This window comes from Metopolophium dirhodum, chromosome 8 (genome assembly GCF_019925205.1).
Source record: "Metopolophium dirhodum isolate CAU chromosome 8, ASM1992520v1, whole genome shotgun sequence".
NCBI classification, from domain to species: Eukaryota; Metazoa; Arthropoda; class Insecta; order Hemiptera; family Aphididae; genus Metopolophium; species Metopolophium dirhodum.
In genome coordinates, this window is record NC_083567.1 from 8,098,856 (window position 1) to 8,170,944 (window position 72,089).

Here is a 72,089-nt window from a genome sequence, read left to right on the forward strand (position 1 = left end):
CTTGGTAAGATAAATTAGTTCTATGATTTATAGAGGTACACTGAAACTTAAATAATATAATATGTCATATTAATATATTATTATGAAAATAAATATACAATAATAGGTATAATATAAGTAATATTATGAACAAAGATTTATTCTTCGGGTTCGTTTCTTGGACGATATAAAATGATTAAGGTCATTCGCGTTGAAAACGTAGGAATATAATAATAATATTATTCATGATAAAATTGTTGACAAACGACCCGCCTACCACCCACCATCCAACGATCACGTACAGTCATCGGTGTTGTAGCCGGATGACGAATAGATATTGCTACTCTAACGCCATCTGTCGTCCAGGTCGGCCTTCCGGGCCAGTCCGACAGGTGTCTCTGCGGTGTTGTCGAGGACGACTGACACGGACGGTACACGCGCGCGCCCTCCTCCGCTGCGGCCGCGGCACCACCACCGCAGCCGCCGCCGCCCAGTCGTCACCGACACCGACACCGCCACCGACCCGAGCTCGTGAGGGAAGCCATTGCTGTTCGACTGGCTCTCACGTTTTTGTGTGCGCGACGCAGCAACGAGTTGAGGCACTTCGACGTCATTGTCGACCGACAGCCGTGGTGTGTACGCTGCTCACTTTTCGCCAGGGGGGTCGTCGTCGTCGCGCAGTTTTTTTTTACTCCCCCCCAACGCACACGTCGTCATCGTCGTCGCGCTTGTCGTAAGTATAACACAAATAATAATAATATACTAGGTATACACTACATAATATTAGTATATTATAATATAATATTTATTAATATTATATACACACATTACGCGTTACAGTTGTATCCCGGTAGTAATGATATTATCATAACAATAATAATAACGTGTACACGATGCACATAATATATTATGTACATTGTACCTACATAATACTGATGTCGATTATTAAACGGATATCGTATAATGTCCGACAACGTTAGTAGGAGGTAGTAGGTACCTATAATACCTATAACAACGGCGTACTTGTGTACACACTCCAAGTGAGTGTGGTTTACGCGTGCGGGGGCACCGAATAAAATCGAAGGGTAGATCGGCGGCGGTGGTGTCAGAGTTGGATGATGTGGTCGCTAAACTTGTTAGGGGGGGAGGGAACTTTGGGTCGGAAGGTTTAATGAGTACGTCGTCACCGCCACGATGTTTGGGGGTTTGAAGTTTCGTCTCTGCGCTATATTTGTCCATTACCACTTATTATCGATATTATAATACATTGTACGCTGATATCGTTTGTTTTGCATAAATTATTGGTTACTGTCGGTGACGTCCTGCCTTACGACTACAACGCGGTGGGTATGGGTTCCGAGTTCAACGACGGGGTCGATATACCTATACTGTACCTACACACGCGCTCGCTCACTCTCGTCATATTTGTAAGTCGCATAAATGCCCCTAAATGCATATAATATATGCTTCGTGTGGTGTGTGGTTTTCGTACCACAACAATGTACTTCAGCACGGCGGTCGCTCTTTAGAGTTTAGACTGACTACGAGTGTGTGTAATGTGTATACACACTATCCCTCTTTGGGTATAGTATCGAAACTTTTCCGAGTGTCGTTGACACCGAGTCTTCGACGACGGCGGCGATGGCGGTCGGTGCCTGCCCGCCGTATATAGTACAGTTTATCGTGACCTTGAACGGAATTGATGTAACGATGTCAACGTTCGTCCGAATCCGTAGTCTGCATAACCTAATTGTATTTACCGAGTTTTCGTATACATCATAATAATAATATTATGTAGACATGAAGTGACCATAGTGAGCGTGTCCGGTGATTTTTTCGTTTCTCTCTCTCTCTCTTTCACTATCTTTCGTCTCTATTTTCCGCCCCTCTCCGGTTTCGATTTGCACCCCTCACCGCCGGACATTCGGTTTGTTCGGGCACGAATATTAATTATTATTTCATCACACCGCGCGTGTATGCGCGAATACATTTTAATAAATATTACGAGTGCGTGCGTGAGTGTGCTCCGAGATTACGTCGGGGCGTCGCGGATGAGGCTTACGTCACCAACGCCGCCGCCGCGAACGATACATAATATTACGCACCCACACCGCGAAGTAACGCACCCACGGCTGCAGCCAAATCGTCGTCGTCGTTACTCGACAGTCGACACAATGTCCGGCCGATATCCCGCGCCCTGGCCGACGGGCGAATAATAATAACGCGTACCTACGACGGATATCGGAATACGTCACCGTCGTCCGTAATTTTATCGACTTCACCCGGCCGACGGGACTGCGGGAGTATCCGATTCCACGCGTATATAATATTAAAGTATTCGCTGCTCTCGCCTCTTGCCCTGCGGATCGTGGGCTGCGAGACGATTTTGATAGTTTTCTCGGCGATCGGGCGATGGATCGCTGCGAACTACTTTTTTTGGACATCACTGTCGCCGGAGAAATCTGTCCGGCGACACCTGTCACCCGACCGCTCGTCTAAAACTTAACTTAGTGACAACGATAGGTCAAACAATAACAGCGAATGACAACAACACGCGAATGTTTTCCACGCCATCCCTGCCTGCACCCCCTTCGTGTATAGTGTATAGTGTGTACACGAGAACATCTCACTCGTTCGAATGGGGTCGTATCGGATTACCCACCTCGCACGTCGTCGTCCACTCGTCTATAATAATATTATATTATTTTACTATTATTATATTCGGTATGTTTTTCGCGTCCCGCTCGGACTCGTCATGTATGTGTCATCAGATCAAAAGTCGCTGACGGGGTGACATCGACGGTAGCGTCCCGCAACTCGTCCGACTCCCGCGCGCGCGCCGCCGACACACCGCGGCCGCGGTAGCCTCAACAACCGCGCGCCGACAGAGTAGGCCGCGCAAACAAGTTTCGCGCTTTTACAACGACGACGATGATTAAAAACCAATTAGACGCAATATTTTTAGTCGACCGCGGTGGCGGCGGCGTCGACGGCGGCATGACGACGTGTACGCAAGGTGGACGACGGTGCGTATTCGTAAGGGCCAGCGCACTCTATCGTTTCGTCGTCGCAACGTCGTCACGCCAAATACGCAGTCTTTGTTAAAATACTTTAATGTGTGTGCGTGTGTGTGCGGATAAAATGTACAAATGACGTATCGACGTAGACGGTATACTAATGTTATATTTTACTACTACTACTACAACTACAGGCTACAATACTACTACTACTTCTACTACTACTAAAACTACCGTGTATGGCAGCTTATCATTGCGCCGCCGATAATGGTATTCCGATTTGAGAAATATAAATGCACATACGCACATATATTTATATAACAATTATCGTCCACGGCACACAATTATATTATTTTACTGCCACGCAGGATCGATGATAGCGAAATGTACCGCGAATAACACAAACACTGCGAACCGTTGCTGCGCGCCGCCCACATTTCGCGCTGTCCATGTCGTTGATCCGAACGCAAATGATTATAATACCCGCCGTTCGAAGACTTTTGGTGGAACGCCCGGCTGTTGGTGTGTATGTGTGTGTGTGTGTGTGTGTGTGTGTCGCATACCGAAAAGTGTATTATGTTTTTATAACAGAGTGTGATTTTCAAGGTTATCCGTAGTTTAGATCTAGCGACTTACTATTATAATTATAATAATTTTTGCTCTTGGTCGTCGTCGTCGTCGTCGCCGTCGCCGTCGCCACCGTCTCTGTGCATAGACAACATACGGTTTGTAACAAAAAAAAACAAATTACAAATTTACAAATTTCTCGTTTTTTACTGTTAATACTTTAATCACAACGTCATACCCCCGAACATCATTGATATGATTATTGTCACGCCATCGTCACTGGCGTTCGGGTCCGCCCGACGAGCAGCGCATACCATGTCCGCCACCATAGCTGGTATATAGGTAGTAGGTACTATGTCAAGGAGAAAGACTACACACGACGGCAAGGTCGCGGTCGTCAATCGCGCGAAATAATGTAACACTATTAATATTATTATCATCGTCGTCGTCGTTGTAATTTACTCGTTTGTTAGGTTATATATTATTATTATGATTATGTGTCGCGCACTTGCGCGACTGGATTAAACGATCGGCCATTCAGCTAGGTCCCTCGTGTCGTCGGACCGTCGAAATAATTTTTTCTACTACGTGACAATCACGGTGGTGCCCACGAGCGGTGACCGTAGCGCGACATGGACGATTTTTGCTCGCGACCGTCGTCGCGGTTTTCCGTTAATGTTCGGTACTTTATGTATATTAACCGTTCGTTTTAAATACTTACCACACACATATTCCCTTAGGTATTTACAATCAATGGTAATGCACGACCACGACGTTCCAACGCAAATACTATGGTCGGACGGGGTGCCGTAACCACTTTAACCATAGGTTTCGTATTTCCGCTGACGCTAAACTTACCCACCACCGTCACCGATCGACCGGGAGTTCGTTTTGCGCCACGGCATGCATTCGATCGACCGATACGCGTTATTATGGTCGGCTACGACTTTATGTCGATCTAACGATTTAGGTCATCTCATTGCTGCTATACTGCGTCGGGGGGGGGGGGGGGTTCACCGTGCCTACTTCCCCACGTGTTTCCGTAGATAAAATAAATATAAGACCGACGTGTTATTCTAATTTGTTTGTCCCGTATATTATATATATTTTATAAAATAATACGTTATTATTGTTGTTGATGTTCAACGGTGTTTGAATGTATATATGTAAAAACAAGTTTCCCTAACCAGTCCGATGAGAAAATGTCTACGCTTGTCGATGACACCAGATTTTGAAACCACGCTCGATTATTATCTAATTCGATGTTCTTCTTCGACGTATTTCTAGTAGCTAATTTTATATTTATTTAATTATTTTTTTGATTCAAAATACCCGAACTTTGCTGAACTCATTTAGTTTTGTAAATTTATACTTTTAAAACTTTCTTATATTATTATTAAAAATGAATACACAATTACACAAAACACTTTAATGTTTATGGCCAGTTTGATCACTGTTACAATCCTTAATCATAATTCATAATATATACTTTCCTTAAATTCAACCGTGTTTGTGTTCAATATAATATTACGATAAGTAAAAATGAATAGGTAGGTGGCAATTTTCAAAATGTATATACATTGAGTGTGGATGTTTTTATACATAACGGTGTAGGGCGTAAGGATGTAATATGACTCTTATAAAATGTCCAATATTCTTGTAACATTAAATTCTCATAAGAACAACTAACATAATAAACTGTCTGGAAAATATTTCTAAACTTTAAAAACTACCTGTAAACTGTGTATTATTATATTATTATATTTTCGTATTTTTCCATGACTTATTTATGCAACTTTTTTATCATATTCTAACAGACAACAGTGTGGTGAACCACTCTTAGGCCGTGTTGCACAGAACATTTAATGGATCAATAGTGAGCTAATGGTTCCTAGAACAAAATTTAGTGGCCCACGATTTGATTCATTAAATATTTAGTGAACCATTAAACTTAATAAATTGTTTATGTAACCCAGCATTACAGTATTTTACATACATTATACAATATGTTCAATAAACATAAATTTAGTATGAAATGTACAGAGAAATTCCTTGAATTCGCATTATTATAGGTACTGATTATTTATATTTATTTAAATGGCTGCCTATATACAAGTATATATAAGTATTAGGCATATGTATTTACCGAATTTATAAAAATTAAATTTAGAACCAACAGTTAATCATTTATTAATCTATTTTAAGTTTAAATTAGCAGAGTGAACTAGTGAAGTAGTTGTAGTCTAGGGTACATTTCTGCGAGGGGAGACGGATGATGGGGCCTCAGGAACTTATTATATTTTTAAAGTTAATACTTTGTGATTCGTAGTTGTGGATATTAATTAGCTTTGACACACATACATAAACTTTTATAAACTTTAAATATAATATTTTTAAATCTACCTCCCCTAAAATGGAGCCAGGGACGTTATTGGCTTTAGGGCTCCAAGGAATACCATAAATTGCCTACTCATCTAAACTTTATAAATGATCGTTAATAATTAAATGTTATTTACATTTTCTATGCATAAATTCATCAACATTTCGGGAAAATATTTATTTTCTTTTTAAAAAATTATATTAAAAAAAAGTGAAAAATTTGATAATCTTTGAATTGAGTTTTAAAATGGTATAGGAAGTTCAACTTATATTATGTCTAAATAAAACTAGAACCAAATTATTGTATAAAATAATTTTAGATATTTAATAGTAAAGTTGCAAATGAGTTATCGTTTACCTACGCTTATTTACAGATAGTCATTTTCTACGAGTGATTAGTATTAAGAATGGTATAAATTGTCATAATTGTTATCCCTAAATAGCATCCACCAAGGTCCAGGACCTCTATCGAACACTTAATAATCACAATATAACATGCAAAATGTACGTTACTACGTTCCTATGTCGAATATGTTTTTTTTTGTTTTTAATATTAGAGCAAACTTTACGTATTATCAAACTTAAATATTATAATTTATATTATATTATTTTATCATCTTTTTTTTGATATTTAAATTTTAAAATTAGTTATAAATATATACAATTTAGAATTTTGGCCATATAGGCATATAGGTAATAGTTTAAAATGTGCACGAATTTATTTAAAACAAGAAAATGAATGCGTATGTAGCGCTCTCTCAATTCTGTTCTGATGTATCATGATAGTTTTACCGACGTACTTAGCCGCAAATATAGAGCGTGAGATTTTGGGGAGGGGCTGAAGCTCAGAACTGTACCGGACTCTAATGACACTTTCCTGGAAAATTATTTGCGCTTATCATATAATAACCTATGCCTATTACCCATACCTATCGACAGTCAAATAACGCTACAGTAAATTGCACTACAAGAAATCGACCTTTGAATTACACACTACCATAGTCAAACTATAACAATATTAATGTAATAAAAATACACACTTCACTAAATTAGTCATTTTTTTGTTCTCTTGTTTTAATTTATAATATTGTTATTTATTTTAACAATAAGAATAATAACAGAAAATAATCGTAAACGTAAGAATTTTAATAATGTAGCCATGTAGGTATATTAATATATATATTATTATGTACGATGTTATATTTATATTTATTATTTATATAACATTAGTATTTATTTACGACTGACACCACTGGACACCACTGACCGTTGGATACTCGTTATCGCTTAAATCTGTTACCTGGTATTCACACTTGAATAGCACTAGTATTTATATATTTGTTCGTCTTTTCTAACGGGTATAAAAGCAAATATTAAATAGATATATCATATATATTACAACGCCAACATTTGTACCTATATATTATATTATATTATATTTTTGAACAATCTTAAAAAATTCGTCAACACACAATAATATAAACTAAAAATTAATTAATAGAAATAAATAATAATTACATATGAGGGATCTTAGACTATGTTATAATTGTAACTAGGTAGTCTAAAGACCTGTAAGGGCCGTACATTTTCGGCTTAGTCCGGTCCATACATTTTATCCTCAAGCCCAGCCCGGCCTGGTCCAAAAAATATTGTGAAAAAAAATATAATATTATCATGGTATATAAATAGCTTTATTATACCCACCAATCAATGTATTATTATATTCATTGTGGTTGTATCTACTATCTAGTATCTATCCATACAGTATACTCTATATGTATCTACCTGTGCCAACGTCGGTTTTATCATTATTATTTTAAATTTTGATTATTTACTGTCAAAGAAAAATACTTAAAAAGCCCGGTCCAACCCTTTATTTAATTTCAAGGGCCCGGCCCGGACCAATTTCACTACAGGCCGGGCTGTACAGACCGGCCCGGCCCTTGCAGGTCTTTACTAGGTACATAAAATTAGGCTAACACTCAAAAATATATGATTCAGGCCTAATTAGTTAAGTTTTCCTTTGATAACAACTTATCCACACCCCCCCCCCCCCCAAAAAAAAAAAAAAAACCAAACAAACTCCTGACTATATGTCATTGTTTTAGGATTAGAACGTATGCCTATTATCGAGCATATTATTATGTATTATTATATTTAGCCCGTATAGGTACATCAATTATAACGATACATTATGTATATCAATTAGAAAAAAACTTTATTTAACTCAACAACCTATACCATTGTTAAATCAAATTTGTTTAACATTTAACTTAATTAACCATTTAAATATTTGCTCGTATATATTATGTATTTCATAATTTGTTAGTATTTATTTAATAAATTTACCTCATCAACGAGTAGGTTATCACTGTACATTTTAAGAGGACGTCGCACCCGCATATTATGTTGTCTCCGTCTTACACACGTACAGCATAGTAAAAACGTTTTGGCGCGGGAAAGAACCGAGAGGCTACGGTCATAAGTCATAACTAAGAAACGAAATTTTCACCACATATTAAAGAGAACTTTGGCTTTGTAATATCGTCTTTATTTTTTTGATATCAGTTGAAATCACACAAAAGTTCTTATTGTTTCAAAATCCATTATTATTTGTGTTTTTCAAACATAAATAACTTTTTTTGAAGTTCTGATAACAAAAAAATTAAAACGATATTGCACAGCCAAAGTTCTCCTTTTTATGTGGTGAAACTTTAGTTTCTTAGTTATGACTGTAGCGTTCTCGGTTCTAAACAGCTTTTGCTATATGTAGTACATTTGTAAGACGGAGAGACACATGCAGGTGCAACGTTCTCTTAATGGATGTGTTGAATTAGATTTAAATAATAAATTATTGTACCTATACGAAGTACGTGCAATTTCGAGCGGAGATGGTGTGTTTCCCTCTACGATATTTGATAATTTATGTATATTACTCTTTATAATACGGTAGCCGGTAGGTATACTATCAGCCATCAGGTTGAACTAATTTTTCAAAAATGCCCCATATATTATATAATATGACTAGCTGTATAACCCGACTTCGGCTGAGAAAAAATTAGCAAATATATAAAATACGGCGCTATATAGGTGTATCTCGATTTTACCAGTTCACGGGCAAATCGGAGTCGGTGTACCTCGCTTTGTAAACTAATGTCTAATTTGATACAGATAGACAATCCGATATAGTACTTGGTATATTTTCGAATCTGGATAAACTACTCTACACTTTCTTGATAGGCACTTATAAGAACTATCAGAAATTTTCGTCAAAATCTATCGAATATTTTTTGAGTATGTAAATTATAATAATTTTTTATAATATATTATGTAGATTATATGAAAGTCTCTTATTTCTGTAACCAATGAACCAATGCAACTCTATAATATGAACTAAAAATATTCGATTTTCATGAGCCAATACGATATTTCTGTATGCACCTTTCTAGCTATAGATACTTATATGGATTGAATAATGAAACTATAAACACTCGCTGAGTCCAAAGAAATTTGGTGCCAATTGGTTCAGTGCTGCAGTTTTCGAGATGACCGGATACTAACAAAATAAATACAATCATATTTATATATTATTATAAAGAAGATATTACCTATTGTTGGTTACAATAATGACTTTCTGCAATAAATCTATGTAAATACAAAATATGTTTATAGTAAGTTTATAAAAGGTATAAATAGAATAATTTTGAACATTTGTCTTGCCGTATTTTTGTTTTTTGTTTTCCTGATTGTTTTGAAAATATCATATTTTACTGTATTTTTTAACTTTCGACTCACGAAAATTACCCATACATTTAAGAATTGTTGAACATTTCATGTTCGAATAATAATCATCATAATATTATATTATATCAGTTTACTAATATGCAGTCCGTAAACTCCAGTGAAATTGTGTAGTATAATTGTATAACTTAGTTCATAATTTTATATAATAATATATCGATAAATCGATAATACGTTCTCTGTCGTATTTGAGGCAAACGGTTGCTCATTAAAAAAAAAAAAAACTAACATTAAAAGAATCGAAGTTTCATAGATGAATAAATACAAATACGCATAATCGGAAAAAAACAATGTCTAAATGAACCTGTAGTAATTTATTTTAAAAATGTATGAACTCGCCAGATTGTTTTAAATATTTTGATACTAAAAAATAAAATTAGTTGTGTTATAATTAAAATTTCTCATATATTAATGTGGATAGATCCATTTAAACTTTTGGGCATACGGCATACTTACGACTTACCTATTATTTTCGTTAACTACAAACTTCAATTGAATAATATTTATCACTAATAATAATTGTCAATGCATATAGGTACTTGTGATTTGATTATAATTAAAAACTACACACCAATTAATCTAATTTACTATCGTCGTCTGTCGATTAGATAGGCACATAAAAATGCAACGACTGTCCCTAATTTTTTTTTTATTATTACAATTAAAGTTTTACTGGCTTGCTTGTCATCTAGACTTATCTTAATTGATCACGTTAATTAAAAATAAGAGCTTTCTGGATGCATAATATTGTTACAGTATAATAGTATATAATATTCCATTATCTATATACATTTCTTGGAGATAGGCTTAAAATGCTTTAAAAATAATATTTATAAAATTTAAATATTTAAGATGAATCAAAATTAATTTTAAATGTATAAACTTGTTTCTATATATGCACTTTCTTTACCACAATATCTTTGGATTCTGTACGTGTTACATGATCTCAATGGAACATACGTCATGATTTCGTTGAGTAATAAATATGTATATTCCGCTTAATTGTTTAAAAATCGTTTATTCGGTTTTAGCAGATTCCAACTGTAAAATGTATAGGTACACCAAACTGCGAAAAGGGGCATATTACAATATTTCATTTGAGTGGTTTAATAAATAGATATAGAACGAGCAAAGTTTCTAAAGTTGCATTTACGTTACATACGTATAAAAATTCTTTACCTACACAAACATTGTGTTAGATCTTCGGCATTTATAGTTTTATACAATTCATGTTCATACATATAATATGTTCATGTGTATAATACACATACACGCATTTATAGGTAACACATTATATGTTATATATATAATTGTATAAAGGTTGATTAATTAACAGACATTAAGTTAATGATATTTTAAATTTTAATTATTAATTACAATAATATTATACATTTATTGTAAACTATAATTTTGGCAATATTTTATAATCTACTATGTAAATAATTATATCAATTGTCTTTGAAATTCGAGGTCTTTTCGTAAACAAACAAATTGACAATAGTTCATCATTCAATCTCATTTAATATTAAACATTATATGTCAACATTTAAGTCATATTATTTTATGACCTAATGGCCAATAATCCTCGTAGCTTGTGTGTTATAATAATAAACCTTATTAATTTATATTTTTGTGTTAGTCATCCATGAATGTTTCAAATTCGTTAAACGAATATCATTTTTTTAAAAGACTTCAATATTTTAATTTTTAATGTAACGAACACTGCTATTATGGACGTAGTTTCTTTACAAGTAAGCTTTCTTTGGAGTAATCTAGTATTGTAGTTTTCTTTTTTTGTTATATTATATTGTGATTATTGTTTATGTATATCTGTATAATTTTTATCAAATTAAACGAATTTGTACATTCAATGATAAAATGCTGATAAATTGTCTACGCGTGACCTTTTATTTACCTTAGTAAGCGTATTTGTATTTAGGAGAGAAGTATAATGCAGATGGTTCTGGTAAAAGGGCCATCTATGTATGATACTATGATATCATTAATCTTAAAATATTTACAAAAGGTATATTAAGGAATAAATCAAATTATACTGTAAATGTAAAAATTCCTAATCATAAATATGTAATGAGCTTAACTAAAAAATATGGTTTTAGACTATAGTTAATAATAACAATAATAATAATAATAATTACATTTCAAAAAGTTTGAGTGATTAAATTTGTATAGCTATTTATATTTTATATTAACATTTAACAAATCGTTTTTCGCGTTTTCGTAATTATACAAATTTGTTTGTTATTATTTTTAAAAATGCAGATCATTATTTTAAGGCCAACCGATTAATGTAGTTGTTGAAGCTTTATTTGATAACTCTAGTCCACTAAAATGTTCAGGTAGATATATTAAAATTAATTTTTTATTTCCGTTAGTTATTTTAATTATACCTAGGTATTAAACAGTGGCGTATTAAATACCTATTGGCTATTAGTATAGCTTTGGATGTCTGGTATAAGTAATGACGTTATACGTACAGACTACAGGGTCTAACAAAATTCCAGTTTGAAGATAATACATTTTTGAGATATAAGTAATAAGTATACCTAATAATATAACCCATATAAGTATATTATAATATTATATAGGTACATAATTATCATAAGAGTAATATTGTAAATATAACAATGTGAATATTATATTATATTTAACTAGAAAATATAAGTATAATTAATTTGAGTATTTGGCGTTAACACAATTAATAATAATGATGCATAAACAACCCAAAACATAGATTTGACTTACCTATGTTTTTTTACACATTATGGACCGTAAAATTATACATAATAGATACCTACTTAAAAACTTAATGTTGACCCAACTTCTCGGAAACTCATAAATCTTAATGTTAAAATCAAATATCTTATTTATTATTGTGTAATACGTACGTAACTTATATAATGAGTATATATTATATTATGACGTTATTGAGTTTACAATGACGTACTCTCAGTCATGTATGTAGGTATGTGATATTTTCTAACTATCTTCATTACGATATACATTCATACGATGTACACACAATAAAAATATTTACATCTGCTCTCATTATTTATACTTTTTGTATGAATTTGTAATAAATATTTAGATTTATAGTTAATATAATACCTATTCAATAATGATTTTATTTGCCCTAGAACCACATGTTGTTACTTATTATACGAAAAAGGATCCGTTTACATTTTACCAATATACATATTATTGGAAGAGCATCATAAGAATGAACACTTAATCAGTACAACAAATTATTAAATAACCTAGTACTGTTTGTGGGATAAATACGATCGGTATAATACAAGCCTTAATTTTGTTACCCTGTACACAATCGTTTGCTTATCTAATCTCCAGTTCCGAGGCCATCGTGAAAATAATGTCTCACCGCTTCTACAATTATAATAAATTATTGTTGGTCCTCTATACAGAAATCACACGCAGCGTGCAGTAAATACGTTCGCAAACATTTTCTTTTCTATTCCAGGTCGGTTCGTGATTTGTGCTGCGTTTGGAAACACGTTTCCCTTAAGAATAAAGGGTAGGTTGTCTTGTGACGGTGATAGAAGGGAGGGGGCAAATGTAGGACGCCGCTTTCCAATGTACACCGGTGTGCCCGCTGCTCGAATATATAAGTAGATATAGTAGCAGTTATATTACACCGTTGCGCGCCTTACTGCAAAACTGCAGAAGTTTCCTTTCGCCGACCAATCGGTGATTTTACTTTTCGATTTTTAAACACCGTCCGTCGAGTATAAATGAAAAATCGTAAGAGCGTCATGACGCGTGAAGCTCCAAAAAAACTGCGTGACATGATTTTGCACAGAAATGATCCACATCACAACCATTCACACTCAAAATAATAACGGTTCGAAACAAATTGAACGATTATTATCTCTCCTCATACCCACCCACGTCACAGATGTTTCAAAACTAATATCGTGCACAATATGCACGATACTAGAGAAGATCATGATGGTCAATATACTATCGGGTCGGGGTAAACGAATGTATACAGATTACAGACACGCACACATTTTTTTCAGCCAGATTTTTTTGTTTCGTACGCGTTAAAATGTACGCGATCGGGATGTTATCATCGTTTTTCTCAACCTCTTCCTACTTCTCCTCCGCGGCTCCGCCGCGAGTTCGGCAGCTGGCAACGTTGCCAAACCGCGCGCTCAGCGTCACCCGACTGCGTGAGTGATACGGTTGGCCGGAAAACGTATCCGCCGTGTCGTGCATCATGCGTATAGTCGCCACAGCGAGATCGGAAGAAGGAAATCGGAATTATCGAAATAAGGTTAACCAGACCGTGGGGCGTACGCGGACTACGTTTAATATAAATGCAATATACGACGGGTTCGCGGACACCGACTATAACACCTACCAACCAACTCCTCTACACGGTACTCTACCACCCTCCCGGTTCCATCACCTGCACTATCACCACTCGTACTTTGACACGCGTTGTGCAATTCGAAGCCCACACTACCGATCATATTTGCGGACGCCCGATCGCCATCCGGACGGACGGGATCCGCGCGCCGCCGCCCGTCGGGTTCGAAACGCTACGAATTTGTTGCATAGCCGGTGCGCCCGAACAATCGTGAAAAATTAAAAAATACCCGTGAGATACGCTCGCGCGTAACATTTTTCTACTCGAAGCGCTTTGAGGGGGTGTCTATAGTATAGGGAGGGGAAATAACAGGAACGTTTTGTATAAAAAATATTATAATATGATAATATTATAATAAAATAATATAATAATATGATATTATTATTGTACGGCGTACCGTCCGTCGCTGTCGGTTTGTCGGTGTTCCAACGCGTCAAGGCGGGTCCTTTCCCCTACCTCGGGCCGCGCGCGCACACACACACACACACACGCACGCCGCGCCCGCGCCCCCTTCATGCAGCATGCACGCACGCACCGTCACCGCCGCCGTCGACGTCGTCGTCGCCGCTGCCGCCGCACTCCACCACGTATCGCGGCCCCGACTTCTCCGCCCGTGCTCGCACACACGACATCGTATCATTATATATATTATTTCGTATATACGCGTTTCCCGTTCGCGCGGCCGTTCCGCACCGCACATAATATACTGCACATCGTTCTCTCCCCCTGCGCGCGCGCGGCGCTCGTTCGTGTTTGTGTGTGTGTGTGTGTGTTCGCGTGTGCGTTTCTGTGCGTGTGCGCGAAACTTTATTTTATTTAAAAATTTTTTTTATTTATTTATTTTTCCAATTTTTTTTCATCGTATTCCCCCGACGTGGTGATTTTATTACAGCGGACGTCCGAAAGTCTAAACAACGACGTGTACCGTGTGCGTGAGTTTGTGAGCGTGTGTTATGTCCACGTACGCCGACGTCCACGGCGGCCGTCCGCGAGGCGTTTTGTCGTCCGCCTGCACCGCCGCCACTGTCGCCCGCACGGCGTAAAACCATCCCTCGTCGCCGTCGTACCGTCCGCGCGACGGCCGAGGAGCGCCAGCCTCCGCGTATGATTTCAACGCCCCGACTGCGTCGTCCCGTACCGGATAAAGGAACCGTGTGCCATCGACCCCACAACCCCCTCGGACGCGTAACCACCCCAGGACGTGATCTTTTTCGACACCCCTCCCATAAACCGTTCGTCGCTTAATCAGTAACCACCCCGCTGTGAAAGTTGGACTTGACCCCGACGCACCACGCCAATCGTGTAAGTCGTATCGTCGTCCGCTGCGAGTTGCGACTTAGCAATGGTTTCGGACCGACGGTGATGATAACGGTGCGCGAAAAATGGTGATAACGTCGTCGTCGTTGTTATTCCATTGCTGCTGCTGTTGGTGCGGCGGTCGTGCGGTCCAAAGCTGACACACGACATTCCGCTCCCCTTGAACAGCCCGACGAGGGTTTTCAGGTAAAACTCTTATGTTTAGCAATTTTTATAAGCGACTTAATTATTTTCTTTTCGGTTGCTGATGGCCGTTTTTTTTGTTTGTTTGCCTTATCCGAAAAAATGGATTGCAATTTAATTGTTCTCTATTCGCGTTAACGTCATCGCACAAACAAGTATATCGCCACTTGACTCGTGCGCGCGTGCGCCCCAGTGTGATCTCTCGTGGTCGTCTCCTCGAGGATACATGGACTTGCGCGCTCGTGTAATTTACAATAATGTAACGATGTAATGTGTATTTACCTTTGTATTATCATGATTCATGGTAGTGTATTACTGCAAATTTAATTTCGGTGGACAATGAGACGAGAAATCTTGTTTCTCCAAAGTTGTGTCTATTGATGATTGTCTTATTACTTATGTTTATTTGTTTGGTGGTGGTGGTGGAGGGGAGGGGGGTAAGACACCTATAAGGGATGTTCTCCAAGCTTTTGTCTGGAGCAGTCTTCTGCTGTCAATTTTTCTATTGCTGTTTGGCACCGCAGTTATTAATGTTTTTTGCGTTAACTGTGCCTTTCCCATACTCATTGCCAACCTAAATTAGGTTTTGACTTGTATTTAGCTAAATAGGTGCAAACTCAATATCAATATTTATAATTTGCTTTTATTACAATATTAGTAATTATTTTTTATGGTAGTCTTGCTATGCAACAAAATATATAATCTTCCATCTTCAGCTTTCTACGCTCTTGATTTACATTAATTAGTTTTATAATTCTTTTGCATTATTTTAATTACTACTTAGCCAATATAAATCACATATACAAACTAGTGAATTGTGTTATAGATGAATGTCAGTTATTTTTACAGCCTATGTGTTTGTTTGTTTTAAAGTTCAAAGTACCAAGTATGTTGTATACACATTATTTATTAAAGATAGTGGGCAAATTATGAATTATAGCACAAAGAAAATTTAACTATATAAATATGCTTTCAGATTAAATATATAATATAATTAGTACCTTCTCATTTTTATATTTTTTTCTTCTATTCAACTGTATTAAGTTATTGAAGTTAATAAAGTTATGAGGAGAGTTCTGAGTTATGACTTATATGTCACTACATTTTTAAAATTATATTAGAAAATATTCTACTTATCAAGGTAGTAAACTTTTATTTTATCTGTAATTAGTTTGTAATAGATACCTATTGATTTAAATTTTGTATTTGGTACCTAAATATTAAGTATACTATATCTAACATATTAAATTATGTTATATTAAGATATATCTCATGAGAAATGGCTAATTTAAAGTGGTGGATAAATGCGCTATAAATCCGCTTTGCAGGACACCCACATACAACAAAAATTATTAACTTTTTTTTCAAAATGTTATTTAAACTTACTAATGCTAAAAGAGATGGATAGGTGAATAATTGTTGTACATGGAGAATATAAACTAATAGGTATCTTCTTTTTTTATTAAGTACATGTTCTGATGCCTAAAATGCGATTTATCTACACAATGTTTCATTCTGTTATTAAACGGTAGGTATTTAAAGTTCCAGCTAGGTATAAAAGTAAAGCATTTTCTATGGAAACCTTTAATTTCTTCCATCCTTATTGTATTTCATACTATGTATACTTATATTCATTGAAATATTATATTATATACTAATTATAATTCTAAAACATTTCAATAAATACACTGTATGCATCCAGCTCAACAATAAAAGTTGTCTCATTGTCTAGGTATTATTTTAATTATACATTACTGTTAAAATTTCAAAAATTATTTTATATTTTGTTCTATAAAACATAATAGGTAATCCCTAGTTTTAATATTTGCTATTTAATAATTACTTAATATTTAGAACTTAAGTGTACTATACATGATACGTCTAAACACCAAAAATAATTTAGTACTGTTGACTTAGGTAGATTAAGTCAATAGTGGTTTTGAAAAAACATGAGGGTTGGGAGAAAATGGGAAAATGTAGTGTTGTAGGTAGAATAAAATTAAATCCCAAGCAATTGTTTTGTTGGAAGAGGCTATCCAAACGTACCTACCTAATATAGAGGTAATATTATTTTTATAATTCAAAACTTGTATAATATTTACCGTTAATAGTTAACATAAATCCTTTATTATTTTTATACTAACATATTAAAAGAATCAACCCCCTCCCCAAGTCTCAGGGGGGATTTCCCAACCCACCCCTTATAACAACCACTAGATTCATTCAATGGTTCTTAGTTATATTAATGCAGGTTTATATTTTAAATAAAATATTGTTCTGTTATCCTTATTACTTAGGTACCTTGATTGTTAAGTAAATTATTACCTAATTCTTATTAATATAGGTACTTGCATTGAATTTAATAAAATAAAAACTTAATCAATAAAATAGAAATAATTTTAAGATATCTAGCAAAAGTCATAATACCAGATTATTACCAGGTACAGAAAATAATATACCTTACTTAATTATAATATACCTTACCATTTAAATTAATTTTATTTATACTACCGTAAACTATTAGATTTAATATTATATATCTTAATGTATGGTACCTATATATATATTAGGAACAGAAATATTGATTATCATGATTGACTCAAATATTTTTATTATTATTTCATAAACAGGTTAGGTATATGAATACAATTTATATTATTTATTTTTATTACATATTAGATTAATTTTTACTAGTATTGAAATTAATTTAATTGATATCACCGTTATATGTACCTATTACATATTATTGTAATATTGTTTTCTATTAGGTATCTATTTCATAGACATTCATTCTATTGAAAATAAACTAACTGAATTCTTAAGATCAATTAAGTTTTAATATCATTCATTAATTATACATTACTTAACTTGTCTAATAATGAATGATACCTATTTATTAATGAAAACATAAAACTTATTTGAAGTATGTTTAGTGATAGTTTATTTTTATGTATCTAATTATAATTTTGAATTGCCGATCCGGACCTTCCACCCTCTCCCCGCCACCTTGGTCCGTATATAATATATTTGATGAATATCAACTTCTAACAATTTTGTGTTGGTTTGATTCGAGGTTTAATTTTATGATAACAAAAATGATAAGCGATAACTCAATTATGATAACGTTTCATTTTTGTAACGTTGAACTTTCAGACCATCAAATTATGAAGAACAAAGAGTCCTCCCGCTCCTCTCTTAAAAGAAACTGGTTGCGCCAATGTGTGTAGCTGTATAGGTTAGGGTTGATGATCATGCTTATGAAAATGTTATTAGTTATTATTTATTTTGAACAATAATCAATAATATTTATCATATTATATTTATAAATCATAATCATAGGCGTATAGGCAATTCATTTATATCAAATATCTTGGGATGGTGGTATAGCTTAATATATTTTTTTTTAAGAGGGCGATACACCCGCATGCATTCTATCTGTCTTACAAACGCATAATATAGCAAATTGTAAGCTCAGCAGATCACAATTAGCTCTGTTAGTTTAAGAATTAGAGTGAATTGACTTCTTATCAAATTTAAAAGTAAGAATATTATCTAATGAACCACATAGGGTTTTTATTTAGATTTTAATTTTGAAGTAAGTTATAAGTATTTTAAAATTGTTGTAAATTGTTTGTGCATTTTAAAATACTCATAACTTGCTTCAAAATTAAAATCTAAAAAAAACCTACGATGTTCAATACATAATAATATTAGCTTTAAATTTTATAAAAGGTCAATTCGCTCTAATTTTTAAACTAACAGAGTTAAGCGTGATCTGTTGAGCGTACAATTTGGTATGGAGAGCTATACAGAGAAATCGCATGCGGGTGTAGCACCCTCTTGTACCACACATATTGTGACATGTTATTCATTTTTAAAGATTTTATAATTTATAATTTAGATGAATTAATATTATTTTTATATAAATCGCCTTAATACGCATTTCAAGGATGATTCTAGTTATTCATTATTACACAATAAAAATAACTTATAGAAGTTTTCTGAAACGATATTCATACATTTTTAACGGTTAGGTTGAAACTTGAAACTTTTTATACATTTTCCATAATACTCAAAATTATAAATACTGCCTCGAAAAGATATAAAAAAAATAGGTTTCTCTCATTTTCTTAACAAGTATTTTTCGTTGAAAATAAATATTATAATGATAATGTTGGAATAAGAAATTCCTGATACAAGTGTAACCGCCAAAAAACCACCACCTTCTCAAATAAAGGAAAATTGTTTTATTTTAAAAAATATTTCACATTTTATTCATACCCACTACTTAGAAAAATTTCTGGATGAGATCTAGCTATTTTTGTACATTTTAAATAGTATCTACCTTTATTCGTTTTTGTTTATATATATATATAATGTTATAATTAATAACCTATAATGTTTAACAATAAATCAAAATAATACACAATCCCAGAAAAGAAAATATTAAAATTATTATTTTGGTACTAACCTTAAATATATTAAAATTGTTTAAAGTTTGATATTTTATGTTACGTAATGAAAATGTATATTAATATGTATTACTTGTTTGGTTTAAAACAATATGCGCATATACGAAAAAATTGTTTATATTGTAGGTATGTTACGCACGTTAAAATACGATTGAATTTGTCACATTACCTACATGTATGGATGATTTCATATATATACTTAAACCAAAATGTAATGGTCATAAATTTACCGTGTATTAATTTTCGTTTTCTATTTTATAAGTATAAGAAGCATATAAGTGGAACTAAGAAAAAATGGCATGGTTAAGTCGGTTGAATTTTTTATGTACTTGTTTGAATTTTTGGTCGTCATTATTCTCCCAAAATAATTAGGAGTGTAATATAAATTATTTATTACAAATTTAAAAGATAAGGTGTTTTAAACAGATATAGGGCGTATGAATAAAATAAATACAATTTTTGTTTATTTTATTTTATTTTTATTTGAATTAAAAAAATGTAATATTTTGTAGAAAATGTCCATGGAAATAAATGTATGTATTTTATTCAACTTGTGTTTGAGAAAAAATGTATCTATGTTATTATATTCAATGTGACTACTGACTAGATATATTTTTAATAAAACGTAGGTACGAGGTACCTATTAATATAGGATAATACAGAAAACTAGTATGATTACGTAACAATGACCTTCGTGATCGTGGACAGCCGGGCAGGTGCACTATTTGTTTTAATACTCTGTTAAGAAAAAGGCCTTTTGTGTTTAGAACAAACCATTGAATCATTTATTATATTATACGATTAATGTATAATGCCTTTAAAATATATTAGTCATTAAGTATTTAATAATATGTTATACAAATTTATCATCAATTTCTTTATATTATCTCGAATTGGTAGTTATTAGTCATAAGTTTTTTCATATTTCATAACAACATAAACATAGTTTTTACCAGCCTCAACAAAAACAATTATTTAACTATATTCATTTTTGTTACATTTTCCATCAAGTTATATAGACCTCTGCAATACTTCACTTATATAAAAACAATTATTTTGTGTTTTTCAAAGTTAAAATTTAATAGGTAGGTAGGTACTTTTTTTTATATAAAAACATCTGCATTATTATTTATTTATAATTTGTAAAATTTAAAATTTAAATGTATTTATAACATATAGAGACCTACTTCACTATATTATATTTTGATATTAAAACTTCGACTTAAGTAAATTTGTAGGTAATTTGATAAAAATAATTGAAAATTATTTATCATGTTGTTTTTTTTAAATTTTAAATTTTTCACGTTATTATATTTTTTAAATATTTAGTTTTAAAATAAATTATGTATTAACATAACATGTCCATTCACCTAAACAATTCCTGTCGTACAATACTAATTATAAAAAAGTTAATTTGATTAATTTTAATAATTACATTGAATAGTAAATGTATCTTATTTTTCGAGAAAAAAATTCATTACACTGCTTTTAACACAGTATTAACTTTTCAACTTTAGTTTTCTTTATTTTAATTCATTAATTTGTAGTAAAAAAAAATAAAATAGTTCGATGACCTTAATTTCATCTGATACAAAATTATAATTTTGTGGTACTATTTTAGGTTTTTAAATTTAAACATGTACCTTTGTCGTCAAATTAGTTTTTTTGTTTGCTTTTGTTGATTTATATCGAACGCGAAAGCTGGCTGTTTTGTAACTCGTTAATGGACATAATAATAATTGGCCAACGGGAAACTATGATTTATAAAAACAACTTACAACTTGTAAAAAAATCTTATGTACAGAAAAAAAATGTGTTTGCCTTCACACTTAAATTATAATATCGGATGGATTTTTATGTAATTATTTTTATTAATTATGCAACTTACTAAGCTTTATACGAATACCATTTTTTTTTACAGATAGATTATTTAGTTAGGTACCTATTATAATTATTAATTTAATTTAAATTTTATTTCAAAAATAATTGTTATCATATCTGAAGCAAATTTGAGAGTCGTTACGCACGTGTCCGCGTTAATATTCGTTATCTTGCTTTAAAAGTTTTAACTGACATAATAAAATTCCAAACTTAATAAATATCTTAACATATCAGACCTGCTATAAATATTTACAAAAAAAAACATTTTCTAACTTTTTTTATTGAATTATTAACATATGAATAAATGTGAACTATATGTATCCTTTTCTGATAGGTACGTATATTATTTAATATTTTAGATCGTTTTGCAATTTTTTTGACGCAATATAAACATACCCATTTAGGTAGCAAAATATAAAAGAGCTTATTTATATTAAATTAAATTCAAGGCGTTCCATAAAAATAATCTAAAATTGCAACTATTTTGGTTTTACGGGAAGGTGGTAATTCAGGTGTTTGTAGGATAAACACATTCAACTATGATGCTGCAGTTAGATGTTTCTTAGTTTTCTACTTGTCTCCCTAAAAATTAAGATTGGAATCTGACGACTTGGCGATAATGGAACATGGAGTGGTTGCCGCAAATCGATTTTATATTTAAGACGTTCAAGTACAAGTATGGACGGAAAATGTGACAGTGTCGCATATAAATATATAATAGCACCAGCACGTATCTTTGCTTTTACCTCATTTTCATCATATAGTTCAATATTTCAAAGTTATAACCTTATGGGTATATATGAATTACGTTGGGATTTAGAAAACTCTAAATGTGATAGTAAATTGCTGAACAAATATTTTGCGATGAAAGTTCTCTTGGCATCTATTTCATTGTTAATTTTCAATTAGTTTATCCTACGAATTTACGTGCATAATCGTGCAATATTCGGAAATTTTAATGCACGTTTTCGTCCTTCGTGTATTTAAGGGTCGAATAATATTATACGTCACAGGACGAACGGCCGCAACGAAACGGTCCCAATTTCCAAGAACCAATACAGTGATGCTGTGTTTCCGACTTGTACAAATCTAGGTCACGCGTTAGAAACACGTGATTCACGTTCATGACTGTACGAGCTAGTTGGTGTTGCAGACAATGTAGTCGATATTAAAATAAATATTACGAGACTGGATTATGATTTCAGTATAATTTATACTATTTTTATATTTTCATGATTTGGAGATGATAGAAATAATAACCTATATAATATGGGGGAGGGTATGGCATAATGATTAGGTTCATCGGCTGGCCTTTGAAAAATATTAAAAAATTTTTCTTATAAACCTGTTATCAACGATCCGAGTTTCGTGTAAATTTGACATTTTAAACCCGACGAATGTCATCTTGTGACAACAAAGAATAAAAGCTCAAAATATACCTATGACCTCGTTGCATCGCGTTGACGTTCTCCGACTTGCTCTCCTTTCGAACCCCTATGAAACAGGTTTTCTTATGTCAGTGGCGTGTGTGAAACGCGTATACTGCGAACTACCGTGGTAAAAATATTTTTGAAGCATAATAATTGATTTCCATACTGATACGAATATACGATATGTTTTATCATAGTCTACAAGTCACAACATATTATTGTACAAAGGCCTCGAGAATCTTCTAACAATTAATTGATCTGTTTTTAATATTAAACACGTTTTTCTTAAACTATTTAATTATTTCCCATTGCGTGTTTCTGATGACCTCAGTGGCGAAGCCAGGATTATTAAATGATGGGGGGGGGGGGGGGTTAAGTATAAAATTTAACCAAGTTTTTACAGTTTTTCGAATTTAAATAATACATTTGTTAGAGGAAAACATATCAATGGGAAGGTGGTTAAATACCCAATCCGCCCTGGATGACCTATCTTATTTATTATTAAAACGTTTATTTTATTCATTATAATATCATTTTTTAATGTATATAAAAATGTATAATCATTAACAATTTTCCTACTCCACGTATAATACTATACCTAATTTGTATATTTTATGTTCTAGATTTACGTACATTTCGATCAACTCCATAAGGATATAATATGTTGGGAAGCAGTTTGCACCATCATCGGAATATGTCATTCCCTCATGGTGGTTAGTACATATATTAATATATTAGGATATTACCTATCTGCACTGACTGAACTTATCATTACTGATAGTATTATCACCCTTCTATCATATACATATTATTTATCTATTTTGTGATCCAAGTAACAAATATAGTAATAAATCCGTCCTTTAAATAATTGTTTATTATTTTATTTTGGTAAGACCTTAAATGTATTTTCCATTTCATGTTTATTCAATAATAATAAAAATATTATGTTTGTTCGTTTTTACTTAGTACTTACTAGGGTTGTGTATAAGTTAGTGCCCAACTGTCCAAGGTTGAATAACGATTTGCTAGGTTAACTATTAATAGTAAGTGAATACAGCCCGCGTATACGAATATCCACAGCATCGTGTGACCAACACATTAAAATTAAATAAAACACAATTTTCTTGTTAAAAAAAATATGGAAAAAATCCTAATGTAAATAGGTAGATCAAGTATCTACTGTGTTTCCTAAACTTAAATTTGAGCAAAATAAATACAAGATTAATCTAGTGTTTAACTTTATTTTTCAATAAAATGATCAAATGACCAACAATTATAAACAATATTTCAATTATATCCAATATCCAAAGGGTTTTTATGTGTCATCAAACTAATTAGGTATATTTATATTTTCTCGGAAAGCACAATTATATGTTATTATTTTATGGTTAGTTTATATCTTTTTACAAAAAAAATTCTACTTTATTACAATAATATTAGCATCTTATTATTTGTTATTTTAGGAAACTTCATAAAAATATTTATGCTTAAAACTCGTTTTTATAGATTTTTACTTTTATTTGAATCTAATCTTTTTCACGATATTAATTAGGTATTAATTCGTTTTTAATTGTGTACGCTTCAATTTACAATATGTTGTTTAGATTATATTATTATATACTTGATATTGTTTAATCATAATATTTATTTATAAAGTAATTGTTTGTTTTCAACAATATTGTATCAATAGAATGTTTAAAACAAATTCATTGTGTTTCTTGTTCATAATATCATGTCTTAAGGGTTTCTGTATAGGCAAATTTAATTTAAGATAAATTAATATTATCTAAGAAATATAAGATTTCAATACACAAAAACATATAAAAATATAAAATATGATGGAAACAGTGGCTACACTTTTGATGGGTAGAGTAAAAATAAAATTATTGGTATATAGTGACATTTTAATATTGTTACTATTACATTTATGAAAATGTTAATTTACATTTCTATTGTTTTATTAACTGGGTGCCACTGTTTAAATAATATTGTAAGATTTCAAGTCAATAGTTACTTATTTTTTTTTTTATTACAACATATTATTTTGATCTCTTATTTTATTTTTATTGATTACTTGATGCATTAATATATTATGTACATTCATAAATTATAAGTATTGTTCAATTTAAGTTTTTTAATCTCTGATTAACCATAATTATAATGAATATTCAGAAAAAAAATTCTTATTTTAAACCAAGTAGTTTCATTATATATTTTGTACATATGTTTCAGGTTCTGTGATACATAATAATATGCCTCCTACCGTTAGTAAAAAAATGGGAGGTGGCCGTCTGAATGCCGTAGTGAACAAACTCCATTTAGCAAAACAATGTTCAACAGATAACCCTTTTCCAGATATGGTTTCTGAAGAAAGCCGTTTATCTATATTACAAAATTTATTAAATCCTGCGCCATCGTCGAATTCAGAAAAGAAAAACTTACGTGCACCTCCAGCGTTGTTTCCACTCACTTCAGAAGTAACGATCCAACGTTACCCTGTTGTTCATCCAATACATGATAGACCGTTGGATGTTTTCCAAAGACTTAAACGTCTCGGAACAGATATTGAAATGGAAGAGGTCGGAAATGAAACAACACTGAGCCTTATACCAGTTTCATCATCTCAAAGTGCTTCTGTTTCATGCATTCCAACAAGTAGTTTCAAAACTAACTCTCCTGCTACCAGTCTCATAGTTCTGCCAAAAACCAATGTGTTCAATAATAGGAAAATACCAGAGCCTTCTGTTGTTCTTGAAATGAAAGTAACTCCAAAACAAAAAGCTCAAAATATATTTTTTAATGGGAAAACAGACCTAAAAAGTTATGTGTTTTCAATTGATCAATCACAAATAAGTATAACAAATAATGGACAAAAATTATATTCATGTAATGTATGTTCAGGCATATATCAACGGAGAGGTGCTCTAAAAAAGCATTATTTAAAGGCACATATTAACTATCATTTTTTGACATCTCGTGACTTGCAAATAGCTGGTTTTAAAGGTGAAAGACTTGAAAAAATGATAGAAAAGTGGAAGAGTACAAAAGGTCATGTTGGTTACTACCACTGTCATAAATGTTGTATATCATATGGTACAGCTATAGATTTACGGAATCATGTGATGAATCATCCTCCTGCTTTACAATCTAATGCTTTGAAAAAAATACCTGATATTGTTAGCAAAGTTTGTGAACTATGCTTGTATTGTGATAAAAAAATTGAAAATGAAGAAGATCGAAAAAGCCATTTGTCCAAGATGCATCCTCCCAAAAGAAAAAGTCACATATGTACGTACTGTCAAATAAACTTTTTTGATTTGTATACATTACACAAACATATGTGTGCCTCTCATGAAGACGTGTACTATGGCTGTGCGGAATGCAAAGAAAGATTTATTTCTAGAGAGTTAGCTAAAAACCATAAAACTATTTGTTTGAATAACTTATGTATAAAATTAGAATCTGATAATAATGTGAAAAAAGAGCATTTAAAAGAAGAAGAACCTCCAAAAATCGAAATAATAGAATTAAAAATAGACGAACCTATAAATGTTAATATTAAAAATGAATTATCAGATGAAGAACCAAAAAAACAGGAACTCAAGAAAAATGATGAACCAAAAACAGAGGAATTCAAGAAAAATGAAGAACCAAAAACAGAGGAGTTTAAGAAAAATGAAGAACCAATTAGAGAAGATCAAAAAAAGAAAGAAGAATCCAAAAACTATCCATTTTACTGCCCAGACTGTAAAAAAGGATTTACTCAACAACCAAACTTAGCACGACATATGAGTTTAGGGCATGGTAAAAAGTTGGAGTACAAAAAATCTAAAAAGTTATTACAGCCTTCTAATAAAATAATTTTATCAAAAAAACTTGTGAAAACTCAAGAAAAAGAATTAAAAGACGAGATTCAAGATTTATCTGCTAAAGGAACTCAGTATGTTTTTTTGAATAATAAAAATGAGCTAGTCACAAAACAAGGAGTACCATTTGATATCTCTTACATGAATCTTGAGATTCAAACCAGAATCAGACGTATGGTACCTTCGTTGTATCCTAGTTCGTCACCAATAGAGGATGATATGAGTTCATTAGAGGTTGATGCAGCTTCTTCGTATGGTTTTCCAAGTTCTCACGGTGAGTACAAATAGTTATAATTTTTATTTGTACATACAATTACCATTTGTTTTCTTTTATGTAGACGTTGAAAGAAAAAAACTTGAAGGATTCAGTGGTGAATGGTTATATCCACGTAGTTATATTTGTTCAGCATGTCCCGCTACATGTTCCAATATTTGGGATATTTTCTACCATAAGTGGAATGTACATCCTAATGTACTTTGCCATCATTATGACATACCATTAGATCAGCTTCCATCTCAAAAATGGGTAATTTTATTATTTGTCTTTATAAAACATAATCATTAATTTAATTGTTAAATTTGAAGCGGCCAGAAAGAAATTTGAGTAGAGTAGGGTTGTTGTCTGAATGTGAGGAACCACAAACCAGTTTGCCGCAATGTACGAAGTGTGGAAAAATAGAAAATGATATTGCTCAGCTTCATAGACATTTATTAGATTGTGGTGGCGATACTGAGTGGCTTAAGACAATGATTCATACAACCAAATCGCCTAATAGTAAAAAGTCTAGGTAAGGTTTCTTTCATTTTACTTATTTAAAAAAATTTAATTATTATATCTTATGTAACAGAAAAAATTGGCGGCCTTTTAATTTCCGAAGACGTAAGAATGGTAGGGCAAGACATGGTCTTAAACGAACTCCACCTACACCACCTTTACCAGTTGTAAAAACTAAACCTGGTGATGGTAAGTACTCAATATTCTTTTACTGTTTTATAATTTTATAATTTTATCTTACTTTTTTACAGCTGAAAGTGTCAGTCGTATGATTGCAGATTTACCTCCTAAAAGAGTTACAAGACGTTTAGTATTTGAAGCTCCCAATGGGAATAATCAAGCAACAATAAATAGCGTAAGTAAAATATTATCAATAATAAAAATAAAAAAATTCGTAGACTGCATCATTATGAAACAGATTTTAGTTGGTTTTTCTATATTTATTTGTAATTACATTTTTGGTAATGGTTAGTTACAATGATTTATAATATATAATTAAAAATTTACACGCTGCTCTGAAACACAAAGAAGTCTGTATGCTCAAAGGTATATTTAGACACAAAAATGTTTATAGTTAAAAATATATTTTTAATCACGAGTTTCCACATGTTTTAGGTTCCTATCGATATGAGCAGCCGTAATCCGACTGTTTCAAGTTCAACCACATTATTTAATAAGAAAGTTAAAAAGCCATTGCCAGTTTTAACTGAAACTGCTATGCTTATTTCCGAAGCACCAGATTTCTTACGTAGTCTTAACATCATGCGTGCTCCACTGAAGTCAGCTGAACATTCACTTCCCAGTAGTAAAACCGAAACTGAAGAAATAATTGCTGCCATGAAAGAAACTTTGATGGCTTCCCCAGCACCTATCCCTGTTATATTGCCTAAGAAACGTAAAAGACCTATTTTTGACTTTAAGCAATTAGCTGAGAAAATTGCCAAGCACGACCATAATGAAATTCTTGATTCAAAAGTCGAAGAAGATAATGACAATATAGAAAAGCCTATTCCTATTCCTGTGGCAGTAAAAAATAAAGGTAAAAAATTGATGAATGAAATAGAGGTTGGATTGATAAAACAAAATAGGCTGCGGAGGAAAAGAGAAATTCCATCTGTACCTGAAAAGGTAGTTCCAGTTCCACCGAAAAGATCTAAAATTGAAAATAACGCAAAAAGTATAGTGGAATCCATTCCAATTAGTAAATCCAAAAAACCGGCTATATCAAAGAAAACAACTAAAGTCCTTGAAAAGAAAACCATTGATGACAATTTTGTTTCCAAAATACAAACCCGTAATAGGAAGAAAAATTTCATTGAGGAGTCTTTGTCCAATGAGATATTACCTTTGGGTAAAGATGATTCTTTAGCAAATAATAATGAATCATCTAATAGTTTTGTTGACTTTGAGTCTAGTCAAGAAGTCCCTTCATCTGAAGTTCCTCCAAAGCAAAAAACAGTTAAAGTGAATCCTTTTAAACCAAAAGCTAGAAACAGAAGAAAACCAGGAGTTTTTTTCGGTTCAAGAAAACGAAAACGTAATTTAAAGACTGATAATAAAAAACAACAGCCTTCATCAAGTAAAGTTGATGATGCACCTTTATTATTACCAAAGTTAGAGTATTCTGATTCAACAAATCTAATAGTTTCGGACCTAATCGATAAAGTTTTACCTCAAGAAATTATCAACACTGATAATAACGTACAAAATTTACCTCAGGAATTAAAAAAACCTATTGAAAATGAATCCTTAATGGCAAATGTTAGAGAAGAAAATAAAGCTACAGCTCCAATTAGTACTGATACAACAGAGTTAAAAGAACCTGAAGAAGTTGCAGAACCACGTTGGCATACACAGGCTGATGCTTTTTTTGACTTAAATTCCTCTATTAGTTTGGGATCAATATTGAGCTCAGTTAATCAGGCTAGTTAATTTAGATTTAATATAAGTATTTTATGTATTATATTTGCTAACTATATTATTTAAATAGATATTGGAAGGTCCTGACTGTAATGTTGCGAGTACAGAAGTAAATGATTATTCATGGACAGAGTTACAACGTGCAATGGGGGCCACTGATGAAGAAATGGCTATATTGCAAAATTTTGGTTCTAACTCATCTGAAGAAGGTCAAAATGTAACTAGTGAAAATGGTTTGGATCTATTAGACATGGACAATAGAGAGGACACCAATAGCAATCAAGTAAATAAATAAATTGTTTTTGTGTATTTTATACAAGTTCAATAAAGTAACTAATACAAATATTTATTATTCCAGGAACAAACAGATACTCAAATCAATAGTGAATTAGATTTCAAATGTAAAGTATGTGATCAATGTTATAGAGGTGTTGCAGCATTTCGTATTCACTCACTTGATGTCCATAGTATTGAAGATCCAGAATTGGGTAAGTCATAGATATTTGAAGATAAATAGTGGTTGATCAATGTAAATTAAAATAGCTTGGTGCCAACACATAATACTTAATCAGTTCCTTCCGGAACAAATAATGATTAAAATGTTTAATTTATATTCTTCATATATAGGTAAAATTAAAATCCTCGTATAAATATAATAAAAATATAAAATTTTATTTAAAAAAAAAAAATTATTTTGTAACAGTTGTCAGTATTTATTTTGATGCCAAGTGGCATTTTAAATAACATACAATATTTATAAATTATACATATAGTAATAATTAGGGAAACAGTATATATAATGGAATACTAATAGTTTACAAGTACATAAAATGGAGAAATACATAAAAAAATTATATAAACATAAGGTAGCCAAAAAACTAAATTAATTTAATACTGGTGAAGCATTTTGTGTATGGAAAGATTGTTACCATACGAGGTAGGATGTGATAAAATGTAGAAAAGTGAGTGGTTCCTTGTTGGATAGGCTGATCCACAAAATGAGATTGATACAGTATTAAAATGTAGTTCTTAATTATGCCTAACTTTTTTTTATACTTGAAAGAAATTCTGTGTTGCACTAATTGTTATAAAGGATTTATATTAATTTAAACTATTACAATTATTAGTTATAAATTATAATCTATATAAATTTACTTAGAAATATTTTAATACATTTTTATATAATTGTTTTTTACAAAATATTAAATTTTTTTTAATCATGTCTTGATTTGGATGAGAAAAAAATTGTAAGTTAATGTATAAAACAAATTAACTTAATGTTTCCAATAGTTATTAATCATTGTTTATTACATAGTTACATTTCATTATGTATATATTAAATTACTACCTACAATTATTGGAAAAATTAAGAATTTATTAATATTTAAAAAATTAATAACATGTAAACTGGATAATATTTTTTACAATTATTTTTATTTTTAGTTAATGTAATTAAATCTGATATACTACTTGTGTGTTGGGTTTGCAAGCTCATAATGGACGGAGGAGAAGAAGAACTCGACGAGCACATGGCAAAAGACCATGAATTTGATGATGCTCCAAATAGGTATGTATATATTTATTGCTAGCTTGTAAAGAAAAAAACAATTAATTTAAAAAAAAATGTGCTTAAATTAGTGAAAACGGAAAGGAGTTGAAAAATAAAATGGTTAGCAAGTTGGGTGAAATATTGGACCAAGCCTTGAAAAATCTCATTTCTTCTACACAAAAACCGTAATACCATGAACATATTTTGTGAAATTATTATATGCTAATTACCAGACATAAAATTTATAAATAATTAATTTCAGTTGTGCTGGCAAAACCTGGAGTGGTGGTGCGATAACTTTGTTGGGAAAACTATGTGCTCTACGCAACAATGAAAAGGGCACAACTGTATCAAGTAGTGTTGCCAACTCTGCTCTTGCTAAAGATTTGCGCAAAGTAATTGGACGTAACAACAATGGGTCTAGTGCCAGAGCTCAATCTAGAAGATCAAATACGGCTCACGCTCTCCAACTTAATGCGCGTTTGGCGGCATTGTCGGTGGCTGCCAAACGGCTGACACCTGTGGTTCGCGCCGACTGTTCGTCCAACATTTACAAGTGTCCAATTTGTGACATTGGGTAAGCACTAGAAAATTTTAAGACACGTTAAACGCGGGATCATATATTTAATTGTGGACTATGTTCTTAGGTTCGAAACTACGAGCACTAGAAATAAGCACATCAGTCGAGCGCACAATAGCCCACAGAAATCAAACCACGTGGAGACTGCTGTTCAACGTAAGTTATTGTCCCAACATTTTATTACCAGGCGCGTTGTATATGCAATTTCACTACATCTATACGCGTCTTTTTTTATGTATTTTTATCCGCGGGAGTATGACACTTTTACACAGACAATGCGGGCATTTTTGATTTTTCTCTCATTCCGTATTCGTAACAGTAATTTATAACAATATTCGGGCCATAAACGTAGTTGTTCCGAAGCGATTTTTACGAATTTTTTTTTTCGGAAACCCGTTTTTCAACGAGTTAAGAACAATGGTGCGATCAGAATTTGTCGGACGGAAAATGAATAACCTTTCGAAGTTCGCGATATTACGCATACGCAGATTATTCCACGAATCTACATAGGAAATGCAGTTTAGCACCTCTCGAGCGATTTGTGGGAATTTATCAAGAAAACCTACGTATTTCAACCACATCAGAACAATGGTGTGATCCGAATTTGTAGGTCCTATATAACCTTTTGAAGTTAACTATTTTGCGTATTTTACACAGCGCGCAGTATATATCGAAAAAAAAGTAAATTTTATAACTTTATTAAATAGTATGTTATTTATAGCACTGCGTCACTGTAGTTTGTAACACTATAAATATATCTAATCATTTTTAATCATTATTTATCACCATATTCCCACGTATCCCAATCGGGGTTTTTTTATATTTAAACTTGAAAACGCGATTTCGAAGTTTTTTGACCATAACTATTAACTTCCAAAGGGTTTAGGCGCTAAACTGCTTAAACCATATTCTGGACCAGTGTCTCGTAATATTATTATCCAATACTATTTCCTCTTTTATCTGCTATTTTGATCTTGAGTATCCAATGATAAAATAAAATAATATTTTTTCTTACAGTCGATTCGACTCTACAGTCATTGCAGACAACTGTACTGGAAGAAACGCCCGAACCTTCAGACAATGTGCAGCCCATGTTTTCACTGGGTACAATGAACCGTAGGGGACTAAAAAAGTTTAATAGCACTTGCAGCGAAGAAGTGCGAGCGCGTGCAAAACAAGCATTGCGTGACCTAGAAATTAAGTCCAGATTGAAACATTACACATTTTCTGGTGACCAACAACCCTCGCCCAATTAATTTGACTGTTTGTCACTGCCCTTCTGGTCACCTTGTATTATATTGATTCCATGTTAACGGATTGCCAAACTGTGTTCAATTCACCCGTAACTCGTTTATTTCATTCTTATCAAATATAACTATAATATGATAATATATGATATATTATATTATAAAGGTATTATATATTTTTAATTTTTGTTGTAAATAATTGATATTACAGGTAATACTACTTGTAAATTATGTTCATTAAAATATTCCCTATAAAGACATTTTTTTTTGTTTTGTTGTTTTTATTTTAAGGTTTTTTATTTTTACCTAAATGCTTATCATTTTTAGGCAATTTTAGACTGAATAGTGTTGTTCTTTTTTATCATGATTTTAACAAAGCAAAAATTATTGTATCTAATGAGCTTAAAAAAAACTATTTTAACTCCACGAATAAAATTTTTTTTCCTTTATTTAACTTCTAATTAATTTATTATTTCTTTAGTGATAATTATGTATTATACTTAATCTATAACTACAAATTGTGTAACTGATGTGCCTTTGTATTATATAAATAATATTTTTATTTACACATTTTGTTGTAACATATCATTTTACAAAGTCACTTAAACTTGTCAAGGATAGAACAAGATTTTCATCTGTCACCTTCCACTTATGGCTTTTGTATTTTAGTATAATAATTATGATGTATTATTGGGTAACTATGTTATGTGTAATTATTATTTTATTAATAATGAATAGTTAATACTAAAAAATAAAAAAATTGTTATTGTCTAGACAAATATCATTAAAAAAAAAAAAAAAACAAATGTACTAGATTTGAAATATATTATGTAAAAACTGTTTGACAATTGTTTCTCCCTATCACAAAGTTGTTATAACTGAAGTAAATTAAAAATAATAAATAGATCACAGCCATCCTGTGTGTATATTAATACACTATATTCCATTTAAAGATACCATTGCACATTAGCTTGTCTAGTTGACAATCATTTGCATAACTACATACAAAAAAGTACATATACATACTACATAGTAAATTTAAGTGTACACAAATATAATAACAATAATTTTAAGATAATTTGTAACTAATTTCGGTTTAATATAGGAGGGTTTTTGTGTAGTTTATCAATGAGGCCACTAAAATTTGGAAAAATTAACAAGAAACATGAACTAGCCAAAACATAAGCCAAACGTTTGTTAAGGGTTTTGTGCTGGAGCATTATGACGGCTAAATAAATGCCACGCCTTGTTACGTCGCTGCCCATTAAATGCTTCAATTCATCTAAATATATGTGTGAAAAATATTAATACATTTAATCAATATAATATTTGGTACTGATTTACCAGAAACAGAAGACATAAGTGCACATTTAGCAGCTACAAGTGTTCTAAGCTGTACTTCTGCGTCTCGAAATTGTACTTCTGTAGCACGTACACCATCTGGCCACAATGAATTTCTATAGTGGATATTAGTATGGTCATTAAAAAAGTATCTGTGCATAAAGATATAATTAGATATAACAATACTTGATCGCAGCAATCAACAATGACACTCTATAAGGATCAGTGACAGTTGCCACATACTCTTTGAACCTCCTGTTAACTACATGACCAAATGAAGCCCTAATAATATGTTGTAATAACATGACAAATCGTTTCCGCAGCCATTGTTGTTGTTCATCTACTTCAAACACTTCTGTTAATAATAGCAACACTGCACGCATGGGCATATTGTCATCATCCTACAGATAAATTTAAAGTAAACAAATTGAAACATAAAATGTGTTAATGTTTTTAGATTCTGAGAAATTAATTTACAATGATGTATGTTTTAATTTTTTTATGTATTTACACAATTGAAAATCACATTTTAAAATCTTGAAAATCTAATGATGTCTTACTCCGCTCAGAATCTAATAACATACCATGAAATATACTTAGGTTATAGCAGTCCCTAAAATTGTGTGTAGTACGACACACATTCTGTAATACGAAAAGTGTAGAGTGTAATGCGAAATTTAAAAATGTTTTATTCTAATTAAACCTTTTTAATAATATTATTTATAATTTTATACCTTCACATTTTTTTTATATTTCAATGGTCTTTTGCCAAACCAATTTTTTAATTATTATCTACTACACAGACATACAGTAAACAATAATTTGTGTTGTTACGTCTTATACTCATATTATAGTTATTATTATTCATTGTAATTGAGAGTAGCTTTTTTTATTACTATAAGCTTAGTAGTGAACGGTGGTATATAGTATACTAGTGTTTATCTAGAAACAATTTAGATTTGACCGATTCGGTACTATGTACGTAGTACGAAAATTTGGATATTTTAGGGACTGGGTTATAGGCTGACAGACCGTCACAGCTTAGTATTGTTTTTTGTTTACTATGAATAATGATATATCATTGAATTCAAATTTAACACATCCATTACAGTGACCTCACTCGACACCTATTGTATAGCAGAGTAGTCCCCACTTGCCTTCTTTTTTTTTACTTACTTCTTCAACCAACATTCTATTAACAGGTTTGGATGGACCAAGTACTTTGCTGATATTGTCCATAACACCATCAACAGTATTAAATATATTATCAGGTACAGTTTTTACAACGTTTCCAACAACCTTCAACGGGTTGAACAAAAGATTATCGACAGTCTTGACAAGATGACCAGATAACAGTGCTTTCTTGTCTTCGGGTCTTTGTTCGAGGAACTGTTCAACCATTGTTTGTATTCCAGGATAATTAGCAACAGTTGACGATTTCAATAAATTATGTATAAACTGATTGAGCATCATCATACGCTTTTCTAAAACCCGTCTGTCCGCATTATGAAATGTTTTTTTGGCTGGAAATGATAGTTTACCTAGTTCTGAATACTATAAAAATAACTTAAATCATTATGAATTTCTAATAATAATTTTTTTACAACCTTACTTTATCTTTTACTCTTTGGTAGAGATCATAAAAATCAGAATATCGTTTATAAACATGCCAGTTCTCTTCTTTTCCAGACATATAAACTCTAGTAATGGAAACTGCATAAACACCAAATGTCTTACCACCCTCATGCACAAGTCCTAAAAAGTAATGTGGTTATCATTACTTAAACATTTAAGTGTGTAAAGTTATTAATACTATTAATACTAACCAGTTTCAATTATGTCCGCTGACAATATTGACTTGTCATCTTCTGATTGACCAGGACTCAAGGCTTTACTACCTGATAGGAAATCGCTTACTTTATCTGAAAAACAAATAACATAAAAAATACTAAAGAATAAAACAAAACATAACTTAACTTACCACCAGTTCCTTTAAAAAGTTGCTGTACAGCATCCATTGGTATTAAAAAATCAGAAGCAGGCATAGCTAATTCTGGTTCAAAAATGTCTTCTGAACCTAATGATTTCATTTCCAAATCAGTTATCAACCTTGAACAACATTCATGCTTACCGAAACCAGATATAATTCCTTTTTCAGGCTAATTAAAAATATTTTAATTAGTTTTACATGGATGTATATATAATATATATATAATCAATTGCTTAAAAAATAAATATCCACCATTACTAATGATATTATTATTTAAAATATGAGATGTAAATTTTTTTATTTAACTTAATATTTTAATCTTATATATGCATATACCTTTAATAGTGTCTTGTACAATGCATTTTGAACCTCATCAAACCATGTCTCATCTACTGGATCAACTTGAATTTTCTTTGCTAGAGATTTTACTAGATCATCTCCAAGTTCATTATGAATATCGGGCTAATAATTAATGAATACATTAAGATATCTTTACTATTGCTGACATTATAAAATTACAATGAATCTAAACTTTACTTTTTGACCAATGTACAAGGAGTACAATTTTTTTGCTTCGTCTCTAATATGATCCACTGTTGCTAGATCAGATGATGAATATTGACTAGGATCTCCACTAACATTTTGCATCTGTTCATGCACAAATTGTTTCCAACCTAATATTGTTAAACATTTTGCTCCAAATCAATAACATAAGACAATATATACTAAAAACTTACCATCAATATTAATATAAAATGATATAAAACTATCACAATTTATTGTAGTCAAATAATCAATGAAGTATGGTAAAGCAGTTTTACTTTCAAGAATCCACTTTAAAGATAATGAATCATTCTTCGGAGAGGACATGGAATGTTCAAATGACAATAAAAAATCTAAAAAAAATTAAGTCAATTAATGGTAGGTCATATTAACATAGATGTATACAAATATATTATAACATAATAAGCAAACATTTTACCTAAAGATCTGTCTGATTGTTGAGGAATACTATTAACAATTGACTTAATTAAATTAGATAAAAATAAAAGACTGCTCAGTTGTTGTTTTGCTCTGCTATCTGATTCACCAGAATCTCTTGACCGCTAAATTATTTGTAATGTTTAATAATTAGGTAATAATAACACTATTATTATAGTATACCTACCAGATTCATAATTTCTTTTTTGACTAAACTGTGCACAGCATTTAATTGTTGATTTGATTTAGTTGACCTCAATACTGTAAGAAATGTCTCATTAGTTACTGGATAGTCGCTGCACTAATAGTATAACAAAAATATACAACATTAAATCTTTAATAAAAATAAATATAAGTTACTTATCAGTTATTTACCAGCCATATAATTAATTGGTTAACATAATCTGGATTACTAAGCATGTTTATAGTTGTTAAAAATAGTTTATTTGATATTATTTCACGTATCAATATGCGTATAGTTCGACATTTGAAATCATTTTCAGGTGTAACGTGGTATATTAGTGCTTCTGATATATCCCTAAGCCATTCTGTAATAATAATATAGTAAATTAAGTAACGTTAAATAAGACATTTTTATGATTGTATATTTCTCTATATAGTCTATAGTATTACTTTTTTCATAATTCTCATCCAAGCAGACATTTGCATGTGATGTACCTAATCGATCAACATCTTGTTCATGTTGGAAAAATATAGTTTCAAAATCAACTTCTTCAGTATTTTTTGAGGATGTGGCTTTCAAAGATTTTCTATAAATACGAATATGTTTGGCCACTTCTTCCGACAAGTTTGTGCATACAAATTGCAGAAAATCTACCTGTTGTAATCGTTTAGCCATGCAACTGATTAAATAACTAGTTGATTTATGTATTTGAATAGGAAAATCTTCATCGTCGCTCAATTTGTCATACCTTAGATAAATTATAATATTAAAGACTACTTAAAGACTGAGTAGATTTATATAACAAAATCCAAAAACTATACTTCAACCTAATAATTAAATAGCAAATTTTACCATGGATACACATAGTCCCTTAGAATATAGTCCATAATGTCCGACAGCTGGTGATCTATATACTCGGAACCACTCAAGTTCACATCATCTTCGATTATTTCTTTTGTAGATATCTTAAATATATGATAAACATTGCATTAGAAAATCGAAAACGAGCAATTTACTATGTGCAAATTTACAGTTTTGGGATCGAACAGACTGTAGACTGTGTACTCTGAGTCTTTTTTCAACGATTCCACGAACAGAGCAGCTTTTTCTTCGACGGTAATGTAAGCTAAACATATCACACTAAACAAAAATCAATTAAAATACTAAACTGATGGAACTCACATTCGGAGTTACCTCAATAAAAACGCCAAGAGTACGGAAACGATGATGGTGGTCAACCACAAACCGAAAGTCGTCACGCAAAGCGCAAAAAACATCAAGACCCAACAGATCATGGTAGTCGACCTTATCTCGTCTACGCGAAGCGGTTAGAGGAGATCATGCCTTATGGATCACCGGATTGGACGACGATTTACTGACAGTAACAACTCTTGCACAACGACAGTAAATCAAAATTAGAGTAGGATCAATAACAGACCGTATTTTATTCGTTCATTACGTCGTTCGTGAAGCCGATATTCAAACCACCACGCACACGTCTTATATAATAATATATTATTCGTATATGGAAATGTCTTGTAATGATTTGTCTGATGAAACTTCAGATACTTCAATACGAATAGATGAATTTTATTCTGAATCCAAAATTCCGAATAAGACGAACGAGTTACGAGTAGTACAACTATGAACTAACGACAGGGAACAGCCCGACAGCCGCAGCCCGCAACACGTACGACTACGACCATGCCATAGAAAATAGATAAGAATATAATTCACAGCCCGCGAATTATAGCTGTTCGAGAGGAATACCAACTACCAAGCATGAAGTAGCCTGCACAGCTGCTGCTGGGGCCACGGACGCGATGTTGATATATAATTACGTATAATTATCAGCATGAACTAACTATATACATCTCGATGACTATATATTATATAACTATCTTAGTTCATGTTATCAGCTACTGGTTACGAATTGTGATAAGGAGACCGTCAAACTGGGTCCTCAAAACAGCTCTAACCTGTATATTGTTATCTTAAATCGTGGGCGAGATGATATACTCATGGCTTAAATATGTAAAAAAATATGTATATTTAAACCATAAATATACTTATATCTTAGTCCGTGGCAGAGGCTACGTGGGGCCTGCAGGTTACTTGTTTTTTTGCTCAAAAACATGCCTTACAGGAAAAACTCTCACGCCTCTTGGAGTGATCCGATTTTGATAATTTTTTTTTTCTGAAAGAGAAACACTTCTTACAGGGCCAATTTTTTTTTTAATATGTATATTATTTATTATAGAAATTAACACATTTTAAAAATTTAACAATAATAATTATATAGTTTATCAACCTCCTGTAAGTAATAAGGGTTGTGTTGGAGGTTGAGAGTTATAGTAGTGCATGGTATGTGGATAAGCTTAGATTGTATAATTATTAATTTCTAAAACAGCAATTAAACACTAATTAAATAAAAAACATATTAATACATAAAACATTATTGATTATAGATACAAACCACGAATTAAGATAATATATATGATAATAAGATATTTAGGTATTATTATTCGTGATACAAAAATAAGAAATATGTCTAGATCACATGAAAAACAAAAGGGATAGGTACCATATAAAGTAAACATAAATAAATATAAATAGCTCATTGCTCACATAATAGTATTTTTTTAAGATACATATTTACAGTGGCGTAATTTGGAGGGGGGCACTTCCCTCCCCAGAAATGTTTATAGAGGCAAAAGTATAATTTTGCCCCTCCAAATAATCCACATTTAAAAAGTATTCTTAACAAAACATAATATTATAATATTAAAATATTTTTTTCCTCAAATTACTTTATAAAAGTTTATATTTATTTTAGGTTTATCTTGTTGAATGATATTATGTTGACGTATTGTCAGTGTTATTGTTATCGCAATAATCGCATTATTCGTGACTATTATTATCCGTTATTTGTGAACACGTTATTATCTTGTAATCGCGATTATGAATACAGGAACGGCCGAACGGGAGGTTAATTTTTTTGCCCCCCCCCCCCCCCTAGATTTTTATCCAGTTACGCCACTGCATATTTACATTTCTTATAGAATTAGTTCTTAGATATGATTTAGGGAATTAAACGCTTTAGGTCCTAAATAATTCATACATTTCTGGCCTGTACTTTTTTTTGAATAATTTATTTTAATATCGTAGGTTATAGTTTCTCGTTTATTGGTTTATTAGTAATATTGTTCATTGATGACATTTTTTTAGGATAAAAGAAATAGTAAATTTCTTGTAAAACTGACATACAGGTAGAACCGTAAAACACAAAGTTCTATGTAGTTTTTGTTTGTAGATCCAATTTTATTTATTTTATTTAGGCAGATACGAATGACTTTATTTGACTTGGATTTTCAAAATTCTATTTCTAAGGTTAGGTTAGGTTAGGTTAGGTTATAAACCATATAATACGATTTTTGAATATGACCAATTATCACAAACTTTTGTTATTTTTATTATGTGTGTTTTAAGCAACGAAATTAAAATCAAAGTCCAAAGCACCCTATAGAAAATTATCTTCTTTCTAATGAAAAAAATCAATCTAATCAGACCATTCTACGATGCGTGACAGTTTTTCTGTAAAGCGTGTTTAACCTAACGATTTTTATTTTTGGTTGACGGTGCCGGTACCCGCATACAATCTCACTCACTAATCATCATTGATGACCAGTGTTGAATCCAGGGCTTCATTATTATTATTTTTTTTTTCTGGGGGGGGAGGTACAAAAATTATTAAAATTGGCTTCAAAATTTGTTAAACACAGTGTAAAACAAAGAGAAACTACTACTTTTGACGACTAACACAAATGCCATAGGCAGCATTTATTTCCTAAATATTGCCCCTTATAAAAGACACACGAGCAGGCCCCTTAATTGGTAATTCAAAAAATGTTGTGCCGACCATTTATCATAATATTTAGTGGCGCAACTAGCCCAAACATTTTTGGGGAGTCTGAGCTTTGCGCCTTTGTCCCACATTCCCCCTCATCAATCATCATAGTAAATCATAAATGGCAGCGTTATACTAGGAAATTGAGTAGCTGTGATTTGTGAACCGTTCTTCACGCACGCGTTTAAGTTAAAAATATTTTAGCGGCAGTAGGTGGCGCTACCGTTATCGAATTAATTTAAATCTAAATAATAATATCGGTCAATGCCGTTAGCGGCGTTAGGTTAGATCAGTGGTCGGCAACCTTTTTCCCGGGACACATTCACAATTCACAAATAAAAAAGAGTTCGTGGGCCAGACAAAAATAACATTTTCATATTCTTAAATTATTTACTATGATAAAAATGACTGTTTAAAATTTTAAATTAATAAAATAGACTGAGTCTAAAGTTGTGGCCATTTTTCTTTAATTTTTTTTAATTGCTATAATAACAACTTCCGAGGAACCTACAACCTTATGTAGTTATGTCCTTACATTACATTTTTTGATATTTTTAGAATGAAAAAAAAAAAATAAAATTGAAAATTTCTATTTATCCATTAGTGAATTTTTACCTGGTGGCCCGGTGGGGGGGGGTAAATATTCACTAGAGTAATTTTACTGGAGGTAAATATCTCCGATGGGTTAAATATCCCTAGTGAAAATTTACCGGTGGTAAAATACATCTAGGAAATATGATATATTCACCTGCAGTGAATTACCGAAGTGATATTATACTCCTTATAAGTTACAGTTAACCTTTGCCCTAACCCTTGGGTATTAATTTCAGCAGTAATACATTTTTCTTACACGTTAACTCTGCTAGTAATAAGGTGCATTTCCCTAGCCCCTCTTCCACAGTTCCACTAAATAAATGCTTCACAGACTGCGATGCGTTTCACGAGTTTGGAGTCGCTGACATACCCATTTATTTGTCGTGACTGCATTTATATTCACTACAACAAATGAGCGCTAGTGCGGAAATCTCCGGCTGTTTAATACTGATTATGGAGATTCATTTCGGTAGACACTTCTCTATATTCGTTATTTCATTGGGCAACCATACTATCTTTAATCGTGATTCGTGATTCGTTAAATCTGTGGTTATATGTTGCCCTTATCATTTTACGGTTTCATATTTTTGCTTTTTGGTTCCAAATCGACGATAAACGTATACGAGTACAAACGTCATTACTCATTATTCAATATTCATTACCACCTACTCTTAAGTTTTTTCGTTGTCCACAGTCTATTTGTTCATCGCGCTTTGCTGCTGTTGGTCGTTTGGCTTTTTAGTCAATTTTTAAGACATATTACGGTTGGCGGTTGCGACATGACTATATTTATAGCAACAGACTGACGACTGTCGTAGTGCCTGGATGTGCTCAGTTCTCACAGGCCTTAGCATAGAAAACTGATAAAAGTCTTACGTTCAATGTCAAGAAGGTGCTTTTGGTGTAATACTTGAGCGCCAATGATGGGTAGCATACTCGCGCGATTTAAAGTAAGTCTTGAAAATATTTAACTGTAATAATATTATAAAACACATATTTTACAATACTCTGTTATGAACCAACTTAATAGTAATATATATGTAGGCATTGCAATAAAAAAATAATAATAATAATAACTAATAATTTCATATGTGCATGGTAAAGTATAAATACAAAGTTAAATATTTAATTTTTTGCCACAGGTGTTTCTTTTTTCTTCAATTAAATTCGGTTGATAATTGTTAGTTTTTTCTACAATTTTTTTCCCATTGGCAACTCATAAATTGTAGTTGAAAAATATACTTTGGTCTAGTAAATCAGTTAATTAATTATGATGATTTGTTACCAATTTAATGATAACTAGATTGTGAATATGAAAATCAAAAACATTATATAATTCCATTGACTTGGTACCTATTAATTATTTAAAAAAATGATTTATACTTCTTGTTTATGAATAAAAATAAATGATTAAATATGAACTATTGAAATTGTTTTGAATATGACTGATTGTATTAACTACCTGTTTTACTGTACTAATTAAAAAAAAAAAATATACAAAAGTTTAAAATATTTTTGAATGTTCTATAAAATAACAAAAACAAAACTAAATTTTGTTGATTTTAACTATAAAATTAAAATGTTATTCTTATTATTAGGTTTATAGCGTTATATTAATGTTTGATAAATGATTTTTTTTTATAGAAAAAAAAAGATACAAAAGCAGTTTTGGAATCATTAGAAGATGTATGTTTAAGTGCAATCTAATACTATAAATAAGCATCAGTCTGTTTATTAAATATTTATACTGTTAAAATATTGTTTTAGGAAATTATGTACATCGAAAACATGACTTCAAATACTTCACCGATAAATTATTATAAAATAGTGTTCCATTCAGCTCTCATGTATGGATTTATTTGTATACTTTATTATTTTGGTATAATTCCTTATGAACTGTTCAAAAATAACTATATCATGGCTGTTTTTGCAGCATATCCAATCATGTAAGCTTTAATTTAAATAATTTAAATATGTGTTAGGTTCTAATATCAGTTATTATTTCAGAGCTCTTTACTATTATAAATTTGATGTTTGGTATTATAATCGAAAAATAGTAACATATAAAAAGAAATTAATAGAATTAAAATCTGTAAAGAAAAAACTACTTGATGAGGTAATGGAAAAAGAAACATTTAAAGTAGCAAAAGAAATTTTAGAAAAATATGCTCCTCATCAACTTCAATCCATGACCTCTCAAAACTTTGTAAGTAAATCTAAATTTCATTTTATTCTTATTCATTATGTTAGATAGTATTTTTGATTTAGATTAATCAAAGAGCACTTCCGTCTACAAGCAATAGGCCACCCTATGCTTCTTCTGGTAGACCATTGGTTAGGACATCGCATAAGGGTGATGACCCATCAATAATGTCATCAGCACTTAAACCAAGTGAGCATTATTTAATTGTACTCTTACATATTTTTTATACTATTAAATTAAAACCATTTTACTCAGGGTTAGCTCTTCCAAGGCCAATACTCTCAAGAGATCGTACAATATTTGATCGTTTAGCCGATAAAGTTCTTGGTGATGGACCTCAAAATCGATATGCATTAATTTGTAGAACATGTGGTTCTCATAATGGAATGGCTCGTAAAGAAGAATTTGACTTCTTAGGTATGAATAATAATCTTTATAAATTATACTCATCAATGGCTGTAGGTGTTGTCTTAAATTATTGAAACAGACATATTGATTGTGTTACAAACATTTAATTGCTAACATCAATCCCATATATTTATAATTATACATGTGTTTTCCTATATGTAAGAAGTATTAATATTTACATTGGGCTTTGTATAAAAAATACAATATTTCCATAAAATAGATACATATGTGAATTTGATTAAAAAATACTACATTCTGTCTATAACGGACACTTTTAATAGTACGGTGACAGATTGTTAAATGCAGATTTCACTGTATTATCATTGTATACATAAATTGTGTTTGGTTCTATCTAATTTTACTTTTTATAATATAAATTCAAATGTATTGTGTATACTTATTATTTAGTAGTTGAAGTCAAATTGTTATAAGAAAATAATGTTTGATTTTAGCATACAGATGTGCATATTGTTCTCAATGGAATCCATCTCTTAAGCCTAGACCTCAGTTGGCAATAAGTTATGACAACAATGCATTAACGCAAAACGGCTGTGTTACATCTACTGAATCTATAGAAGAAATAACTGATGAAATATCAAAAAGTGATTCAGACACAAACGAGAGTGAACATTCTGAGCATAAACATGACCATTTAATAATTAGTAAGACTTAAAATAATATGCTCAGTTTTGTTTTCTTAAAACATTTAATATATTTTACTGTTTCAGATGATTCGGGTCCCACGATTGAAGAAGTGGTGGATCCACCATCATCATCACATAATTTAAATTCTAAAACTGAAGACCAAGTAGAATTAAAAGGTAAATCAATGTTAAGAAGACAATAGTTTAGAGGATTCGATACATTGATTTTCTGTCTTTATCTAACATACGCGTGACATGGATTTTAGATGTGTTCTTTGCCAAACGTACTAATTGATCCGATGCGATAATAATTCTAAAAACAATTCAATTTTAATTTTTTGTTAAGACGACTCAATATTTTTCATATTATCCCCCTAAGTTCCTAAAAATGTTATATTAAAAAAGAGTAATTAAAAAATTTTCATATTACAATTTTTAGAGAAGTTAAAATTAAAAAATCAAAAATGTGAGGTCGATCTCAAGTAGACTTGATGACAAATTCAAATTTGTTTTCATAATTCTTATCGCTTTACTATATCAATCGGTACGTTTGGCAAAGAACACGTCTAAAATCCTATGTCACACATGTGTTAGACAAAGACAGAAAATCTCGGTATTGAATCCCCTTAATTCAAGAGGATATCACACCCACATGTACAACACAGTAGTTTGGTAATAGGTCACTATAATATTAAATCTAAAATTGAAACTTCTGAACTAAAATTTTAGTAAGTTATGAGTTAGTAAGACGAAGCAGTGGCGGCACTGAGACGAAAACTACACATGTGGGTACAATCTCCCATAGTCTGTGTTTCTTATTTAATAAGTCCTTTTTAAATAAATGGTTTAAATGTTTTAATTATTATTTATATTAAATGTTTTAGATAACTCTACATCAGTAGCTGAAGAATCGTTATAACTTCAATCACAATAAAATAAAATCAACCATTGAGGGGAGGGGGGTAACAAAATGGTGTTATAATTAATTTAATATTTGTTGTTGTTTTAAATTTAATGGTAAACATAGGTTGCAATTAACTCCAAAATAATATGGGAATATTTATTAATACATATTCATACTAATTCTCAAATATAACATTTGTTCACAATTAATAATGTATACAGGGTATTTTAATATTATATTTTTATGATGTAATCAATCACAACTTTAAATGTTTGTTAAAAAATAATGTATTTTAGAAGTATTTATTAATACTTTGCTTTTAAGGAAATTTGTATGTATTCTATGATAGAATCTATATCTCCTGGTTGATGTAATATATATGTTTATTTTTTTATTACCGACTGATAAATATAAATATATTGGTTAATTCTATAAGTTGTATTGGTAAATATTTTATTTAATTCAATAAACTGTTTGAAGTATCCAAATAGTTTCAGCTACGACCGAAAGTTTTGAGTACTAGTTGTTGTCGTGTTAATAGTAGTCAACCCACCACAATTTCACAGCATGTTTAAAGTATAAATTGATAAGTAAATTGTATATATTTAACTGTAGAATAGAAATGAGTTCTGACAGCGATTGCATGAACATGAATGTATACAATTCTTACAATATTCTCATCTCTATTTTGTTGGCATATAATATAAAATATTTTATCCAATTAAAAAAAAATAATCATTTATTTTTAAACATAAAAATAATAAACAAAGTAAAATTAATAAAAATTGAAATTATATTCATTTATTATTTAAAAACTTAATAATGATATAAGTAATAACATTTTACAATAATGTTTCTATATTTATTAACAATAAAAATAAATAATACAAGAATATGAGTAACAATAAATTAATTAATTTAACAAACTGAATTGGCATGTAACTATGGTAGCCAAACTTTAATTATATCAAATTTAACAGTCAATATTTAGCGGTTATTTATCTAAGTTGGCCCGAAACCAGGAATGTTTAGTAAACTATATTTTTGTTAATTAGATATCAATATTCATAGTCAAATTAACATTTAAAAATGGTGTGTTATTTAAAAATGAATGTATTATTAAATTAAAAATATGAGATACAATGGTTGATGAAAATGTAATGAAATTTAAAATAATTGTCAAAAAATTTAGACAGGAGTAAAGTTATAATTATATTATCTCATTAATATCATAGAAAAGTGACTCTGGGGGTGGTGGAGGAGCTTCCATTGGCGGAGGTCCAATATCGCATTCACTAGATGGTAAAGGTGATGTAATATTTTCGTAGGAATGTAATTCAAATCTATAACAGAAACAAAAACCTTGCTATTAAAATATAAATCAAAATGTAAATACTTAAAAGTTTAGAACATATCATAACATTAATATTAAAAAATAATAGGGAAATAGCTCGCCAGTTATCGCTTGTGTACAAATTCATGTAAAACTATAATACATAGTAGAATTAAGTATTTTACAAATGTACGTACCCTTATGAAATTCAATAAGAAATGTAATAAAAATTTATGGCGAAAAACAATTTAATTGTATAATAATGAATAACTTTAACAATGTTTTTTGATTATATATAATGAAAACTACACTTTTTTTTTTAAATTTGTTTTAAAAAAAAAAATATATATATATTAATGATAAAAACTTAATATCTTCACAAATGTTCTAGCTTTTAAAAATAAAGCTAAATTAATATTTGATTTAAGTTGAATTATTACTATACACAATTATATTCTAAATCCTTATACTTGGGCAATCAAATTTCTTAAATAGTTAATAGTTTAATATTAAAGAATTCTATACTATTTTTCTATTGAGTAAAAAGTTAAATTTTAGCACCAAAATGGATGTAATGTATTTTAATAACTAATATATTTTTATTTTACTCAATAATATATACAAACTGTACAGTTGATGCACAATATTACAATAAGCATATTTGATAAAGGCTATAATACATGGGTACTTGATAAGAAGCCACCACTAGTGGCACTTGACTGGGTGTTGTATGAATCTAACTATATATTATATATACTTTAGGTTTTTTTTCTTCAGGTCATCATGTAAAGTGTAATTAGAAACAAAGGGTGGAGCATTAGTTAATTTTCCTAAGGGCAATGTTTTGAAATTTTAGGGCGTTAAAGGGAAGTCTCTTAATACGGATATGGCTATTCCAAGTGAGGCGCTTATCCAAGTTAAGTCCTAGATATCTAACTGTGTCAGATGTGGGAATAAAATAACTAATATAAAATAAATTTAAATATACTTACACGTTAGAAGTAGGTGAATTAGGACATGAATCTGCATTAGTCACTATGGCCTGTGATGGATCATTCGGTTTTCCAGGGTCATAACCAAGGAGTTCAACAACATTTGATTTGTCTAGAGTAGGAGAAACTAAAGGCGAATCGGTAGTAGGATAGGTATTGCATGAAATAGCATTTTTTAAGACCCTTTGAGCTGTACAAGGGTTTAAGGTTGGCACATTTTCTTCACCTACAACTGTTGCAAGTTCATCTGTATACTTTATGTTCAAGTATTCACGACCAAACATCTCAATTTTCTAAATATAATAAAGAAAAAAAATGAAAAACTCATCTTTCTGTTCAACAATAGAAAAAGTTATTTATTAATTACTAACCTTTTCAGCTGATATTCTTGAACATACTGACTGTACATAGTGATTTATAGCTGTATATATGAACTGATATTGTGCTTCAGATTGTACAAGTCCTGGACGAAATGATCTTACCAGATGAGTGGTGCGTTGGATATCCAACTCACAATCAAGACCTAACATAAATAAATAATCATAATACATTTTACATGTTATTTATATATCTTAACACATACCTTTTCGGTTTATTAGACCAATAAGAATGTCAAGAACAACAAATGTACCAGTTCTCCCAATTCCAGCACTACAATGTACGGTTAGAGGGTGTGTAACATCTGAGTGAGCTTCTATTTCGAACTGGCGAGCATTAACTACAAACTGTAAGTCAAGAAGCGACCCCGCATCAGAAGGAACTCCATGATCCGGCCATCCCTAACAAAAGTTGTTGATTTTTGAAAATTAATAATTTAAGTAACAATGTTACAAAGATAACAGTGACAACCGCCAAATAAGGTATTAAATTTTTTCTTGGAGTATTTTTCTTACATATAAACAAATGGTAAAATGACTTGTTGGGGACCCTAAATCAATTAGCAATCGACATGGTTCATACAAACAAGTTGAGAATCACTAATCTATAAGATGAGCTATATTCTTTTAGAACAAAAAAGTTAACCTCTTATTGTAAAATAACTTATAAAAGCCTCTACCGCACAAAATTTAAATTACATATTATTAGTAGTAGGTCATCAGCATCTATTCAAAGTATAAACAACATGTAATATTCATTACCGTATAATGGTATTGAAGTACTCTTCTATGTCTGTAATTTGAAAGACTAATATTAAACATTCTTACAACCATATCTTGTTGGTGAGCATACTCTCCGAGATTTTCAACAGTGATTTTGCTGTACTCACATGACTGACCTAGATCTGGCCAATACTTCATACATTTCTCCTAAAAGTTAAAAATTGTTTTTTATAGTTCATAAATATTTAAACAATATTTATGGAGCATACTTTAGACTTTTCAAATAATTTTGTAATCATAACAATTATACGGGAATCTTCTTGCCATATCATTTTCCAAAAGTCATCAACTGTATTACGTAGACAACCTTGAGTGACAATGTAATTACGTGTTTCATATTTTTCAGCCAAAATAAATGGTTCAAGCTTAAAAATTATCAATGTATTGTTATTTTTAATTTATTTGAAAAAAGGTAAAATAATTACTTTGATCATGTTTGCATTGATATAGTCTGCACCTGGTAAACTTTTATCACAACATTTTAATATAATTCTAGAATGGTCATCTAAAACAGTTACAAATAAAAGTAATCAAATCATTATTATAACTTATTATTAGGTAGTTATTAAAAACACAAACATACATGGTAAAATGTTGCGATATCGATTCTTGGATTTATTTTCAATTAAAAAACCAACATCTTTTGTTGATTCTCGTTTTGTTTCCCATTGTTGTAACACATCAAATTCTTCCCAAAACCCACCAAAAGCATAATGTTGATATTTCTGATGCTATAACATAAGATTAACAAATATTTATTATTTATTATTATTAAAAAGTCTTCAAGTAGGTACCCGACTCCTGTACAGTATGTGTATTAAATATCTAATCATTGAGTTAGGGTCACTATATTTTATTTTACTTAAATCAGGATGTATAATAAATTTCATCAGAAATATCTCCTCAACCAGCAGTTTTAAAATCATAATTTTTTTTAAACTGGAATACCACACTACTGTAAGCACTCAACAACATGCATTTATAAGGTAAAAACTTACTCAAAGTTACAAATTGGAATAAGTAACCGACAAAATTATAAATTAGTAAGGCTCAAATTTTGTAACAAATGCTACTTTTTAAGAAAGTGTGATAAAAAGATAATTCTTATACATAAATATATTTTGAAACGTTCTGATTCCAATAAAGTAAAATTTATTTACTGTTTTCCTATTTAGTCCTTTTTTTTTATTTTTAACGTAATTTCCATGAAAATTTAACATACCTGTATGGTTATGTCTGTGTATATTTTATTTTGACTATATATTATTATTGCTAGAAATTATAAAACCAGTAGTTAATGGAGGACTGACAAAATAACTATTATTATTGAGCTGGAATTGTAGTTTTATCATAATTACCGTATTTATAGTTTTATTTATGACTTAAGGAAAGGGAAAATTATCTGTATTATCTACATATTCTTATAGCACGTTCAAATACTTTAGTTGATCAGTAAATGTCAACCAAAAGCAAATTTATTGCTGACTTAGATTTATATTGGACCAATAGAAAAAAAAACTTGATTATTTTATTGTAATATATAAAAACAATAGGTATTGTTTTTCTACTAGAAATGTTTAGTAAAAGATAAATTATTAACTTATTCTGGGACAACTGAGCATCCCGAAACACTTTATTCAAAACTGATACAGTATCGGCCAAACCATGACATATTATAGCAACCCTACATTGAGTAGGTCACAGTAATGGGTGTGTTAAATTTGAATTCAATGATAAATCATTGTATATGATAAAAAAACAATTCTTCTTACTTATTGGTTACAAAATTATTTTAATAATAATAATATTAATATTTTAACAAATATATAAATATTCTAAAAGAAACATATTTAATACTAAAAATTTCAAAATATGAAAACTTATCTGTATTCAAACAAAATAATATTTGAAATAAAAGAAATTAATAGGTTGCCTCCTAAGTAAAATGAGTACAATGCTCATGAGATGAAAGCACAATCATAATATAACTCACCTCCAGTTTAAATACACGATCAACGATTCCAGCAATACTTATTCTTGTTACATTAACTGGATTCATCAAATGCATTACAGATCCATTATGATCAACCATCGGATTGAAGCTGTAGTATTTCATCAAATCATTTAGTGACAAGAATTCTTCTCCACCACCTATATCATACTTTTCTCCCTAAACATTTTATAGGTATATCAGTATATAATAATTAATAATTTTTTTAAAGTGACTAAAACAACAGTTAGTAAATTAAATATTATTTTAATTTTTCAGTTAGTTTTTGTGCTAAATATAAATAATTATTAATATAACCAATATAATTTACTTTATTAATGATGTACAATTTTAAAGTATTTTACATACAAATTATTACATTTTAATACTTACATTAAATCTAATTTTAATTTCAGCCACTTTATCATCAATATTAACAGTTAATACATAATTTCCAGGATCAGATTGTGATTCTCGTACTAAATAGCTGCCAGGACGTCCTTTTTCTAAAATCAAATACTCTGCTTCTTTTCTTGACATTTGACCATGAAACCATCTTTCATTGGTTGGCTCGGGTGAACCAATTGGTATTAATAGAGGTAGTGGTATGCCACCTTGTTCTTTTAATACCCTTGGATGTGTCATATAATGTTCAACGAGATTTGTTAGGGTATTAAATTTTTCACCACCATTGAGATCAAAAAGTTCACCATCATTATGAATTTTTATATGGTTAACCTTATTGCCATGCCTAAGACAAAAAATTAAATCAAAAATGTAACAAAAATAAAATTACTTTATATTTGAATTTACCTAACAGATAAGACAAATTGTCCTTTCCTGCTATATGATTTCCGAACCAAAAATGATCCTTCAACGCCTTCATCTAAAAGTATTCGTTGAGTTTCCATGCCATTTAAATGAGAGTGGAACCATCTGATAAAAATGTTTATCAAAAGTAATAATAGAACAAAAAAATAAATAAATAATAATGAATAAGTGAAAAAGTATGTCTAACCTTCTGGACATTGTGAATAATTACTGCAGAAGCACAATGTGCAAAAATTCAACTTTTTACTTTATGTACTGCAAAAATAAATTTAAAAATAAATCATAACAACACTTCCTGGAACTAGAAATTACTTTCTGGGACAGTATTCGTTTTATTTCTTATAAAATGTTTATCATGGGTAGTAGGTACTTACATAATCTCATAGCCAACAGAAGGTGTTTTGGTGGCTTTGTCAAATTGATCGGAATAATGCGTGAACCAGAAACGATTTCCTACACATTTGGAATACTAATGCGCGTGTGTCCTTCATTGGAGATGACCATCATAACAACAACGACGGAACAATCGTCTCGCATAATAGGTACGCATAATTAAGTAGGAAATTATTGCAAGACGCGAAAAACAAAGTACCTGCGGCACCGTGTGTTTAGTGACAATTGTCCGAACGGTGCCGTAGAGTATTATTATTACAATAATAAATAAAACGAACGCTATTCAAACGAGGTGTGCGAAAAGAGAAAAAAAAACTGTTACGAGCTCACGACGAAAATTATTATAAAAATCACTTGACAATAATAAATAATACGTATATTGTTATTACGGCATTGTAAGTAGTTATAGTGGTAGTGGTATTGACTATTGACTGGCAAAATAACTTCACAAAGTTTCGAAACGAGATAACATTGATAACAAACCGCAGCGGAACTGCGGAAGGAACTGCATCTCAAGGTCTCCGCCACGGCGCCGCGCCGCCAGACGATTGCGTCCTAAGAATTATATATATACAGTAGAATTTCATATCCGGAATTTTATTATCTGTGATTGCGCCGCTCTCTGATTAGCGAATAGGTATGTCACCGCGGGTCACAAACATTTGTTCCACAGAACCGTTGTTCCAAAGTCCATTTGTTAAAATTTGTTTATAATTTATAATATCCAAAATGTTAGTACGTGATTGGTTCATAGAGTAATATTTACTCCACGGACTAAGATATAAGTTATAAATCTTATATAATATAATATTAGATTCTGAGCAGTGAGCAGGGGGAGTTGGTACTTTTGAGAGGTAAAATATATTATTGAGAAAAAGAAACAAAAAATTAAGGGAAAACGGGAATTTTTCATAGACCTTATACTAAGGACTAGTATAAGGTCTATGGATTTTTTATGCAATATCAATTTGATATCAATTATCAGATATAAATATAAGGTAACTGGAAAAAAAATAATAGTAGATACCTACTACTTGTTGATACATAATATTATGACATTTTTGATTTTATGCAGTGGCCGGAAGTAGCACGCTACTTTATTTGTAGCGATTGACGTAGCGTCGCTACATTATGCCTTAGATAGCGAAATACTATAGCGCGCTAAACATTTCCGGTTAGAGTAGAGAAAATTATCATTATTTTGTCGTTACCTACAATCTAATTGGTGATTATTAAAATATCAATTATGAATTATGATTATATTTGTTTATTTATATTATGATAATGATTACTGTACTATTGTACTATGTTTTTTATAGTGAAGTTTTTGTCCTGTGTCCTGTCCAGTGGCCAAATGTCAAATCAGTACAAACAACATAACACTAGTTTTCAATAAGAACATTTTTAAAAATGTAGCGAAAAAGTAGCGCGCTACATTTAGACAATAGCGTTAGAAGCAGCGCGCTATATTTAAAAAAAAGTAGTGATAGCGAGCTACTTTTTGGGGGGAGTAGCTGTAGCGTTACCGTGCTACAAAAAACTAGTAGCGGCCTGACCACTGATTTTATGTATAGCTTTTTCTACTTTATACCTATATCGATATTTTTTTATTCGCTTGGTCAAAAAGTTGGAAAATTCAATACAAGCCACAAGGTTGCTCATAAGTGTTGTTTATAATATAAAATTTAAAAAATATCGAAAATACATAGTCATCTTAAGTGATGAATGTTTATATCTATTAATTATTATATATTATTAGTTTTCACTACCTATATGGCGTGGCCTAAATTATGATGTAGGTATATGTATAATTGGAATGTGGGAAAAAAATCCAAAGAAAAAAATCTACTGGAAAAATGACCCAAGGAAAAAAAGTATACAATAATACAAATTAATAAATATATAAAAAAAAATTAAAGTATTAAATAAATTATTATTTTTAATTTTGAACATAGTTGCCAGTTGGTCACAAAATTGGAAAGAGAAAAAAGCAAAGGGAAGAACCAAATTAATGGTGGTCAGTAAGTATAATATAACTTAATATAATATATCGTTCATACTGCAACATGTACATTTAAAAAAGAATCATTGTACAAAGTAATAAGTATATACATCAATACATTATACATCAGTGGCGTCCGCAGGGGGGAGGAGGCTAACGGGCCATTACCCGTATTATTATAATATACCGAATAAATAATTTTTTATTGACATTTATAGAAAAAAAAATTTTAATTAATCAAATACAATCCAAGTGAGGACGGTATAACCCAGCTGGTTACCAAACAATTTCCATAAATTTTAATTTTTTTTCTCCAATTATTTTAGAAAGCACTGAGCATTTTCAATTTCAACCTTCTAAAAGTACCAACTAGATAAATTTGCTTCCAAAAACATACATCGGGTATCGAAGCATTTTTTCTATCAGAAAAGTTGAAAAGTTACAAACATTTTAAAATATTTCAAATAAACGTCTGAAATTATTAGACTGGACAAAATAAAAATAAAATTGTAACTAATTTTCAAGCCCACTCCCCCTCCCATTGAAAAATCCTGCGTACGCCACTGTTTTACATTATACATATCTATAGGTGTGAGACATAAATCAATTGATTCAAAGATAATATGTAGGTAAGTTTATTCACAAAATACCATATTTTTATTTAATTTAAGCATTTGTTGGCTTTTAATTGAAGGAAATTCCCTGTCTTTGGTTAAGAACTTAAGATAGAACTGTTTTATAAAACTTCTTTCAGTCTATCAGACTACTATTCGTGTAAACAGCCACAAACAAAATTCCATGGAGTCCAATTCCTTGGATAGGTACTTTATATTGAAGTAAAAATGTAAAATAAATTCCCAGGAGTTTTCAAAAGCGTCGAGAAAAACCATTCATTTGGCAAAACAAAATTACCGGAACTTTTACACAAAATCAGTTATCAATAAAATTGATTTTGTTTTTTGGTTAAATTAAAATCGAATAACCATTAACTGAAGATACTTGAAATTTTAATCGATTGTTTATATTAGTATTTTCTCTACGCCATAAACTTTAGGGTTTTTTTTAATTTTAACATAATATACGTTTTTTGTTTCTGACCGATTTTTGTAAGGTTTACCGATTTTCGTTGTCATGATGGTAACTTATTAACAAAAACATATTTCGTTCATAGATTTTAGCGATCGAGTGACCACGCCGGCAGTAAGTATATAAAGTTACAATTTGATTAGCTAGAAGCCTAGAACTTCAAAACTAAGTCCGAGCCTCAAATTCTGATTTCACTATAATTATTTTCAAAAAAAAATTCAAGTCCAAAAAAAAACGGCCGAAAAGTGGTGTCTGCAGGTAATCTATAATAGTTTCCAACATCGCATAATCGCATTGTTCCACTAAAATTATATATATTTCAATCAAAGACCTACTTTCTATTAAACCATCTTCCAATAATTATTTGTTCCAAAAAAAATTTATTTCAACCACTTTTTCCTTAAAACTTTAATCGCTTTAAAAGTTATTTGTTCCAAACTTTTTTAGAACAAGAGACCGTTGGAATAAATGTTTCGTGGAGCTATAGATATTTTCCACTTAAATTAGTATTTTTATTGTTCCATGATAACCTTAAGCACGACAAGACCGAATAGAAGCAATTGGAAAACTGTTATCATTTAAAAAAAAAATTTACATAATAACTAATAAGTAATAATACAGTTTTTGAGTTAATTATTATTTTTCATGATTGTTTTGTTTAATTGTTTCTTAAGTAAACTATTACGCAAATGGATCTAACATCGCTTCAAAAATATGATTGTTGATATTATTGGACAACGTTAGTGTTGTTTATATAACAGTCTTTAATCGTGACTATCATGGATTCCAATTCGGAAAACGATTTTCTAGAAGAAGACTATTACTCAGTATTGAACCTGCCCAAGTCTGTTAGTCAATGATAAATACATATATATCTTGCAGCTTTTTACTAAAATTTTCACGATGATTGTAATACTGAATATTCTAGGCAACGCCAGAAGAGATTACGTATGCTTATCGACGATTGAGTAAGATCTATCATCCTGATAAACATGTGGAGGAAAACAAAAAAAAACAGGCTGAAGTATTATTCAATAAAACTCAAAAGGCTTATGAAGGTATATCACCATTGTGATGGTTTTTTGTTTTATTTTGTTTTTTAAATGTGAATTTTTTTAGTTTTGAAAGACCCACATCAAAGGGCAATCTATGACTGTGTCGGGGTAAAAGGCTTGAAAACTGAAGGATGGGAAATTGTCCATCGAACAAAAACCCCACAAGAAATTCGAGAAGAATACGAGGCGTTAGCAAGGTAGAAAACATAAAGATAAATATAACAATGAACATAACATTATCAACTTAATTCTCTGTCAGGGATCGAGAAGAAAGAATGTTACGACTTCGAACAAATGCTAGAGGTGTATTTACAGCTAAAATTGATGCTACTGATATCTTTGAACCCAACCAATACTTAGATTTTGATAATGAGTAATGTCTTGCTTACTCTCCAAATAAATGTATTGACTAACTAGTTTATTAATTTAGAGACGATAGTTATCTTTATATACCTACCATTGAGGTATCGTCAATGACTATGTCAATGTCTACTGAAGCACCAATTACTTTACGTGACACAATTGTGCTTAGTGGAAATTTATCATCGCGTTCAGGTTCAGGTATACAATCAAATATATATATATTTAATACAATCTGGTGTATATATATATATATATATATATATATATATAAACAGATCTGAAAAATTACTTATTTTAAATAACTTTAGTATCTAGTAGCTATAAGAGACTTTTGAGTACCAATGGATGGGTTAAGTATGATGTTACTGCTGGGAATGGCCTACATGTGGGTGCTAAAATTTTCAAGTAACTATATTTTATTTATAATTATTCTGATGCTGCTTATTATACTATAATATTGACTTTAGAATGATAACAAAAACAATATTTGGAACAGTTGAAGGAAGTTTAAATGATTTATCAAGTGGCATGTTAAAACCTGTTGGCCGAGTATTGTTAGGCACAAGTTTAGGAGCCCGAACTACTGGTTATATATCTCTTGGCGGTCGTTTAACATCAATTAAACATACAAGTTTATCAACTGAAGTAGAGCATAATACTGAAAGAAGTTACTGTATGTGTAAGCTAGAAATTGGTCTTGCTCCGGCTATAAGTATGTTATATACATGGAAATTTATCAAACAAGACTTGTTACTAAGAATTTATGCAAGGTATAAATATACATCAAATTAATACAATTTACAATGTATATTGATTTTTTTTCTTATATTTTTAGAGCTGGTGTCTTGAATTCAAAACTTGAATATGGTGTAGAAAAAAAAGTATCTAAACTTAACACATTCGCAGCTACTGTCCAAATTGATGTAATAAATGGAGTTACGCTTAAAATAAAGTAAACTATAAGTTTATTAATATTTAAATGATTATTTATTATATCTATTATCAAGTAAATTTTTCGATTTAATTTGATCTTAGGTTTGTAAGAGCTAGTCAAACATATATTTTTCCAATTCTTCTAAGTCATGATGTAATTACACCTCCAATATTTTATGCAACTTTTGTACCTATTGTTTCCTGGTTTGTAGCAAAAAATGTTATTTTGGATCCAATAATGAAGGATTATAAAAATAGAGAAATTAACAAACAACGTGAAATTAATAAAAAAAGGTTGGATGTAAAATGATAATATTGTTTTTAAAATTCATATTTATTATATTTATGGTTTTAGAATGGCAGAACTGCGTCAAGAAGCACTGTCAGCCATCAATTTGATGATGGCTACAATGGAAAGAATAGTGAGGGAAGAGACTGAAAAACGTGGATTAATTATTGTATTTGCTAAGTATGGTAATGCTGAACTAATAAACCAATCTGGGGAATCATTTGATAATAACGATACATTACAACCAAATATTATTGATGTAACAGTCCCATTACAGTGTTTAGTTAAAGATTCACAATTAATACTCCACTCCACTACAAAAGTAATTATTGAAATATTTATTAATAAATAACGTTTGATCATTAAAATAACAAATTATTTTTATTCTGTATACATTAACATAAACTCAATATACTATTGATAACATTTTACCATTTGTTGATAGTTTACTTTTCTTCAATATTGATATATTTAATGAATTTTTTAATTCAATCAAAAATCAATACTAAAACAACTAAAGGCTTATAACACGCGCGCGGCTTATAATGGCTCGATGTGTTGCTTTCTCTTGCGTGAATAACGAGACGTAATAACGCTTTCTGTTTGACAGAGCCTTAAATGTAGAATAACAGTTTATCTTTTAACTTTAAACCTTTTGTTGGTTGCGTGAATTTTTATACTTAGTTGGTCCCATGCTGAGAATTTCTGTCAATAGTTTTTATGTGTTTAAATCACCGAAACACATTAAATATTCATTATATAATTATTACTAATTTGTAATTACATACAATTTTAAAATTAATTTGATTATGTATTTTGTCATTTACATATACATTATTAAAAATTGAATTATTGAGCATTGTAATATTATTTGTTGCATGTAGAGATTTTCTCTCATACGTAAGTATGGAACATGTTGGATGATACTGACAATCGATAGACGATTGAAATTTCTGTTGTACAATTTTTTTTAGACCTTGTAATGATGTTTAAGGCAATAAACCAGTACAATTGGTAGTGGTAACTTAATTAATAATATCAAGTTGAGAAAATATCTCCCCACGCAACCAATGACGAGTTAAGTAATTTTACTTTTTAGTAGTAGGTCATATGGTTATCAGGTTATGTCCAGATATACAAGAAATATCAAATCCAATATAGTATATGATAGCATACGGCCTAAAAAAATAATGTATTTACAGATGAATATGACATATTATGTCATTGGTTTCATACAATACTTGTAATTTGTATTATTAATTGATGTAAATGTAGTATTTAACTTGCCAAATAGAATAATATATATATATGTCTTCATCATACAAAGGTGGACCCAAGTGAAGATTTTTAAATTTTTGTTTTTAAATTTTAAATTTGTATTAGGTACTTCATGGTTGTTTAATTATTTTACTTAGTCCATTTTTGCATTTTAAAATTACAACATAATTGCTAACATGAAAAAAGTGACCAAGGGAAAATAATTTTAATATGATAATATAATATATTATTTTGTTGTATAAAATTTTAATTTAAAAAAAAATTGCAAAAATGTTCACTTGGTCACATTTTGCATGACAACGACAAATTATTTAATATTATAATTATATAAATAAAAAATAATCATATCATTCTATGAAACTACATTATTTAATAAAAACTGATACTAACCCATTTTGTATACAATTTTGTATAAAATATTTTTTAGTGTCAGTTACCTGGATTTTATGACCCATGTATTGGAGAAGATAAAGTATTAATTGTTGAATATACACACAGAGATCAAAACTATGAAGTTAAGATTAATGATAATGAAGCTCTAAGAATACCAAGACCACATTGTAAGTAAAAATTGTTTTTCATTTTTAATTTCAAACACACCTTTCTACTTCATTATAATTTTTATTCCAACTGTATATTGCTTATAAGTAAGTTTGGGTAAAAAATAAAAAAAATATTTTATGTTTAAAATTACCTATTAAAGTTTAATATTTCTGTTTTAAAACCGAAAATTGTTTATTATTTTGACATTTTGGTATTTCTATCCTTGAATGTATATGCATTTATCTTAGCAACTAACAAAGAATATAGAATAAATTATAAATATATCAAATTAACATCTTGTAGTCGTAAAATTACAATTAGTACTATATATTTATATTTTTTGTTACAAAATTTACTAAAATAAATACAATTTACATTTAATACAATAAATTATTATTATATAATAATATATTTAAAGATTACATAAATAGCTCTATATGTATTAAAATATGTTAAAATATTTGAACTACATTCCAATATAAATGTTCAGTCATCCAAATCAGACCAATTTTTTTGTATAATACACAAATCAGATAAATTATTTAAATAAAATAGGTATGTTCTAATAAATTAATGTGTATTACCTATTTAATAAACTATCAAATGAATATGGTTTTAGTCAAAGGCACATTTTTATACTGAGATATGATTATGGTATATAATATGGTGCCATTCTAATTTGATGGGTGTTCTATTTCATTTCCATATAAATTCTTGAGTGTTCTTGTTTGTAAATTTTTTAATTTTGTATCCGTAGTTTTAAGTTTTTTAATTGTATACACATAAAAAAAAAAATAGCTTTATATTTAGTTGATACAACAATTTTAATTTCCAAAAAGCCAATTTATGTAAAACATTAAAACTTTTACGTTTAGCTGTTTAAGTGTGGATACAATTACCCATATTATGTAATAATAGGTATGGCACATTTTCATATAAGAACACATACAATACAAATACAATAGTTATAAGCAAACTGTTTTATTCTTAAAAATAAGTCATCATTTTAGGTTTTAAGTTGAAAAATTCTTATTATTAAATATGAGATTTTACTATAACAGATAGTATCATTGGTTATAAATACTATTTATAATCAACAATTGTATTTAATTAATTCAAATATAAATTTAATTTTTTTAAATTCATGCATGAAGGGAATATATGGAAGGAACAATCAAAAAGTTATTTTTATCTCCTAATTATTTATGTATTGCCATAGTTCCCTCTTTTCTGAATTCACAATAGGGTGTTTTGGAAATTCATAAGTATTATAACAAAATTCTGTTATAATAATTGTATCATACTTAACTCAAAATAATTTTAATAGTAATTAATGATTATTATTTTATTTTTAGCTGTACTGGTTAGAACTGCTACACCGCCATCTTGATTGAAGAATCAAATAATATATTAATTAAAAATTAGTTTGATAAACCATTATTATTCACTTTTTGTGTTGAATTTATTGTTAAAATTTGGTACGTTTACTCGTAGATAATAATAAATAAAATTGTTCAATTTAAATTTTGTTTTTTTTTTTTATATAATATATCAGGGATGAGCAACTCGCGGCCCGCGTACCTTTTTTATCTGACCCGCGCTACATTTTCAAATTACTTCATATAATTTTAGCGCTTATCTGTATTTTATTTTATTACGTTTTTCGATACAAACAATATTATCTCAAATAATAGGCTTTTTAGATGGATTCAGAAAAAAATTGGAACTGTTTAAAAATGTATTTGTTGAAAATAAATTAATACATTTTCCGTGTTGTGAAGTTATAAAACAAGAATTTGATAACGAATTTAGTTTTGAACATTGCATTACCCGCATTGATGAATTAATTGTATAGTTCAAAAGACAATTTGAAGAAGTTGAACTTATGCGTCCTCAAATAAATTTATTTAATAATCCTATGTCAGTTGAAATTGAAAAGCAAGATCCTTCACTTCAATTAGAATTATGTGAGTTACAAACAGATCCATTTTCATCTGCAAAAGAGATTGATGTGTCATTTTGGAAAGCATTACCAGTTGAAAAATATCCAATTCTAAGAGATTTCGCATCAAAAATGTTATCTATGTTTGGAACCACATACATATGCGAATGTACATTTTCGAACATGAAACATATTAAATCGAAGGAAAGATATCGTTTAACAGATGAAACCTTGGGACATTTACTAAGAGTTTCAACTACAGAAATAGAAGTGGATTTTACTAAACTGTCTATTGAAAAACCTCATCCTCAAGTATCACATTAAATAATAATTGTAAATATAAATAAATAAAGATAAAAAATAAATAAATGTTAGTAAATTTGAAGGACCTTTTTTATTTTTTTTTGCTTTCTCCTATGCACTGCGGCCCGCTAGATTTTAAAGTACTTAAAAGTGGCCCGCTAGTTACTTTGAGTTGCCCATCCCTGATATATATAGGTACTGTTGGTTAAATAAAATTGTGAATCTTTTTATAAATTTACATTCCCACATTATAATTTGTATCATTGTAGTATAAAATTTAATTTTGTTTTCAATGTACAATTTACTATCTACGTATCTTATCATAAGATCTAACTATTTATTTTGTCAGTCGAAAGTCGTTTGTTAGGTTACCTATTATACCTATTGTCCATAGTAGTTGTCACTCGTCAGCAATATTATTTACTATACAGTATTACAGTTCTTGCGCCTAGCTAACAAATATTTTTTTATGAGAACATGATTTTTTTAAATTTGTTATTATAAGAGAAGGAAACTGTCTGACATCTTCAAGACCACAAAGTGTTGACAAAGTGTTGCAAAGTGTACGAATTTGTTCAAACAATCTCTTAGCAAAGTCATATTTCAGTAAAGAGATATTTGGAAATGTAATTTAAAATAAAAGGTAAATATTATCCGTAATGGTAATTGGTTAGTGAAATTACAAATATAATTTACGACTGCAGTGCGATTTATATATGGCTGGTCATGAAATGACAAATATAAACTGGTGTGAACAACAATCCAATTTAAATGAAAATACAGTTATAGAATGGAACATTATGTGTAGTATCTGCAATAGTTATCAAAAATAAACCACAAGGAAAAATAGGTGAACCGGAGATAAACTGTAGAGATTGATGAAAGTTTATTTTTGAAAAGAATAAATCACATTTAGGGAGTACTTCCTAAATATTGGATATGGTTGAATTGGTTGAGAGCCTAAAACAAAATAAAATAAATACAATTTAGTAAGGTACCACAATTTATATAGATTTTTGCGTGCTTTTAACACTGAATTATTAAGAGCATCAAAATATAATACAAATATATACATTTTTATTTAAAAAATGCAGTAGTTGAAATAAGCCAGAGGAACCAATATATAAAATCTAACCTTATCGGTAGTGACAAAGAGTTTTTGATATTTTCATTATTTATTCATTGATAACTAAGACTCACCGTTGTATGATGCTGTCTAAAATAACAGACGAAATCCAAAGGTTTGCTCGCAAACACAAAATAAGGCTAGTTCATTATGTCAGTTCATTGCCCATAAAATTATTAGATAACTCCAAGGAAATCAACATCTGAAACCATACAACTTGACTTAGTTTAAGATTTTAGATTAAGACAAGAGCCACTTCATTGAAAGTGACTCCCATCAATGAGTAAAGTATACCTATATAATTTATATCTAGTATGTAAAACATATACGATTGTTATTTGTAAAGACTTTTGGGTCGTTTAAATAATAAAGCCCCAAGAAAAAAAAAAAAAAGAAATGATAATATACTCTATTTTAATTATGAAACACCATGGCGACCACTGGCAAAACAGTATTTGTTAGGTAAAAGTGGGTGTTTCGTTTGGAATGGGGTATAATCATTAGTGATTTTAGTAATAATTAAATAAATATCTATTTAACAATATTGGGTTTTCTACATTAAGTTGATCAATGTAGGTACTACATATTATTTATTAAATCACCTCATCAGTAGTGACGAATTTTATTACATGTATTCAATACTTATTCATTGCTAACTTAGATTATAATCATTGGTGATTTAATAATATTAAATAAATTACTTTTAAAATAATATCTGCTTTTATAACATTAAGTTGAATAATGAAATACTTAAAATATATAAAATCACCTCATTGGTAGTGACGAATATTAATTCATATATTCATTACATGTTCATTGATAACTAAGATTATAATCATTAGTGATTTTAATAATATTTAATTGACCACAATAATGCCGAATTTCATGAACAATCAATTAATTTAATAATAATAATAATGTCTATTCAAATAGTAAATAATTGAATGAAACGGGCAGAGTCTCAGTGGTACATTGTAGTTAAAATTACACTATGACTGACTATGACTAATACACAGTAAAATAATAATATTATTTAAATATCTAATAAGAATAAACAAAAATAATAATAGAATAATATTACCATACCGTTTAAGAATAACAACTTCTTAATCATGCAGGTATAACTAAATAGTTATTAGCTCTATACAAGAGTTCCCATAAGTTTGTCTACCTTTATTGAAAAAAAAAAATGTCTACCGGTAAGTCAAATTAAATTTGTTGAGTGTTTAAAAATCAAATTTTTACAACATTGTATATTTTTTCGATTTCTCATGTAGCGATTTTATCATATTGTTGTAATTACTTAACGAATAACTGTAGATATTTGAAATTTACACCATATGTTTATTTTAACGATTCCTAAAATTGATAAAATTTTCAAAATATTTTCTCATCATGAACTGTTTACGGACATTTTTCTATACATTTCAATACAATTTTGGGTGCTGCTCGGATATGCGGTCTACCGACGGGACGCGGTCTACAGACATGTATGTAGACCGCATATCTGAGCTGGGATAAAAAAAAAAACATTAAAAGATAAAATTGACCCAAATATAATTTGATGTAATATAATGTATACCTACGATATAGTTTTGTATTTATTTGTATCTATTCCGCCTATATTTATACTAAAATACAAAATCACTGATATACCACAGTGTGGTAGTGTATTTAATAAGTTTGTTAGTAACCGAAGAGCCATCGATCAGTAACCTAAACATGTTTCATTTCAAAGGGTACCAGATTGTCAATGTTTAAAAAATTTGGCTAGAGGTTAAATCATAAAAAAAAAATTGAAGGAGGGTGTTGGCGCCCGCAGGCAAATGCATTTTAGGAAACCAAAACAAAATTTTGGAAAAAATTTACCGTAGGAATACACATTACAAATTTCACACTAAAATGCCCAGAATCTTAAACAGAAAAAACTATTCAAAATATTTAGTTCATTAAAGAAAGAATATTCACAGGGCACAAGATTATCAATGTTTAAGTCAATACACAAAAATTCAACGAGTTAAATTACTAAAAAAAAAAAATTGAAGAAGGGTGTTGGCGCTTGCAGGCGAATGAATTTTAGAAAACAAAAAAAAATTTGGAAAAAATTTAATTGTATGATTGTATGTATGATGACACATTACAAAGTACAAACTAAAATGCCCAGATTCTTAAACAGAAAAAACTATTTAAAATATTTAGTTCATTAAAGAATGATTATTCATAGGGCACCAAGTTATCAATTTTAAAGTCAATACAAAATATTCAATTAGAAATACATTACAAAAAAAAAAATTGAAAGAGGGTATTGGCGCCCGCAGGCAAATGCATTTTAGGAAACCAAAAAATAAATTTGAAAAAAATTTTACAGAAGAAAAATACATTTCAAAGTACAAACTAAAATGCCCTGAATATTAAACAGACAAAACTATTCAAAATATTTAGTTCATTAAAGATAAGGATTATTCAAAGGGTAACAAATTGTCAATGTTTAAAAAATTTGGCTAGAGTTAAAATCCTAAAAAAAAAAATTGAAGGAGGGTGTTGGCGCCCGCAGGCAAATGCATTTTAGGAAACAAAAAAAAAAATTTGAAAAAAATTTTACAGAAGAAAAATACATTTCAAAGTACAAACTAAAATGCCCTAAATATTAAACAGACAAAACTATTCAAAATATTTAGTTCATTAAAGATAAGGATTTTTCAAATGTACCAGATTGTCATTGTTTAAAAAATTTGGCTAGAGGTTAAATCATTAAAAAAAATTGAAGGAGGGTGTTGGCGCCCGCAGGCAAATGCATTTTAGAAAACAAAAAAATAAATTTGGAAAAATTTACCGTAGGAATACACATTACAAAGTTCAAATTAAAATGCCCAGAATATTAAACAGAAAAAACTATTTAAAATATTTAGTTCATTAAACAAGGATTATTCAAAGGGTACCAGATTGTCAATGTTTAAAAAATTTGGCTAGAGTTAAAATCATAAAAAAAAAATTGAAGGAGGGTGTAAGCGCCCGCAGGCAAATGCATTTTAGAAAACAAAAAAATAAATTTGGAAAAATTTACCGTAGGAATACACATTACAAAGTTCAAACTAAAATGCCCAGAATATTAAACAGGAAAAACAATTTAAAATATTTATTTCATTAAAGAATGATTATTCATAGGGCACCAAGTTATCAATTTTCAAGTCAATACAAAATATTCAATTAGAAATACATTACAAAAAAAATTGAAAGAGGATATTGGCGCCCGCAGCCAACGCATTTTAGAAAACAAAAAAATAAATTTGGAAAAATTTACCGTAGGAATACACATTACAAAGTTCAAATTAAAATGCCCAGAATCTTAAACAGACAAAACTATTCAAAATATTTAGTTCATTAAAGATAAGGATTTTTCAAATGTACCAGATTGTCAATGTTTAAAAAATTTGGCTAGAGTTAAAATCCTAAAAAAAAAAATTGAAGGAGGGTGTTGGCACCCGCAGGCAAATGCATTTTAGGAAACAAAAAAAAAAATTTGAAAAAAATTTTACAGAAGAAAAATACATTTCAAAGTACAAACTAAAATGCCCTAAATATTAAACAGACAAAACTATTCAAAATATTTAGTTCATTAAAGATAAGGATTTTTCAAATGTACCAGATTGTCATTGTTTAAAAAATTTGGCTAGAGGTTAAATCATTAAAAAAAATTGAAGGAGGGTGTTGGCGCCCGCAGGCAAATGCATTTTAGAAAACAAAAAAATAAATTTGGAAAAATTTACCGTAGGAATACACATTACAAAGTTCAAACTAAATTGCCCAGAATATTAAACAGGAAAAACAATTTAAAATATTTATTTCATTAAAGAATGATTATTCATAGGGCACCAAGTTATCAATTTTCAAGTCAATACAAAATATTCAATTAGAAATACATTACAAAAAAAAAATTGAAAGAGGGTATTGGCGCCCGCAGGCAAATGCATTTTAGAAAACAAAAAAATAAATTTGGAAAAATTTACCGTAGGAATACACATTACATAGTACAAACTAAAATGCCCAGAATCTTAAACAGACAAAACTATTCAAAATATTTAGTTCATTAAAGATAAGGATTTTTCAAATGTACCAGATTGTCAATGTTTAAAAAATTTGGCTAGAGTTAAAATCATAAAAAAAAAATTGAAGGAGGGTGTTGGCGCCCACAGGCAAATGCATTTTAGAAAACAAAAAAATAAATTTGGAAAAATTTACCGTAGGAATACACATTACATAGTACAAACTAAAATGCCCAGAATCTTAAACAGGAAAAACAATTTTAAATATTTATTTCATTAAAGAATGATTATTCAAAGGGCACCAGATTGTCAATGTTTAAAAAATTTGGCTAGAGTTAAAATCCTAAAAAAAAAAATTGAAGGAGGGTGTTGGCGCCCGCAGGCAAATGCTTTTTAGGAAACAAAAAAAAAAATTCGAAAAAAATTTTACAGAAGAAAAATACATTTCAAAGTACAAACTAAAATGCCCTGAATACTAAACAGACAAAACTATTCAAAATATTTAGTTCATTAAAGATAAGGATTTTTCAAATGTACCAGATTGTCAATGTTTAAAAAATTTGGCTAGAGGTTAAATCATTAAAAAAAATTGAAGGAGGGTGTTGGCGCCCGCAGGCAAATGCATTTTAGAAAACAAAAAAATAAATTTGGAAAATTTACCGTAGGAATACACATTACAAGGTTCAAACTAAAATGCCCAGAATATTAAACAGGAAAAACAATTTTAAATATTTATTTCATTAAAGAATGATTATTCATAGGGCACCAAGTTATCAATTTTCAAGTCAATACAAAATATTTCAGTAGAGTTACATTACAGAAAAAAATTTGAAGGAGGGTGTTGGCACCGGCTTGTCAGTGTTTAAAAAATCTATATAGAATGATCTAGATAGGAATTAAATAACAGAACAAAATTTTCTGAAGACTTACAAATTCGAAAATATTCATATTATTTCCCAGGTATAGCCGGTTAATTTTGAAAAATATTTATACAAAAAAATCTAATAGAGTTCAATGAAGTGAAAAAAAATTGTTTGAGAAATCTGGGTGAAATAACACTAAACAAAAGAATACGCTAGAAGCTAAATACTGCAATACATATTAACTTCAATCCAAAAACTAGGTGTCGTTTACATTATAATAATGCGAACAGTTATTATGATCAGACGTGTATCACGGTAATATATGTATTAGAAAATGTATAAAAAATAAAAATGAATGTAAATTATAAAGGATGCAAAGAAATTAAATGAGAAAAGGCTCTGCACGGACTCTACTATGTGATTGTAATTTATGAAGGACATAAAATGTTTAATTTAAAATAATATTGTGTTTGGTGGGTCTACAGTCAATATTAAATTACAAACTATAAAGTCTAAATGCAAATAAAAACATAGTCTGATATCTGTTTTAGTCTTTGTAAATATGTGCGGAAAAAAATTAGATTTAGTACAATGTGAAAAAATGTGGAAAGAAAACGCTGAAAATTCTTTGACAATAGGATATTAAAACACAAAACCATATATTAAATTAAAACTATTGATTTTATACATTTTCTATTTACAAAAACTCATAAAATAATATTTTGTTGTATTTTAAAATACATTTTATAATTTGTTGTGGTAAAAAAATCATTATATTAATCATATCATATTAATAACTATACTGGTACAACTCTTGGTGACAGTCTTTAAGAGCGTGTTAAAAACTATGATAATTAGTTAACATCTAATTTCCTGCCCTATCGTAACCTAACCTAACCTAACCAAATTAATAATATTTAAATATTTTCTTTCATTGTTATGTTTACAATATCGAATACCTTGATAGTTAATAGGAAAAGATCATCGCAAAGCTCACGACCAGTGATGATAGTCGTCTATCATCACCATAGCTTCAACTAACCATAGGTTTACCTAACTAACCTTCTTACGACTTATTAGGACACTTTGAATAAAAAGATCCTGATTTGCAGGTTGCTGAACTTGTGTTTGATTATCAAGTCGATCCTTTGACTGTTGACACCCTAATCCATGCTGATGCTATGGATGAAGCCCATAGATAATAAAGATATGGATAGTCCACGCCTATGTTAAATACATTTGAGGCCGCGTTCCCGCGGAAGGCAATTGAGGCTCCTTTATATTGATAGTCGATACTCGACATAGGTATACTTTATTTGGCCTCAATTGTTCCCATCGAAGACCGCTGATAAGACCATTATATCTTTATTATCTATGATGGAGCCATACCCAGCTCACTCGTGTAAACAATTTGAAGCACATAAAAGCGATCAACGAGTCTGTATTAATGATTTATCAGCTTCTATCCTCTCACAACACGCACTTGGAGACAACACATGCACATGAAAGGTTTTTTTTAAAACAACATTTTTAATGATTTTTTTAAAAATACTAGGATAATGTCGAGCATGGGAGCAACTTTATAACGTATTCAACTAATTTTATTTTGGACTTATTGAAACATTCTATGGAGGATGGTCCTTTTGGTCGTCCAGTGTCCACAAATGCATAATATGAAATCCCAGACGTGTCCCCCATACTCTGATATTAAAAGCCCAGCCCACCTTCATATTATTCTCTATGCAAAAAGTAAATTTAAGACAAATTTGTAAATCAATGCACAGTCTCTCTATTGTACTAATATTTGTGATTTCATTAATTTTCAGTATTTTGTATTATTAGATTGGGAAAACATAAAACAATATAATTTACACAAGACTGTGGCTAACACAATCATACTTTGATAAAAGTATATGATATAAGTACCTTCTATATTTGAATTAATCGTTTTTTTTTCGGGTACTTTATTGGTGGACGGCACTTTAACTACCATACTTACTAACTACTTACTGAGGCAACCTTGAGGCATTTCCTTTTAGGAAATTAATTAAATCCTCAAACATAACTCTTAATTCAAGAGTTTGTAACTAATACAATCATAATATAATATGAGTATAGTACATTTCGTAATATTTTTTTATAATATTTACTGTTAGTGAAATATTAAGTTTGTATTTCTAATATAATATATGTTATGATATTTATGGACGACGCTTGCACCATGGCCCCTCGATATAGTAATGTGGCGACCCGGCACATCTCTTTTAGATAAATGATTAAATACTTAATCAAGTCTTCCAATTTACTAAACATTTATATTTTGTAGATAATTTGAAGAAAAATTTAAAATTGAAGAGAGACTGTGTGAATTAACAAAATTTTTGGTATGAAATGTTTATTTGAACACCTGTTATAATGTATTATATTGAATTATAATTTTTTATAATGTACTATAGTAAACATTTGAACATTTATTACAATATACGTATATTATACATAGATTTCAAGTAAGATTTTTTTAGTTTTTTTTTTGAAAGTTACCTACTTACTACAATACAAGACACTTAATTTTTATATTTTGAAGCAATGTATGTTTTGGATTATTTAGATCTATATAAACTAAATTTCAGACCCATAGTTTAGTATTTAAAGTTTGTATGATCAAAGTCGTGGAACCAAATTTTATCAGACTCTACTAGAATGTTGTAGTTAAATTAAACTATAATAAGTATGTGGAATAACAGTATCTAACCTTCTATGATAATTTGTTATGAATATAATATTTTAAGTAATAGCTCAAATTTAGCACTTTTACGGTACTTAATACATTTTCCTAATATTTTAACAGAAATTATGGAGCTAAAAATATAGAAATACTTATATTATGTCACGGTCCATAGTTTATAGTTTTGTTTCATTTATAATAATAATGCTTTTTAATATACTTTTTCATAAATTAATATTTATAACAGTTGGCTTTTATGATTTGTTTGAACTATTAGTACGTATTTTTTTTTGGAGATCCCTATTATTACAA

The 72,089-nt window shown here is 30.1% G+C and overlaps 6 protein-coding genes across 12 annotated transcripts; 4 read left to right on the forward strand and 2 right to left on the reverse strand.

Moving 5' to 3' along the window:
* Positions 1 to 513: 513 nt before the first annotated feature.
* On the forward strand, positions 514 to 34,213 carry LOC132951278 (uncharacterized). 6 transcript variants are annotated; one of them, XM_061023076.1, is made up of 16 exons: positions 514 to 712; positions 24,058 to 24,147; positions 25,667 to 27,574; positions 27,639 to 27,826; positions 27,886 to 28,088; positions 28,149 to 28,264; positions 28,327 to 28,430; positions 28,604 to 28,621; positions 28,691 to 29,998; positions 30,066 to 30,278; positions 30,354 to 30,483; positions 31,439 to 31,562; positions 31,634 to 31,729; positions 31,807 to 32,121; positions 32,192 to 32,280; positions 33,142 to 34,213. In XM_061023076.1, the coding sequence occupies exons 2-16, from the start codon at positions 24,096 to 24,098 to the stop codon at positions 33,378 to 33,380; spliced, it is 5,103 nt and encodes a 1,700-aa protein (XP_060879059.1). In that variant the 5' UTR covers positions 514 to 712; positions 24,058 to 24,095; the 3' UTR covers positions 33,381 to 34,213. The 6 variants fall into 6 exon arrangements, 5 of the variants coding, with proteins under 5 accessions (XP_060879059.1, XP_060879060.1, XP_060879058.1 ...); XM_061023077.1 differs by lacking the exon at positions 514 to 712 and adding an exon at positions 3,703 to 3,721; XM_061023075.1 differs by lacking the exon at positions 514 to 712 and adding an exon at positions 14,741 to 15,654.
* On the reverse strand, positions 34,178 to 39,697 carry LOC132951280 (sorting nexin-13). The gene is made up of 17 exons (XM_061023080.1): positions 39,062 to 39,697; positions 38,899 to 39,007; positions 38,720 to 38,832; positions 38,317 to 38,615; positions 38,059 to 38,231; positions 37,871 to 37,984; positions 37,685 to 37,808; positions 37,440 to 37,598; positions 37,240 to 37,376; positions 37,039 to 37,164; positions 36,694 to 36,871; positions 36,539 to 36,634; positions 36,325 to 36,467; positions 35,889 to 36,266; positions 34,899 to 35,113; positions 34,716 to 34,828; positions 34,178 to 34,653 (listed from the first exon to the last, which is right to left on the reverse strand). Exons 1-17 carry the CDS (start codon positions 39,160 to 39,162, stop codon positions 34,457 to 34,459), a joined length of 2,775 nt encoding a protein of 924 aa, XP_060879063.1. The 5' UTR covers positions 39,163 to 39,697; the 3' UTR covers positions 34,178 to 34,456.
* Positions 39,698 to 42,930: 3,233 nt separating this feature from the next.
* On the forward strand, positions 42,931 to 46,826 carry LOC132950520 (endoplasmic reticulum junction formation protein lunapark). Its single transcript, XM_061022020.1, has 9 exons — positions 42,931 to 43,318; positions 44,013 to 44,054; positions 44,136 to 44,314; positions 44,376 to 44,574; positions 44,637 to 44,760; positions 44,827 to 44,988; positions 45,432 to 45,641; positions 45,708 to 45,800; positions 46,508 to 46,826. Exons 1-9 carry the CDS (start codon positions 43,289 to 43,291, stop codon positions 46,540 to 46,542), a joined length of 1,074 nt encoding a protein of 357 aa, XP_060878003.1. The 5' UTR covers positions 42,931 to 43,288; the 3' UTR covers positions 46,543 to 46,826.
* A 476-nt stretch (positions 46,827 to 47,302) lies between these two features.
* LOC132950519 (tyrosine-protein phosphatase non-receptor type 11-like) lies at positions 47,303 to 53,708 on the reverse strand. 2 transcript variants are annotated; one of them, XM_061022018.1, is made up of 13 exons: positions 53,208 to 53,708; positions 53,021 to 53,088; positions 52,816 to 52,938; positions 52,396 to 52,753; positions 52,006 to 52,182; positions 50,596 to 50,743; positions 50,438 to 50,517; positions 50,222 to 50,377; positions 49,992 to 50,159; positions 49,436 to 49,631; positions 49,224 to 49,375; positions 48,853 to 49,145; positions 47,303 to 47,870 (listed from the first exon to the last, which is right to left on the reverse strand). In XM_061022018.1, exons 2-13 carry the CDS (start codon positions 53,029 to 53,031, stop codon positions 47,738 to 47,740), a joined length of 1,995 nt encoding a protein of 664 aa, XP_060878001.1. In that variant the 5' UTR covers positions 53,032 to 53,088; positions 53,208 to 53,708; the 3' UTR covers positions 47,303 to 47,737. The 2 variants fall into 2 exon arrangements, with proteins under 2 accessions (XP_060878001.1, XP_060878002.1); XM_061022019.1 differs by lacking the exon at positions 53,021 to 53,088.
* Positions 53,709 to 56,901: 3,193 nt separating this feature from the next.
* On the forward strand, positions 56,902 to 62,299 carry LOC132950840 (dnaJ homolog subfamily C member 11). The gene is made up of 12 exons (XM_061022430.1): positions 56,902 to 57,162; positions 57,243 to 57,372; positions 57,434 to 57,566; positions 57,629 to 57,742; positions 57,800 to 57,930; positions 58,041 to 58,137; positions 58,200 to 58,502; positions 58,568 to 58,684; positions 58,768 to 58,959; positions 59,021 to 59,276; positions 60,660 to 60,792; positions 62,131 to 62,299. Exons 1-12 carry the CDS (start codon positions 57,094 to 57,096, stop codon positions 62,163 to 62,165), a joined length of 1,710 nt encoding a protein of 569 aa, XP_060878413.1. The 5' UTR covers positions 56,902 to 57,093; the 3' UTR covers positions 62,166 to 62,299.
* A 394-nt stretch (positions 62,300 to 62,693) lies between these two features.
* On the forward strand, positions 62,694 to 63,041 carry LOC132950702 (general transcription factor II-I repeat domain-containing protein 2-like). The gene has a single exon (XM_061022241.1). It carries the CDS (start codon positions 62,694 to 62,696, stop codon positions 63,039 to 63,041), a length of 348 nt encoding a protein of 115 aa, XP_060878224.1.
* The last annotated feature ends 9,048 nt before the right edge of the window (positions 63,042 to 72,089 follow it).

Coding starts and splice junctions, on each gene's coding strand:
- LOC132951278 (XM_061023076.1), top strand. CDS start 24,096: ATGTTGGGAAGCAGTTTGCACCATCATCGGAATATGTCATTCCCTCAT. Junction 28,265..28,326: donor AAAAACTAAACCTGGTGATG/GTAAGTACTCAA, acceptor ACTTTTTTACAG/CTGAAAGTGTCAGTCGTATG. Junction 31,563..31,633: donor TTTGATGATGCTCCAAATAG/GTATGTATATAT, acceptor TGCTTAAATTAG/TGAAAACGGAAAGGAGTTGA.
- LOC132951280 (XM_061023080.1), bottom strand. CDS start 39,162: ATGATCTGTTGGGTCTTGATGTTTTTTGCGCTTTGCGTGACGACTTTC. Junction 38,616..38,719: donor AGGGACTATGTGTATCCATG/GTAAAATTTGCT, acceptor AATTTATCTAAG/GTATGACAAATTGAGCGACG. Junction 37,809..37,870: donor AAAAAGAAATTATGAATCTG/GTAGGTATACTA, acceptor CAAATAATTTAG/CGGTCAAGAGATTCTGGTGA.
- LOC132950520 (XM_061022020.1), top strand. CDS start 43,289: ATGATGGGTAGCATACTCGCGCGATTTAAA. Junction 43,319..44,012: donor GCATACTCGCGCGATTTAAA/GTAAGTCTTGAA, acceptor TTTTTTTTATAG/AAAAAAAAAGATACAAAAGC. Junction 44,575..44,636: donor CCATGACCTCTCAAAACTTT/GTAAGTAAATCT, acceptor TTTTTGATTTAG/ATTAATCAAAGAGCACTTCC.
- LOC132950519 (XM_061022018.1), bottom strand. Junction 52,754..52,815: donor CAATTTGTCTTATCTGTTAG/GTAAATTCAAAT, acceptor TTTTTGTCTTAG/GCATGGCAATAAGGTTAACC. Junction 52,183..52,395: donor AAATTAAAATTAGATTTAAT/GTAAGTATTAAA, acceptor TAAAATGTTTAG/GGAGAAAAGTATGATATAGG.
- LOC132950840 (XM_061022430.1), top strand. CDS start 57,094: ATGGATTCCAATTCGGAAAACGATTTTCTAGAAGAAGACTATTACTCA. Junction 57,373..57,433: donor AACTCAAAAGGCTTATGAAG/GTATATCACCAT, acceptor GAATTTTTTTAG/TTTTGAAAGACCCACATCAA. Junction 57,931..58,040: donor ATCATCGCGTTCAGGTTCAG/GTATACAATCAA, acceptor AAATAACTTTAG/TATCTAGTAGCTATAAGAGA.
- LOC132950702 (XM_061022241.1), top strand. CDS start 62,694: ATGTCAGTTGAAATTGAAAAGCAAGATCCTTCACTTCAATTAGAATTA.